The sequence below is a fragment of the Zingiber officinale genome, chromosome 10A, assembly GCF_018446385.1.
Source record: "Zingiber officinale cultivar Zhangliang chromosome 10A, Zo_v1.1, whole genome shotgun sequence".
Taxonomy (NCBI): domain Eukaryota; kingdom Viridiplantae; phylum Streptophyta; class Magnoliopsida; order Zingiberales; family Zingiberaceae; genus Zingiber; species Zingiber officinale.
Window position 1 is genome coordinate 19,244,604 of NC_056004.1, and position 72,089 is coordinate 19,316,692.

Here is a 72,089-nt window from a genome sequence, read left to right on the forward strand (position 1 = left end):
ATAGTTTTTTCGAGTTTGTGTTTTCTTCTTTTTCGAATTTGTGATTCGATTGTTCATTTTGGTTAACCTAGAGTTATTTAAGGAAATAAATATTAGCTTTCCTTAAAAGGTTTTGTTTAGGCGGTGGTGGTTGCTCCCATATCCAAGAAGGCCATGTACCTCGTCATGCAGTCTTGGAAGCCAATTTTAGAAATTAATATTTGTGAAATTAATAACTTAGGTAGATTTGAATCAATAGTGTTAAGTTCTACTTGCGATTCAAGTTTAAACCATTAAGAACAGATAAGTTAAATTTGGAATCAATGATGTTAAGTTCCGTCTGCGATTCCTAATTTAACTTCTAAAGAACACAATAGGTTATTTAAGGAAAAGTTCGACACTTGCACAAAAATTTTTTGTACAGTGGAACCAGTACGTTTTCCTAGGACTAACCAACATTGACGACACATATGAACCTGATTTGGGATCTATAATTGATACTATCAAAGATTTAATTTATTAAATTATAGTGATTTATTATTTATTGAGTAAATAAAAGTAATAAATTATCTTTATTGTTGCAGGTTCTAACATGTGCTAGGATGTTATAATTATCTATAGTTGGTATTCTTCTTTTGTTTGTATGTTTGATTGGTTTAATGTATTTCTTATATCGAGATGCTTGCATACAGTATACTTCTTGTTATTTGGTCGAAATTTTGGAATTACACTTGTTTGTTCTTTTTTATATAAATAGAAAGGATCTGAGGAACCTAACAGTTGGAGGTTGACCAAAGTCAACAATTATTGGAAATACATACTATTAAGAATGCATTAAATAAAGTAAATATTTAATGTATTACCACGGTATTAAGTGGCTTTGTCATCGGATTGATGGCTAGCCATTAGTGCTAGTCCAATGTACTCTGCGAGTTTAGACTCTTTAGATGATGACTCATCCTATATAGCTTTGAGATTCTTATGTTTAGACCTTCTTGTTCCTTTCTCTTTGTTGTTTGCCTTGGTCTTTAGTTTTGGGTAGTTACCTTTGATGTATCCTTCTTCTTGACAGTTATAGTACCTAATCTTTCATTTGCTCCGAAGAACCTTCTTAGCCTGTGACTTGTTAAACTTGTTAGACTTAAAAAACTTTGAAAATTTTCTTACCATGTATGCTTCTTCATTTTCGTCGAGTGATGTGTCGGATTCCAATTCATCCTTCTTTGCTTTCAGTGCTAGATTATGACTTGGTTCCTTTCTTAGCCTACGCATCTAGATTCGTGAAATTCTAATCTAGAAAATAAACTTTCTAACGTACTTATCTCTAGATCCTTAGAGATGTAGTAGGAGATGATTATCAATGTCTAATCTGAGGTTCTCAGGAAAGCATTATGAGCATACCTGAGGGAGTCTCTATTCGTTATCATTTCTCTGAGATTTGTTAGTTTAGTGATCAACTCCTTCAGTTTAGCGTGCAGTTGAGTGACTGACTCCTTCATTTAGCCGGAGGTTCGTCAGTTGATTCCGGAGCAAGTCTCGTCTTACGAGCTTAGCTTCGGAGGTCCTTTCATGAAGCTCTAGGAATTTTTCTCAAAGCTCTTTTGTAGAATCATAGGCGCCTACCCTATTGACCTCCTGAGGTGGGAATACACTCAGGATATGTAACTCAACCTTCCCATTCGCTGTGAACTCATTCTGCTCCTTCTTGCTCCATCGGAATTCTTCTAGTTCTCTTTTGTTCTCGTCTTTTGGTGCTTCAAAATTATATTTAATAATTAGCAAAATTTTAAAATCTATTTTAAAAATACCTCCATTTTTCTCTTCAGACGGTGATCTCCCCCTCAAACTTTGGCGGGTAGATGCTTATTCTGGCCATCGTCTTCTTTACTTTAGGTGATGGTTAGTCCTTTTAAAGTGTCCTCGCTCTGATATCAACTATTAGATCTTCATTGGCCAACAAGTTGAGGGGGGGGGGGGGGGGAATTTTCCCTACAAGTTAAAATTAAAACTTTCTCTCACTTTCGATCTTTGAAAGGACACACATATTAATTGAACAAATAAAAACATAAACAAAATAGAGAAGAGACAAAAGATTTTACTTGGTTTGTAACTGGGAAGATTGCTAATCCAAGGCAGTAGAAGTTCACTAAAATTCTCCTTTGATGTAGGCGGAGAAGCCTCTTACAAAAGTAAAAGCATAAACAACTAAAATAGAATTACGAATGAAGTATGAGTGTGTGTTGTATGGAGCTTTGAGTATCAGAGCTCTAATTGTAGCCCACTAATCAAAGTTAACCATTTGCTGATGTGGTAGTTCCAAGCGCCTAGACCTGGTTTGGGTGCTTGGATTGGGTCATATAAATCCACTCGGCAATGACTTCTTTCCAAAGAATCAAGGTTTCTCGGGCACTTGGACTTATCTGGGCGCCTGGAGTCGGCTGATGTGGCTCTGTGCTGATTGTCTTTGACAACGGCTCGCTGATGTGGCTCAAAGGAATCTAAGCACCTAGACCTAGTCCGGACGCTCGAAGTTCGAGCGCCTTGACTAGGTCCAGGCACCTGGAATCGGCCAACTTCCAGGTTGATAGATTTTCTATCTCGTTGCTTAAGTGATACTTTGGTCGTCAAGAGCTAAGCTCACCCGATTCCAACTCTGGCCTTCTCCTCGAGTAGTTTTCCTCCTCAACTTCTCATTGCTCTGGTTCGATAGGACATTCTGGACATGTGGCCCGACTGGACTTTTTGGCCAAATGGAGAGGCCGAACGAATGTCGAGTCCTTAAGGGTGACATCATTTCTTAACCCGACCCAACCACGTTGACAATGGAGATCCGATCGGGTAAAGAGGGGACTTAGTTGGCCTTCTAGCAAAGTATAAGGGGCCATCAACTCAATGACCTAATATTTCTCTTTGGCATCTTATGCAACGGTTGTTAGAGAATCAAGGGAATATTTCCTGTGCTAGCTGTACAGAAGAAGTTTCCATTCTGGAAAACGCAAAAATGGTAAACCCATTTTTAGAAGGGTGTAAGAGTACATAATGGTTGGTCTTATTTTAGCAACGCTTTGAGATTTGTGCACAAAGGAAAAATACAATATAAAAGAAGGTCTCTATCTACATGCGTAGGTACACACAAAGCTACGCTTATGCACTCATTTTCTATTATTCACTACATTATATTTTTCCTCTCGGACATTTGTTTGACTTAAGCGTCAGAGTGTCCGGGCCGAGGACCTCTTCCTGGCCTTGTTACTGACGTTTTTTTGCCTCTATCTTTTATTTGTGACACACATGAGCGCTCAGAATCACCTTCTGCCAACTCAGAGTCGTCTTATGGTCAACATTAGAGCCACATACTCATTGTGTCATCTTCCTCGATCTCTGACAAGATCACTCAATATATTAGGTTAAATTTATGTTTGATAGAATTTTTATAATCAGTAGAACTAAACGAATTTAGAGGAATTGATTTTATATCATTCCAGGATCTCTAGGTCTATCAACTGGCCGAAATCGAAATCGATAGATGAATATAATTTTTTTGAATAGAAAGAAATGGATTTGACTAAAAAAAATCAGTCAATTAATTTTTTTCCAATCGAATTGATTCGAGGACGAGAGAAAAACGAGAAGTATATATATGATTTGGTAAATTTAAAACTATAATACATAATTTATGTATTTTAGAAATTTATTTACTAGATTCGATAAAAACTGTTAAAAATGAAAAAAAAAAAAAAAACAAAGAGAAATCAATATTTTACTTGCTGTGAGAGTAGCTCACGTTAGATGTTCAAATTGGACGTTCAAAATAACAAGACATTTTATATATATATATATATATATATATATATATATATATATATATAGAGAGAGAGAGAGAGAGAGAGAGAGAAATATTATGCTGCGGTACTTTATGTGCGGTTTTGTTACGGTACTTGTCACGTCAGTGGCCTGGACCGATCAGGCTCCAACCTGATCGATCTGAGAGTCTCCTGATTGGTCTGTGGACCGATCAGGCTCTAGGCTGATCGGTCCCCAGACTGATCAGGCTCCAACCTATCCACCTACAAAAAAAGACAGGGGATCGGTCTGTGGACCGATCCACCTATAGCCTGATCGGTCCACAGACCGATCAGGCTTCGAAACCACCTCTCACAGAGAGTTGGTTGATCGGTCTGGGGACCGATCAGCCTAGGGCCTGATCGGTCCACAGACCGATCAGGAGACTCTCAGAACGATTAAGTTGGAGCCTGATCGATCCAGACCGTTGACGTACCAAGTACCACAGTAATACCGCACATAAAGCGCCTCCATTTGTGATAGGTGCCCCGACGATCGCCCATTATAAATGCCCGAGCTATTAAGTTATATTATATTATATATTAAAAAAATTAGAAAAGATGATTTTATTTTTTTATTTATTTTTAAACTCCCGATTTAACATTTTGCATGGCAAGGACCCCGCTTTAGGACGATTGGCCATCAACTTTATATTCAAATGATTAAAGTAATATAATTGATTCCGATGCACACCAACCACGTGCCAACAATTACCCGACAGCAATATTTCAACACCCACGGGGGTTGTATAATTAGTGCACAGACAATTTTTTTATGATTTTTTAAATTATATTAAGAAAGTTTTGTATTTATGATTTAGAGGTTGGATAATAATATTAATTATAAAAAAATTTAAATAAAAAAATTAGATCACACAGGATGTTTAGGATTTGATAATTGTACGACTTAAAAAATTTTCAGTTTAAATTTTGTTTATACTTTATATTATAATTAAATGTCTAAATTCTAAATATAAAATATTATAAATATAATCGGAATTTAAAAAAATCATAAAAAAATAATACAATACCACTACACATGGTACCCTTACAGCATTGGTAAAGACAGATAGGATTGAATTATAACCCCTTGGGGCCCGTTCCAACGCGGGCCTAGGTGACCTTTAGACCAAATTTGTTATTGATTTTTTTTTTTTTTTTGAAAAATAGGGAAAACATAAAAAAAAGAATAATATTTAAAATATTCAATTATTTACATATTTTATTAATCGGGAAAAGTAAAGTTCGAGTCAAACGAAGCTAGTTCGAGAATCTAAGCGAATCGAAACGCTCTCTCCGTGCCTCTTTTCCAGTGGGCAGCGGGCGACGCCGAGAGAGAGGGAGAGAGAGAGCGAGATCAGGTTTCTCTTCGGAGGGGCGGCAAGATGCAGTACAATAACCTGGGGCGATCGGGTCTCAAGGTGAGCCAGCTCTCTTACGGGTCGTGGGTCACCTTCGGCAACCAGCTCGACGTCAAGGAGGCCAAGGCCCTGCTCCAGTGCTGCCGCGACCACGGCGTCAACTTCTTCGACAGCGCCGAGGTGTACGGCAATGGCCGCGCCGAGGAGATCATGGGCCAGGCGATCCGAGAGCTCGGCTGGCGCCGCTCCGATCTCGTCATCTCCACCAAGCTCTTCTGGGGTGGCTCCGGTCCCAATGACAAGGGCCTCTCGAGCAAGCACCTCGTCGAGGGCACACACGCCTCCCTTCGCCGCCTCGACATGGACTACGTCGACGTCCTCCTCTGCCACCGCCCTGACGCCGCCACACCCATCGAGGAGACTGTCCGCGCCATGAACCGCATCATCGACAAGGGGTGGGCATTCTACTGGGGAACGTCCGAGTGGACCGCTCAGCAGATCACCGAGGCATGGGCCGCCGCGCAACGACTCGACCTCATCGGCCCCATCGTCGAGCAGCCAGAGTACAACCTTCTCACCCGCCACAAGGTTATGCATTCCGTCATCTGATCTAATCTGTGTTGGTTTCGATAGATTTCATACTAATGAACCTGCTTGATTTGCCACTTGACTTCCCCATTGCCTGAAAAGATTTATTTTTAGTATAATAGTAATCATGATCTCTTGGTTTCTTTTGCCCTATTTGAGTATGTCGCAGTCCCAACGTCTTCATGTAGGTGAAATGTGCTGATGCTGGCTGTTTTCAGTCATCCCTGATTTAATTTAATTTAATTATCAGTGCCTTGCATGAAAAAAAAAAAACTCGAGTTGTTTTTGTGATGAATTGCTGAAATATTAAGCATTCAATTGAAAAAGGAGTTTCATATCCACCAATTCCCTGTTTACAAGTGTGCATCACCAAGCAAACTATTTAATTTTTCGTAATTTGTAATGTTGTAGTTCATCTTAAATGTTAATTGTACAAGGGAAGGGTTTTTTCTTCTTTACTCATTTTCAGAACTAGTATTTCATCAATCAATTTCCCCAACTTAGTCTGCAGAGTGAAGGACTGCAGGGTTACCACATTCATAGTTACTTAGTTAGGATCTTCAGCATATTTCCTTTGATGGCAACCATAAAATATTATTTCAGTATTAAATGACTGGACATAAATGTGACTCCAGATGATGTTGACAGTTTAATGCCGATAAGATCTGTAACAAACTTAAGCTGAAATGCTAAAATCTTATTTTAAAGAGTGTTGATGATGCTGAACTTATGTTCACTAGTTGAGACGATAAGAGCTCATCATAAAAGACATCATGCTAGTTTAGTTACTCTATGAGATTGATGTGGCGGATAGGGGAGCCTACATATGGCAAGGTCAGAAGTCAAGTCGATTGGTCAAAACTCAAGCAGAGGTAGAGGTCAAAACGGTCCACCAAACTCCTCCGACTTGGTCCATCCAGCTCCTCTGACTTGGTCCATCCGACTCCTACGACTTGGTCCATTAGAGTCCTTTGCCTCGGTCCATCTGACTCCTCGGGATAAATCTGTCAGACTCCTCGGGATTGATCTGTCCGACTCCTCGAGATCGGCCCATCCAACTCTTGGGGAATGCTCCATCAGGCTCCTCTGACTTAGTCCGTCCAACTCTTCGGGGCCAGTCCATCTGATTCCTCCTATTTGGACCACCTGATGCCTTTAGCTAATTCACCCTGGGCTCCCTCAGCACGTCACCCAGCTCCCATAAATCATCTCCTACTTGACCTCACCCCCTCATTCGTCCACGGCTCAGGCTCATACCTACGTGGCCTATCGGAAATGTGAGAGGCATGTGGATAATGAAGTGACATTAGGGGTGCAAACGAATTGAGCCGGCTCGCGAGCTATTCAAGCCGGCTCGAAAAATATTTGATTCGTATTCAAATTTATCGAATTCAAGTCGAACTCGAACATGTTCGAATTTATTTTTTCGATCCGAACTCGAGCCTAAATTATATTGTTCGATAGTTCGTGAGCCGCTTGCGAGCCTTAATATGTTATTAATATAAGTTAAATATATATTAAATAAATAAATTTTGAGCCTTTCAAGTACCTATTTTTGAACAATAATTCGAATAGTTCATGAACATATTCGAATCTTTTGAGTCGAACTCGAACCCGAGCCCTAATTCGAACCGAACTCGAACAAAAAATTTTGAATTTTCAAGCTTCGAATCGAGCTCGAACTCGAATATACCTATTTCGAGCCGAATTCGAGCCTTAGATTTTCATGCATATTTGGCTCGATTCGGTTCGTTTGCATCTCTAAGTGACATGACCACTTCATTCCTAGGCCGTTTTTCCCGGAAGACATGGAAAAACGGAAGTGCACATCCCGGAGAACATGTGTAACTGAATACGTTTGAGAACATGTGGTGAATAGAAATGCACATCCCGAAAAGATTGATGTGGTGGATAGGGGAGCCTACATGTGGCAAGGTTAGAAGTCAAGTCAACTGGTCAAAAGTCAAGAAGAGGTGGAGGTCAAAGTAGTCCACCAAACTCCTCTAACTTGGTCCATCCGACTGCTCCGACTTGGTCCATTAGACTCCTCTGACTAGGTCTGTTCGACGCCTCGGGATCAGTCCTTTCAGACTCCTCTGACTCGATTCATCCGACTCATCGGGATCGGTCCATCCGACTCCTTGGGATATGCCCATCGAACTCCTCTGACTTAGTCCGTCCAACTCCTCGGGGTTGGTCCATCCGACTCTTCCGATTTGGACCACTTGACGCCTTTTAGCTAAGTCATCTTGGGCTCCCCTAGCATGGTGTCACCCGACTCCCCTAAATCATCTCTGACTTGACCTCACCCCTCATCTGTCCCCAGCTCAGAATCACACCCTATGTGGCCCATTGGAAACGTGGGAGGCATGTGGATAATGAAGCGACATAACCGCTTCATTCCCGGAAGATGTGGAAAAACATAAGCGCATATCCCAGAGAACGTGTGTAATTGAAGCATATATTTCAGAACATGTGAACGGAAGCACACATCCCGAAAAGACATGCACGCTCACAACCCTTTAAAGAGTCGCCAGCTCCCGCGAGTGCGGCTACATACACAAATCGACATTCTAACTCTTCTCCTCTACAACTTTTCTGTTATCCTATCCCTTGTGCTAACTTGAGCATTGGAGTAGTCACGCCGAGTTCGACGCCCATTCTAACCTCTTGTTGAGCGTTTGTAGGAACTTTGTGGAGAACTTTCAACCTTTTCCACAATAATTGCTCTTCCACCCGACAACGATCTCACACACTAACAGAGATGTTATATTTCCTAATTGGTTTTATCTGTTTTATGTCAAAATATAAGATTAGTTTTATCTAAAGTATATTCTGGTGTGTGTGTGTGTGTTTTATTTTTCTGGTATTGATTCTTTTCCTGACTTTGTACTCATGATTGATGGCATGATTATATTTAGTAGTGGGCAACAGTTTAAGTTGTTTACAGCTCTGAAGATTCTTGGTTCTATACTAGCCTGGTAATTAAACAAAAAAAGATAAAATAAATGAATTCTTGTCAGTTGTAGCATTTGACTATTTTCAAAAGGCAAAGAAAGCTCAGTGTATTGTATACCAAGAAGAGTAATCTATGTGACAAAGATAAACATGGAAGAAAATAGAACATACTTTTAATTCAAAATAAGCATGATATTTACAAGCCTGAAAACAGTAGAGAATTAGTCTTAGGGTTTTTGTTTACAAGATTAATGATGGTAATGAATGACACTCAAAATAGGAAACCTTCTAATTGACTGAAGTCCTTATGTACAACCAAGCAACAATCTTTCTAAGATGTTTTAGATCAAATGTTGTTACTATTTTCTATATTTTAATAGGTGGAAACATGTGCTTAATATCTGTTACAGGTTGAAGTAGAATACCTTCCTTTGTACAGCACATATGGCCTGGGTCTCACCACATGGAGTCCATTAGCATCAGGAGTGCTGACTGGGAAATATAGTAAAGGAAACATACCTCAAGATAGCCGATTGGCTCTTGACAATTACAAGGTGACTTGGAGTATGCTAATTTACTCATAGCATAACTATGCTTGCGTTTTTGGTTAACATGATCAATATAGGCGAGTTTAGAATACTTTATGGTTGCTGTCTCTAATTTGTTGTACTCTCCTAATGGTAGGTACCCATGACATGATCATGAAATTGCTTCTTTTTTCCTTTAAATTATATGGTCTTTATATAATTCTGGGAAAGGGCTATCAATGAACGCCTTAGAGAAGACTGTTTTGTATTAATTCTGATAAGTTTTGTAGGGTATGGGGGTGATACAAAGCAACAGGGGATTTTTCTTATGACAATATTTGTGCAACCTATGCTAAAAAGTTAAATCATGCTCTTTCATATTTTCTCCTTTTACTACTTTGGTCATTTGGAATCTAATGCCTATTCTGCACCCTATAGAATCTTGCAAGCAGATCACTAGCTGGTGACATCCTAAGAAAGGTTAATGGGTTGAGACCAATTGCTGAGGAACTAGGGGTTCCTTTATCTCAACTTGCAATTGCTTGGTGTGCAGCAAATCCAAATGTTTCCACAGTAATCACAGGGGCTACCAAGGAGAGCCAGGTATTTTTGCTTGTCTTCTCTAGCATATGAAATTAATATTTGGTTTATGAGAGATAAGTCCTGTTGGTTTTCATTTAATCTTGAGCCTTTCTAGCAGGTAATCTCGGATTTTTTTTTTAAAAAAAAGTTGATTATTGATTGTTGATTGTCTAACTAATTTGGAAAGACTTATTGAAAAACATACTATGTAAGGATTAAAGAAGTCATAAAGCGGATACACAAGCCTAGTGAAAAGAAGTCATTTTAGCATAATATCTGTGTGTGTCAGATTCTCGACATATGACTGAATTTCCAACGGGACGAACTTAACCAAATCCTCGAGATGATTGAGATGGAAAATAGAGTATGGACTAGGTTTCCTCTGTTGTTTGCACTCAAATTTGTCTCAGCTGGGATTAATGACAATTCTCAAGCAGGGATTAATGACATTTTCTTTTTCTCCATTTGTCCTCAAGATAAGTCTGTCTTTCCAATTCTTGCAACTATTTTAAGACCGTTGGTAGTAGACTCTCAGAGTCATTAATCTTATTTTTGGTGAAGCCAGACATTGTTTCATTTATCTGTAGCAAAATGATATGGGTCCAGTTTGGTAAGAAGCTGACTTTGTACATTGTTTTTTGATTCTAATCACAAAATTGTGATGTCTTGATTCAGATATTAGAGAACCTAAAGGCTCTAGAGGTTCTTCCCTTGCTGACACCTGACGTCCTTGAGAAAATTGAGGCAGTGGTTCAAAGCAAACCTAAGCGTCAAGAATCATACCGTTGATTCCTGCTCTCCAATTGAGGCACTGGACTCTGGAAATGCAATTAGTTATTCTGTATTCATGCATTGTCCTCTAAACTCGTATGGTCTTTTTTTTTCTGGTCTCGGACCTTCTTCGCTTGATGTTGGTTACAGATATGAGTTTAATGCAGATCTTTGAGGCTTCGAAACTTTGACTATGATGATTCTGGTATGTGATCACTAAAAAACATATGATTGTTTGCCTACTCCAGACAATATTGTGTGAACTGGTACCTGATTCAGACCATAATGCAATCCGATCATTTCCGCGGTTGTTACATGCCGAACAAGCTCATTGCAATAGGAGGTTGTACATTTTACCCATAGGAGATGATCTAAATGCAATACAGCATTTTATAGGGCAAACATTGATTACAGTCCCTTTAACGAAACCCTTTTAGCTTTGTATGAGAGTGTAATTTAACTACTTGGATTATAATGGAGCATTTGCCAGGGCATCGATCTTGGAATTGCAAATCTAGATCAATGCCTAAAGTTCAAGAGGATGTTGAGTATTTCACTTATGTTCTTTATTTAGAGAATTACGCTAATAAAAAATAAACAGTCAGTCAGGTTTTACGCCAATCAAGCATGTGGTCTTGGCGTACCTACGAAGGTCCATCGATTTGAAAACGGTTGTTGGCGACGCCCCAACGATCAATCGACCTTTCGCAATCGATATTTGACCACTCCAGTGCCTGTGCCTGTGTGTGTCCGGCAAGTGACCGAATTAATTAATTAATTAATTAATGAGGCAGCGTCTTTTTCTAAAATTTCAAACACGGACAGTTCATTTTCAAGGCGATCCACTTTGACTCAACAACCAACGAGGCATCCAATTTCCGCGGACGCTGGCCCCACATGGACAGATGGAAGTTCGCAGAATATTCCAAATTTCAAAGGTGGCGCAGCCTTGATTTGACTCCACTTCTACATCTACCAATCACGGGGACGGCCAATCTACTACTCCACCGCATCGAGTCTAGGTCGTTGATCAATTAGCTAGAATTCCAAAACTTTGAAGCTTTTGGCGTATCCGATCGAAGTCATGAATTCACATTTCGCAACTCAAAACTGGATATCAAATTTGTCTGATCTGGTGAAATGGACTGAAGCCACTGAAAACTTAGGGATGTCAAGTCATAAAAACTGAGAAGCCTGGGCCAGAAGACTAAATTGGTCAGTTGAAAAGGTCGAGTTAGTTTGGAAGGCGCGGAACTGTCGAATTGGGAAGACTGAGTTAGAAAGGTGGAATTGGAAAGGATGGATTGAAGGCCGAGTTGAGAAGATGGAGTTAGGAGATTAAGCTAATGAATGACTCGGGAGATCGAGTCATCAAGTCCAAACGACTTAGGAAACTGATCAGTAGGAAAGGCCGATTCAGAGAACTCGGTGACTGTCGAACAGCTTGAATACTTGAGAGGCTGAAGAGCGACTCGAGATATAGTTGGGTCGAGTACTTCGGAGACTGAACTGTTGAGTGGCATAGGGAAGCCGAGTCAAGAGGTTGAGTGGCTAATTTGATGAGCGACCCGAGAGGCAGAGTCAAAGAGATCGAGAAGCCGAGACCTATGTTTAATATAATTTTTTTAAAACAGATTCGTTTCCTCTTTATCATTGCTTAGATTCGTTTCTAATCCCCGCAGTACACGTGCTAGAGATTCTCTCATTTATATAAGCTGACAAGGTTATCGATTGTGCTTCAATATGAATTAACATGTGACCTACAATTCACAGTGTAGAATTATTCTCCCAATTAATTTTTATTTATTTATCGTATAATGATGCCAGTGTTACGTAAGCATCGTTTCGTCTGATCGATTTAGGATTGCCCTTGAAGCCTTGACGATGGATTTTGGCTACAATTTAGGATGAATTAAGACACCGCGATGAGAATCGTTCTGATCGATTTCACAAAACTTCAAACTCTTATCGAACTTCCATTCAAATGACGTCGCATATCGGAACCAACAGTTCGATCGTTCCTTTGATTCATCGACAAATGATCTGTCGTAGGCCAAGGATTTCGACAAACATAGCTCACGGTTGAAAGTTTGTATCGCTGCGATTGGTACCGGTCGATCGGCAAGCTCGCTCCTGTTCATGGCGTCAAAATGGCGTCCCTATCTCGCTTCTGTCTGTGGGCGTGTACAACGCCGACCTGTTCCTTGGTCTGTTCTCCTCCAGCTGCTTCACCACCTCGCTCATGTCCGGCCTCACCGCCGCCGCTGGCGCGCAGCACCCCATCGCCAGCTTCAGCGTCTGCACTAGCCCCTCCTCCATCGGGCTCTTCACCCCCTTCATCACTTCCACGTCGAACACCTCCATCGTCGCCTCCTCCAGCACCGCCGCCTTCACCACGGCAGGCAGGTCCGCCCCGTCCCCCTCCTTCCCAGTCCCCTTCCCCGGCTTCTTCCCCAGCAGGATCTCCAGAAGCAGTATCCCGAAAGCGTATACGTCCGTCCTCGCGTTACACTTCCGCATCCTCTGTAGCTCCGGCGCCTTGTACCCGTCCTCCTTCGCCGCCGACACCATCTCGTCCGCCACCGCAGCCACCAGCAGCTTGTCGATCCCAAACTCCGTCAGCCGCGGCACGTAGAACTCGTCTACCAGCACGTTCTTCGACCGAACGTTGCCGTGCGTCACCGGCGTCTCCAGCCCGGCGTGGAGGTGCGCCAGCCCCCGGGCCACTCCCAGGGCGATCTTGTGCCGACGATTCCAGTTCAGTACCGGTTTCCCTGCTCTGGTGTCTGCGCGACCATCAGATTGGAAAATTTTAATCTATGCAATCGAAAAAGATGACAACTTCGATCCTTTGGAAAAGGGCTAATTAATTACCGTGAAGAAGGTCGTGCAGAGTTCGATTTGGGTGGTAATCGCCGATGAGCAGCTTCTCCCCTCGCTTCCCCTGGTAGAACGCTCGCAACGCCGCCAGGTTCTCGTGCCGGACTCGACCGAGCTGCCGCACGACTGGCAAGCACTCAGCTTGATCCTTGCAGGTGCCTTCCCGCAGCAGGCGCAGAGTGATGTTGCCACCGTCGGCTAGCTTCGCTTTGTACACCGTCCCGTAGCTCGTCTTCTCCATCACCTGTCCAGTGGCGTTCAGAACGTCGTCGAGCGTCAGATGCTCGCCGCCCTGAAACAGCATCAGCCTCCCGTCTTCACTGTTCCCGTCTTCCTCGAAGACGATCTCCTCCTCTTCGTCCGCCTGCCTTGCCCTGCTTCTCCTATTCCTTCCTTGCACCCATCCGATGGACACCGACGCAAGGACCACCGCCCCGGCCAGCAAACCAATTACGATGCCCGCTATAGCTCCGGCACTAAGGCCGGAACCCGACCCGCATCGGTCCAGTGGCCGTCCGCAGAGCTCCGGGTTGTTTCCCTGGAATGCCTCTGCCGTGAACCGCGAATCCTGGAGGGACGACGGAAGTGGCCCGGTGAAGTTGTTGTGAGAAAGATTCAAGCTTTCTAGGTTCCTGAGGCTTCCGATCGAATCTGGGATCGAGCCGGAGAAGTGGTTGTTGCTGAGGTCCAGCTCCGCCATCCCATGGAAACCGCCTATGAACTCTGGAAAACGCCCCTGGAAGCGGTTTTGTCCCAAGTCCAGAACCCTTAGCCTGGCACAGGTCTCGCTTGGATCCGCAGGGTCAGGAACTTCTCCAGAGAGGTTGTTTCCATGGAGGCGGAGCGAGACGAGGCGACCGCAGAGGTTCCAGATAGAAGGCGGTAGCGCGCCGTCGAGAAGATTCTCGGAGAGGTCGAGGTCCGCGAGGACGGGCGCGTTCCCGAGCTCGAGGGGAATGGTTCCCGTGAGCGAGTTGACGCCGAGGAAGAGCGACTCGAGGAACGAGAACTGGCCCAGCTCCGGAGGGAGAGACCCGGCGAGGGCGGCGGCGGGAAGGTGGATGGAGAGGAGGCGAAGTGAGGGGTCGGAGGAGAGGGAGAGGTTGGAGCGGAGGTCATAGTCATCGTCGCAACGAAGCGCGGCGGCGCCTCCCCCGGAGGACCACCGGAGGCCACGCCATAGGCAGAGAGGGAGCGAGACGTTCCAGGAAGAAAGCTCGGGGTTGGCGGCGGAGCCCTGGAGCACAGGCTTTATGGTGTTGAGGAGGAGAAGGACGTCCGGCGAGGAGGGCTGCGAGGAAGAGAAGGCGACGAAGAAGGAGAACAAAGAAAACAAGAAAAAAGAAGCAACTTTTGAAGGGAAAGGAGACATTTTGGAAGGCGGCCAGAGAGCAGAACAGCGAGGAAGAGAAGGTTTTGAGGAGGAGAGTGGTTTTAGCTTTGCAGAAAAGCCTTCTTACGCTCACTTTTCAGGCGAGACCCAAGAGGCTGAATGGCACAGGGTGGGGTCCCCTCATTCTTCTCTCTGGACCCTTCCAGTTCATTGGGCAGGGAGGAGTTGGGTGGAAATTGTGGTAGAATTTGACAAACGAAAATGGTCTGACTGCGTACATTTTCCCTAATTCCTGAATTATTATAGTAAAACGTTCGTCTTAGATTATGTGAATGTCGCTCTTAATTAACTGGACACTCCGTAAGCATGGAAACTAATTCATGAAGTATTCTCTTTGTCAAAGATGATTTTTATTTTTTATTTTTTATTTTTTATTTGTCCACACTCAGATAGATGGCTTTATTTCACGAAGTCTGAGTTTTTCAATGTACTCTGCCACTTAGAACTCCTGATTGTTACACAATGAACGTTTGTTTCTTTTCTTTTGATCTTACACATCACTAGTTGCAAACTACAGCTACTCCGTAGGGATCAATTGAGTCTGTTTGTTCCTGCCTGCACCAGTCCGATCATGGAACACTAAGCAGAATGCAAATCTTGTCTGCTACATGGGTCAATAATCTGGCAAGGTGGGATGCCCAAGCAAGAAAAAAAAATGATCAGATTAGAAAAGAAAATTGGAAGTAAATTACTTCGTCAGCCCCTTCTATTCTCTAAAACGTTATACGCTGATCTTGAGCATTCTACCGATCGATTCATTTATAGAAAAATAAATTAAAAATTAAATAAATCATTATATGAGAGGATTTTTTTTTTCAAATTTATTAGTACTCGACGGGTTGTATTTGTAATTTCCTTCTATCAATTTCATGATAAATTCAGTTAGTCTTATTGATTAGTCTGGGGTGACTGACCTTGGCCTTATAGAATTTTTCCACCAGCCATTAGAATAAATCGGGAAGTGTATGTCACAGGTGGTTTAGAAGTCCAGTATCCTTTGATACGTGCCTCATTTGAAGGAAAAATTCCTACAAATATGTCATAGCTAGGGATCAAACCACGAGTACTTGGGTGATAACTTGAATATCCTACCGCGACATCATAGCTCTGGAGACAATCTCATTTATAGCTCTTGATGATGAAGTCGATGATATTCCTCATGTGGCAAAAAAGGTGATTCACTTGCTACCAACGCCCCCCGTCAATCCATCTCTAGGCCAACGTAGAGGAGATAAATCACGAATAATACTAGCCATTAGTACAGATAGTCCATGCATAAAAAAAAAAGCATACTTAAACACATCAAATTTTGATTCTAAAATTTTATATGATAATATTCTTTGTCTTAATCATAGCACCATATGAGGGGACAAGGTGAGACATTCTTGAATTAGCTCGGGCTGGTTCAGTAAAGATTTCTGCATCATAAAAATCAACACGCCCAATAAGGAGATTATCCCTCCATACTTGAATTTGTAGATCCACCCTAGCAATTTTTAGGATCCACCCTCCTTCTTGGTTGGATATGGAACGACCATATTTGGTTGGAAAGCTCAAAAAGTCTTCTTTGATAGGGAGAAAATATCGACGAGACAAGAATACAACACGTTTTATTCTACTCTCTTATCTTATTGTGCCCTTTCTATTATTACTTAATATGAAGATATATAATATGCTATCATTTTCTTTGATTGTTATATCTAAAATTTAAAATAAATAATTTACTTTATTAACTTTAAATAATTATTTTTTACTACACACTATATCAACTATTCTAAAAATTTTATTATTTTTAATTTTTTATTATTTTCTTCTATTTTTTTAGTTTTATTATTATATTTATGGATTTAGTGGGAGAAGAGATATTGAAAAGAACAAGTGAAAGGAGAGATATTGAAAAAAAAATATTATTTTATTTTTAGGATAGAAGTAGAGTAGCTATTGTTCATCAAATCTAAATTTAAAGAATAAATAGAGTAACAAAGATTTTTTAAGTTGTAAAATACTGAAAAAAAATGGCGAATAAAGATAAGAGAATTTTCTGAAATTTTAGAAATTTTTCAGGAATTTTTCGGAGCTCGTATGGACGAGTTTACGGGGATGAAAATGGGGCCCTGGGAAAGCCTGTTTAGACTACCCATTTAAGTGAGGAAATGTTTATTTATATAAACATTTCCCCTTTTCTTTTTATTTTCCCCAAACGTCGATCACGAACCCGATTCATCTCTTCCTCCCCGACTCTTCCTCGCGTTCCCTCTCTTGGCGACCGGCGATTTTCTCTTCATCTTCTTGGCGTCGTCGCCGGCACAGATCAGTCTTGGAGCGAGAAGGAGGGAAGCTTGTCGAGTCTACGGTCTCCATTCTCCGATTTCTTCCTTGTCGGCCGATTCTGCCGAGCCCTAGTTTCTGCTCCGGCGTGGTTGGAGTGAGTTCAGATCTAGCCGACATCCTTCGTCTCCTTCTTCCTCTCGCGACACCGAGTAACGCAGTGGCGACCATTGCTTTGTCTTCTCCTTTGCCCTAGCCGGCGACGGCCGCCCCCTCTGCTGCAACTTGGCAGCACAACCACCACCGGCGAGCCCTTGTTTGCCGACCTCAACAACCTCTTTCGGTGATTTCGGCTTGGGAAAGAAACTATTGGCACATAGGTAAGGGATTTTGATTTTTAGTCTTGAGATGTAGAGGTTTGAGATTTCGGATGTGGTGTTTATTAGGAATGAAACATCTTGGCAGTGGCTCCTTGGCAGTGTCGGCAATTGAAATTCCAGTGGGTTGTTGCTGTGGATTGTCCCTGTTGCCGATCACCACTTCTCCTTCTTGATCCGATGGATTCCAGCAGTACCTATTTAGTTGCAGTGTTACATTGAGGTGAGAAGTGTATAGAATTGGATTAGTACTAAATTAAATCCATTATTTTGTTGCTGCATTGAATTTGGTTATGGTTCTAAGAATTTAAGTGTTAATTGTGAACAGAGGATTGGTTTATTTTCAGGATTGAGGTTGTTAATCTGTGCAGCTTGAGACATGGTATAGTAAATTTTGATACATGATGTAGTAGGTCACATGATCAATTATAGGATTAAAGGGTTATTTGATTATGGTTTTCCCTAATTAGGTTAAGTTGAGATTTAGCTAGTTGTTTGCATATATAATTAGTTAAATTATAATCATGTGATTGATACAGGACTTTGGTTTGAGACGAGACGTTGGATTTGACTGGATTGGACCTGCGATTTGAGGCGGGTACCTCTTGACTTATCTTTTATGATATCGTCATTTGGATATGCATAGTACTTTATAGCTGCAAGCAATGAACATGTTTGTCTTTGGTATGTCACTGTTTGATATCCATAGCATGTTAGGTTTGTCGTTTGTTATGTATCCGTGCTTATATCTCGTGATTTGTTACCATGAGTATCTTATTGCCATGAGTACTTTATTACCATGAGTACCTTAGTTCCTAAAGTAAGTGACATACCATCCTCTACTGAGGTTAGGACTAGGTTCTGGATTTTATTTCTGGCAGGTGTATCTAGATTATCTGATACCTAGGTTTTTATACCATACCTGGCTTGTGTACCTCTATTTGTATATCATATATGATTCGTGTACCTAGACTCTGATTCTTTGATCTATGTATACTGTTGGTACATATGTTATGGAAGGAGGATATGTTTAGGATCTAGGTTGTTATACCATAGAGGATCTGTATACCCTAGATTCGTGGATTTAACTCACTGATACTGTGGTACCCATATTATACATATATGGATATGGTTATGCTGATCAGTTTATAACTATGCTTAGTGTCATGCATCATGATTGCATGTGATTGTCGGCTCCACTATAGTTGAGCACATCGCTTACATGTATCGCACACACCACCACTCATGGATTAGTGGTATATCGACGGTGTGTGGCATTCTTGCTCCGTTGGTCCGAGGACCCAGTGGTAGCCCGCTCTGTTTGGCTCACCGGCATTTAGTGTAGCAGTAGTAGCCGCAGACGGTGGACTCTGTTGGCTCCGTTGGTCGGTGACTCGCGTGGTAGCCAGAGATACCTCCCGCCATCGTGTCGGAGTTGAGAGCATTGAGCTCCCCCATTTATGGTTTGGGGTCACAGGACAGGAGTACTCCGACAGCATCCCGTCCACTTGGTCACTCATCAGGAGCAGTGACGACAGAGTGCACGGTTGTCATAGCCCTACCCACTCGGTCTCGCCATTTGTGTGTGAGAGGACTGACTGGCGTCAGGGGTGACCAGGACGCATCATTATCATCATATGCATTGATGTATTTATATTATTGTGATTGTGTTTGCTACATTTGGTTGCTGCATTTTGGTTGGATGCATACCTTTGACCTGCATACAGGATTATTGACACTTTCGGTTTGACGACCCTTTTGTCTGGATAGGAGTTCCTGGTGAGTACAGCTTCCTCAGTTATCTTTCAGTTTTGCATATTCCCTATATATGATTAGGAAGCTGTATTCCATGTTTGTTGCTGTTAGATATATCTTACTACTCATGTCCATTGGTATTCGCTGAGTTGTTGAACTCACCCCCGTTGACACTATCTTTTCAGGTACCAGGTTATTTATGGTGTCGCTTGGAGCATCCTGTCTGCTGGTCCCCACATCACATCAGAAGACTTATCGGTTTCACGTATGATTTGTTTGTTTTATGTATCAGTCTGTTTAGCTCTGTACTCTGGTTTTATTTTTGGAGTGTTGATGTTGTTATGTGGTATTTTGTATTTATGTTATTGGTTGTGTAAGTCTAGCCGGCTAGCAGTTTTTGTGTTTTGGTTTTGGTACAGCCGAGTGGGCTGCTTTATTGTTAACTGTGTGGTTGTGTCAGCCAGAGGCTGAATTTGATATTAACTGCGTGGTGTTTGTTTTCTTTTATTGTTATTATTCCAGCCGCATGTGGCTGAGGTATATAGTGCTTGTAGAAAAGTTTCAGATTGTCCGCCGTATAGGGGAGATTCTGCCGAAATTTCTTCGGACAAAGACTCCTCCGGGGCGTGACAATTTAGTGGTATCAGAGCAGGTATACGATACTTGCTATGCGTTTTGGATTTTCGAGATTTATCTGATATCAATTTATTTGGTATCAGAGATCGGCTTACGAGTCTTCTTTTCCCGGTGTTTCGGATTTTCTGTTTTGGTCTTCTCGATGTGACTTTTCGGGTTTTGGGACCTGGCAGCAGCAGGACATCTCCAAGCTATAGGAGGTATGTTGGTATACTGTTATCCTACATTTTTGTTAGTATATGCACTGTTGACTATTACTGTTTATGACCTGTATTAGCACTCTTTACTGGTACCTATCTAGTTGATATAGCATGTATTTTATGTATTAGGTTAGCCACTGATCTTGATTGACCTTAATAGAGATTAAGGGTTACAGTTTCTGGTGTTTTATCATATCATACACCAGTAGTTTTTTTTAGCTTATGTTATTACCAGTTGGTTAGCAGATTGAGGCACATACCGGCCTCTGCTTTTATTAGCTGGGTAGTGGATAGTATTTATATCTTTATGATGACCTAGCCAGTAGTATACCATGTTATCTTAGTTAATTTCATCCGTAGATAATTGATTTACTCTTGTTAGATCGGTCAGTAGAAGATAGATTGACGTTTGTTGACTTAGGTAGTCGTGATCGATTTACCTTAGATGCTTGTAGAGACTTTATTTATTCTTGATTAGTTAGTAGATGACCGATTAGTTTTGTTGATCCGATCAGTAGGGGATTGACCTACTTTACTTTTAGATGTTTGAATCTTGGGTTATTCGTGCTTAGTTGGATATCTTGAGCACATCGAGTACTTAGCTTATACTGACGTGGGAAAGGATTGAATTAGCCATATACTATTGACGATTTGGTCAGTATAGGTACTTTAATTTTAGACTGCATGTACCTAATTGGATAACTTAGAAGATGACATAGGGTTTGTGTGATAAATTGGATTAAATATGCTGATTATGCATATCTATGAAGTGTACATATGATTGTTATGAGTTGAAGGAGTTCCATGATGGATAGTTCATTTGTGGATAGTGAGGGTATTCCCATCTAGATATGGTTATTGTAGGTTTCTTGTGGATTATAACTATTTAGTTAGCTGTACATGCTTGATTGACATATTGGAGGTATCTTATCGATTTAAATCTGTGTCGTGGTATGTGCACATGAGTGTGAATGTCATGTTGGAAGTATCTTGTCGACTACATCGGAGTTGTGATATGTGCAGATGTATTCGGTGTAATATTTGAGGTATCTTATTGATTATATTTGATTTGTGGATACACTTGTGTCAATTAGACTTTATTGGAAGTGTAAAAGTGATTATACTCATTTGGTATGTGTTAGGTGAGTATTATTGGAGGTGTATTGTTGATTATACTACGTTGATTATGCACACGTATTCAGTGTGTATTGTTGGAGGTATCATACTCAATATACCTGAGTTATGAGTATGTTGGTGTATACTAATTGGAGGATTATGTCGATCATACATGTGTTGAGTGTGCCAGGTGTATGGTGGGTAGTATCATGATGATTCTACCTATGTTGAATGTAGAATGCTTGGTGTCTACATTATGTTATTGTTTGTATTACCCTGTCAACTACTTCTCCTATTAATGAGTGTCTGACCCACTAGGATGATGATAGAGTTGACTGTAGATTTGGTTTGCTTACTGGGTGGTTATACCCTAGGCTACCCACAGTGATCTGTGGTAGAGAGATCTCGTGCAGTCTCTAGCTAGATAGTTAGGTGCTTTGGGCCCTTATGTATTGTTGTGGTAGAGCGTAGCTCCCACATGTTATGGATCGTTTGTGGTAGAGCGTAGTTTCCACATATTCTGGATTCCCACATATTTAGGGATTGTTTTGTAGTGGAGCGTTGCTCCTACATATTGCGGATTGTTTGTAGCGAAGCATTGCTCCCATATTTATTGTGGATACATATTTTGGATTATTTGTGGTGGAGCATTGCTCCCACATATGGAGGATTTCTTGTGGTAGAGCGTTGCTCCCACATATGTGGTGTTTCGTGTGATGGAGCATTGCTCTCACACTGGAGGATATATTCTTTGGTGTTTTATATCGTTGGTGATCATATTTCCGACTTATTGTCAGAGATCTTATGGTTAGAAATGTCTGTGATACGGACATTATGGGTATTGGTTTTACTATTAGGGTTTGGGAAGCCTTAGAGGTTTTCAGAGACTGGATGATTTTGGTATTCCCAGGATGTTTGGATCGGTTTCCATTGTCTTTGTTGACGATGTTGTGATCTATTTCGGATCCGCGGTGAGTCACGTACACCACCTTTGCTTAGATCTAGAGATGTTTCGACGAGAACATCTATATGTGATGATCAGTAGTGCTTATTTGGATTGTCTTATGTGATGATGATTTGGACACACGGTCACCAGTAGGAGTATACCATGGTTCCACAGGATATCGAGGTTGTTACCGTTGGGAGTAGACGGAGTCGATATAAGAGGCTCACAACTTCCTTTGTTTGGCTCGATATTTCCGGAGATACGTTGAGGGTTTCTCACGGATTGTTATGCTACTTACACGCCTGATCAGGAAAGGCGTGAAGTTCACTTGGACTGAAGTTTGCAAGACCAGCTTTTAGGAGCTGAAGCGGAGTTTAGTGTCGGCTCCGATTTTTGGTTTTACCTTCTGGAGAGGACGAATTTGTGCTCTATACCGATGCATCTCTACCGGGTTTGGACGCTGTTTTGATGCAGCACGATAGAGTAGTCTCCTATGCTTCTCGTCGGTTGAAGAAGCATGAGAAGAACTACCCTGTACATGATCTGGAGCTAGTCGCCATTATTTTTGCCATGAAGATTTGGCGACATTATTTATATGACGTTACATTTGAGATTCTCACTGACCATAAGAGTCTCAAATATCTGTTTTACTTAGAAGGAACCTAATCTCCGACAGAGGAGATGGATGGAGTTCCTGAAGGATTTTGATTATACCATTAGCTATCACCTAGGAAAAGCTAATATGGTTGTCGACGCACTTAGCCGGAAGTCTAGAGTGACTTTGGCTTGCCACCGAGTTGTGGTCACAGACTGGTTACCATGGTTGCTCAGTCGTCGATTAGGACGAGGATCCGAGAGCCCTAGGCTGTATTTGCGGGTTATTTGCAGCCAGATAGCTTCCGGGTAGCAGACCGAGTTCACACGAGACGAGGAGGGTATTATATACTTCCGAGGTAGATTATGCGTACCTCAGTCTCATCCGGTCTTATAAGAGTTACTTCCGGAGGCTCATCGCTCATAATTTGCTGTCCACCCAGGCGGTACCCGTGTGTACCAAGATTTGAGGTGTTTCTATTGGTGGAACGACATGAAGGAAGACATTGCGGATTTTGTAGCTAGATGTCTCGTCTGTCAGCAAGTGAAAGCCGAGCATTAGAGATCTGCGGCTTACTTCAGCAGATTTCTATTCCTGAGTGGAAATGAGAACATATTACTAAGGATTTTGTGGTGAGTTTGTCGAGGACATGACGAGACCAAGACGCGATTTGGGTAATCGTTGATCAATTAACCAAATCCGCGCACTTTTTAGCGATCTGGAAGACTGATTTCCTGGATCGATTGGTAGATATGTTTTGCCAGGGGATCATCAGATCACGTGATGTTCCATTGACTATTATTTCGGATAGAGGCCCGGTTCACGTCTCGTTTTGACAGAGTCTGCAGCAGGCCTTGGGCACGCAGCTCTGTTTTAGTACAACTTTCCATCTGCAGACAGATGGATAGTTAGAGCGGACATTCAGACTCTAGAGGACTTGCTGAGGTCTTGTGTATTGGATTTTGGATACAGTTGGGAGGGCCATTTGCCATTGGTAGAGTTCGCCTACAACAACGGTTTGCATTCGGCTATCCAGATGGCACCGTTTGAAGTGTTGTATGGTAGGTCTTGTCGGACACCCATCCTCTGGGATGAGGTTGGGGAGGCCTAGTTGTTGGGACCTCATAGAGCTCAGCATGAGGCAGAGTTGGTCCGTACTATTAGACGGAGAGTGTCAGAGGCGCAGGACCGCCAAAAAAGTTATGCTAATCGGAGACGTAGACCCCTGGAGTTCTTTGTTGACGACCATATTTTCTGCGAGTTTCACCCACGAAAGGGGTGAAGAGATTTGACCTTAGAGGTAAGCTGGCTCCGTGATACATTGGACCTTTCCGGATCTCGGAAAGGATTGGAGTAGTAGTATGCCGGTTGACACTACCACCGTCCCTGGCAGGAGTTCATGACGTATTTCATGTGTCTATGCTGAGGAGATATATATATCTGACTCGGCACATGTGCCGACAGATATCTCAGTTCTTATTCAGCCTGACGTTACCTTCGAGGAGGTTCCGGTACGGGTTCTGGACCGGAAAGAGCGTCAGTTGCGGAACAAGACAATCCGACTGGTTAATGTTGGAGTCGGATGGCAGCATCATTCGGATGAGGAGGCTACCTGGGAGCTCGAGGATACTATCCGAGCTCGATACCTCCACCTTTTCACATGAGGTATGTAAGTTATGGTTCCGTTCAGCATTTATACTATTTAGCTTTTGCTAATACTTGCTGATGGTAGATATCGAAATTTGGGGACCAAATTTTTATTAGTGGGGGAGAATGTAAAATACTGAAAAAAATGGCGAATAAAGATAAGAGAATTTTCTGGAATTTTAGAAATTTTTCAGGAATTTTTCGGAGCTCGTATGGACGAGTTTACGGGGATGAAAATGGGGCCCCGGGAAAGCCTGTTTAGACTACCCATTTAAGTGAGTAAATGTTTATTTATATAAACATTTCCCCTTTTCTTTTTATTTTCCCCAAACGTCGATCACGAACCCGATTCATCTCTTCCTCCCCGACTCTTCCTCGCGTTCCCTCTCTTGGCGACCGGCGATTTTCTCTTCATCTTCTTGGCGTCGTCGCCGGCACAGATCAGTCTTGGAGCGAGAAGGAGGGAAGCTTGTCGAGTCTACGGTCTCCATTCTCCGATTTCTTCCTTGTCGGCCGATTCTGCCGAGCCCTAGTTTCTGCTCCGGCGTGGTTGGAGTGAGTTCAGATCTAGCCGACATCCTTCGTCTCCTTCTTCCTCTCGCGACACCGAGTAACGCAGTGGCGACCATTGCTTTGTCTTCTCCTTTGCCCTAGCCGGCGACGGCCGCCCCCTCTGCTGCAACTTGGCAGCACAACCACCACCGGCGAGCCCTTGTTTGCCGACCTCAACAACCTCTTTCGGTGATTTCGGCTTGGGAAAGAAACTATTGGCACATAGGTAAGGGATTTTGATTTTTAGTCTTGAGATGTAGAGGTTTGAGATTTCGGATGTGGTGTTTATTAGGAATGAAACATCTTGGCAGTGGCTCCTTGGCAGTGTCGGCAATTGAAATTCCAGTGGGTTGTTGTTGTGGATTGTCCCTGTTGCCGATCACCACTTCTCCTTCTTGATCCGATGGATTCCAGCAGTACCTATTTAGTTGCAGTGTTACATTGAGGTGAGAAGTGTATAGAATTGGATTAGTACTAAATTAAATCCATTATTTTGTTGCTGCATTGAATTTGGTTATGGTTCTAAGAATTTAAGTGTTAATTGTGAACAGAGGATTGGTTTATTTTCAGGATTGAGGTTGTTAATCTGTGCAGCTTGAGGCATGGTATAGTAAATTTTGATACATGATGTAGTAGGTCACATGATCAATTATAGGATTAAAGGGTTATTTGATTATGGTTTTCCCTAATTAGGTTAAGTTGAGATTTAGCTAGTTGTTTGCATATATAATTAGCTAAATTATAATCATGTGATTGATACAGGACTTTGGTTTGAGACAAGACGCTGGATTTGACTGGATTGGACCTGCGATTTGAGGCGGGTACCTCTTGACTTATCTTTTATGATATCGTCATTTGGATATGCATAGTACTTTATAGCTGCAAGCAATGAACATGTTTGTCTTTGGTATGTCACTGTTTGATATCCATAGCATGTTAGGTTTGTCGCTTGTTATGTATCCGTGCTTATATCTCGTGATTTGTTACCATGAGTATCTTATTGCCATGAGTATTTTATTACCATGAGTACCTTAGTTCCTAAAGTAAGTGACATACCATGCTCTACTGAGGTTAGGACTAGGTTCTGGATTTTATTTCTGGCAGGTGTATCTAGATTATCTGATACCTAGGTTTTTATACCATACCTGACTTGTGTACCTCTATTTGTATATCATATATGATTCGTGTACCTAGACTCTGATTCTTTGATCTGTGTATATTGTTGGTACATATGTTATGGAAGGAGGATATGTTTAGGATCTAGGTTGTTGTACCATAGAGGATCTGTATACCCTAGATTCGTGGATTTGACTCACTGATACTGTGGTACCCATATTATACATATATGGATATGGTTATGCTGATCAGTTTATGACTATGCTTAGTGTCATGCATCATGATTGCATGCTGCGCGATTGTCGGCTCCACTATAGTTGAGCACATCGCCAGTTACATGTACTGCACACACCACCACTCATGGATTAGTGGTATATCAGACAGGTGTGTGGCGGTTCTGCTGTTTGGCTCCGTTGGTCTGAGGACCCAGCGTGGTAGCCGGCAGTCAGTTCCGCTCTGTTTGGCTCCGCTGGCATTTAGTGTAGCAGCGTAGTAGCCGGCAGACGGTGGACTCTGTTTGGCTCCGTTGGTCAGGTGACTCAGCGTGGTAGCCGGCAGAGATACCTCCCCGTCATCGTGTACCGGGAGTTGAGAGCATTGAGCTCCCCCATTTATGATTTGGGGTCACAGGACAGGAGTACTCCGACAGCATCCCGTCCACTCGGTCACTCATCAGGAGCAGTGACGACAGAGTGCACGGTTGTCATAGCCCTACCCACTCGGTCTCGCCATTTGTGTGTGAGAGGACTGACTGGCGTCAGGGGTGACCAGGACGCATCATTAGCATCATATGCATTGATGTATTTATATTATTGTGATTGTGTTTGCTGCATTTGGTTGCTGCATTTTGGTTGGATGCATACTTTTGACCTGCATACAGGATTATTGACACTTTCGGTTTGACGACCCTTTTGTCTGGATAGGAGTTCCTGGTGAGTACAGCTTCCTCAGTTACCTTTCAGTTTTGCATATTCCCTATATATGATTAGGAAGCTGTATTCCATGTTTGTTGCTGTTAGATATATCTTACTACTCATGTCCATTGGTATTCGCTGAGTTGTTGAACTCACCCCCGTTGACACTATCTTTTCAGGTACCAGGTTATTTATGGTGTCGCTTGGAGCATCCTGTCTGCTGGTCCCCACGTCACATCAGAAGACTTATCGGTTTCACGTATGATTTATTTGTTTTATGTATCAGTCTGTTTAGCTCTGTACTCTGGTTTTATTTTTGGAGTGTTGATGTTGTTATGTGATATTTTGTATTTATGTTATTGGTTGTGTAAGTCTAGCCGGCTAGTAGTTTTTGTGTTTTGGTTTTGGTACAGCCGAGTGAGCTGCTTTATTGTTAACTGTGTGGTTGTGTCAGCCAGAGGCTGAATTTGATATTAACTGCGTGATGTTTGTTTTCTTTTATTGTTATTATTCCAGCCGCATATGGCTGAGGTATATAGTGCTTGTAGAAAAGTTTCAGATTGTCCGCCGTACAGGGGAGATGTTGTCGAAATTTCTTCGGACAGAGACTCCTCCGGGGCGTGACATAAGTACTCCATCTAAAATTTAAAATAAAATCTTTAATAAGATACTTAATATGGATGCTCTAAGAAGATAACCCTATTTATATGTTCTACTCTTTGACCGAGGGATTGCTACCCAGCCCACTTTTAAACAGGCCAGCAGAGTGGTTAAGGATTGTGGCCCAGCCTTTTGAAATGGTGAGTTAAAGTGGATAGTTGTGGGCTTTTCATGGGCTTAGAATTGGATTTTGGCCTATTTGAAATTTTAAATTCTTGGATATTTAGCCTATTTATAAATTCAATTTTATAACACATTTGTAGTATGTTTCCTTCTTTTTTTTTGTGTTTAATTTCACAATAAGTTTTATTTATGTAAAATATATTTTTATATTAAATTTATGTGTTCCCAATTTTTATTAAATTGAAAAATAATATGGAGTTTCAAACCAAATTATAGGAAATAAAAAACGATGTGAATTTGACACAATACTAAATATTTAAACTATTAACTATTTCTAGGATATAATCACAGATTATATTAATTTCATAACTAAGAATGAAGGAATCTACGATTGCAATAATTAAATAATTATTATTAATTGATTTTAATACGCGAGAAATATTTGAAATTGTGAATCATGCACCGCATGTTTGTATTTTAGTCAAGTGATGTTACAGTTAGTGGAGAGAAAAATAAAAAAAAAAACAAAGAGATGGATCATACATAGGGGTGTAATCCACTCTAATCGAGCCGTATAATAAGAGGCTTGAGCGTGGCTCGGCTCAAATTTTCTAAGCTCGAACTCGGTTCGAGTTTAATTTGAATTTAATTGTTAAGCTCGAGTTTAGCTAGTAATAAAATTAAATAGTCACGAACTGCTCGAATTCGATTTGAAAATAACTCGTTTAAATATTATATATAGAGAGCGTTTTGTTAGCCCACACATTTTATCTTACACACCTTGTACACACGTAATTTTTTTTTAATTCTAACTTTTTTTGTGCTTAATCCTATAATTTAACCCATAAATTCTAAAAACAAAATCTTATTGGCATGACTAGGAGCTTAAAAAAAATTAATTGAGGTGACTCGGATCATCTGAGGCACCTCGACTTAGGGTCGCCCATAGTAGATGTACATGCTAACAACACATATATAATGAATTTGTTTGCGAATCTTTTAACAAACACATTCATCAGCTTCTAAATGAATGTGATCGTGAGCTCACGAACCAAATATTATTAGCTCTAGATCGGTTTGATAATGTTTTTGAGCTTGAAATCAAGTTCGTTAAATTAATTGAACAAACTTGAACGATTTTTTTTTTTCAAATCGAGACCCGAATAGTTTACAAGTAGCTTGACTCGTTTACACCCCTAATGATACACAACAAGAAAAAAGGTAGATTAGCCACCGACTACTGGGGTGAAATCGACCTAGGGTCAAGGTTGACCAAGTCAACCAAGCTCGAATTGACTCCAGTTTGAGTTTGATGTTTGATCAATATGTTAGTAAAAAGGCAAGTATGTCAAGATTGACCGAATAATTGACTAGAAGTGGGGAGTCTAATGGGAAGTTGACAAGACGAAAGTCCAAGTGGGTCAAGATTAACAGGACACTTGTTGATTAGAAGTCCAACGGAATATTGATAAGAGAAAAGTCCAAGTGGGTCAAGGTTGATCGGACACTTGGTGATCAAAAATCTAACAAAAAGTTGGCAAGAGAAAAGTTCAAGTGGATTATGGAGAACCAGACACTTAGTTATTAGAAGTCCAATATGAAGTTGGCACGAGACAGGAAATCCAAGTGGGTCATGGATGACCGGACAGTTGGTGATGACGGAAGTATCGACAGGTCAAGGTTGATCGAATACTAAGCAACAGGAAGTTTTGACAAGTCAAAGTTAACAGGATGTTGAGTAAAGAACATCCTAGTAGGTTGAGGTCAACTAGATATTAGGCAAAATGAGAATTCAACTTGGTAAGATTGAAACAGAAATATTAGTCACTTGATAGAGCGTATTGATTGACTGATGAAATCTAAATCCCGAAATTGAGATTTTGAAGTGTTTTAGGGTTTGCTACAGTAATTAGAATTTCTACTATAGTTACTAGGGTTACTATATTACTAAGGGTTACTACAATACCAAGGTTGCTTCAAACCCTAAATCCCTAAATTTAGGATTTACTACAATAATTATGATTTACTACAGTAACTTCAGGGTTGCCACACTAATTGAGTTTAGATTTGATACTACAATTTTTTTTTACTACCGTGCTAATTGATTGGTGAGATTCATCAATAGATTGGTGGTACTGTAACAATGAACAAAATGCTTTCAAATCCATTGGTGAGTCTTATCAATCAATTGGTAAGATAAAAAAGAGTTGTTCTGCTGGTTTTAATAGTTGTATATATATAAATCGATTGGTGAAGATAACCAATCAATTGGTAGGCAAAAATCAACCAAAATGCAACCCAATAAAAGAGGATTTTGATGAGATTTGAAGGCACCTATTCTTAAGGGTTTGGATAAAAAATGCTGCTATATTTTTTACCACTAAGAGACAATCCAAACCAAGAAAAGAGCAAGCAAAGCAAGATTTTCATTGTAAAATCATTTTTGATTTCTTTTGTAATTGTATTTGCTTTTCGTGTTGTGATCTTGTAAGAACAAGTTTATATAAGGCTTTTCTACCTTTGAAAAGTTTTTGAGAACGAGAATGTTCATAGTAGAAGTGATCGCTTAGATTAGTTACCTCAAGGAGGTGGATACTAAGTAAAATCTCAAAGTTGTGTATGTGGAGTCGAAATTGATTCAAGTTTCCATTGTGCATTCAACGACTAGCACAAAGCAACGATAAGAAGCAATTAGAGCTATTTACACCCCAACACGAGTTCGAACAAGTAGTATCAGAGCGAGATCATTCTTCGTTAAACTAATGGCTGAAAGAAACACGAGCTAGAGGAAGAAAAAGAAGTTGAAAGTTTGAGTCATAAATATCAACAAGTGAAAGGACTAATTATTTAAGGGGCTCAACTTCACAATGGAACCCTCAGATGGATTTGAATACAACATCCAAGCACCTCCACCCTTCATATTAGGAAATTTTGATCTTTAAAAATCAAGAATGAAAAATTTCTTGATGATAAATATAGAGTAATGGTTTGCTTTAATAGAATGATTTGAAGCTCCTAAAGACAAAAGGGAGAACCTCTTCAGAAGAAAAAAAAAATGGACCAAGGAGCAAGTTAAGAGATCCGGAGCTCATAATTAGGTAACCAAAATGTTGGTCAATTTGTTGCCTAACAATATTTTGTTCAAGATAGGTACATACCAAGATGGCAAGGAGCTATGAAGTAAGTTGGTCAAGCTCCATGAAAATCCATTGTTGGCACAAAGTGAAGACGAGCCCAAAGAGGAAGATTCGTTGATACTAGAGCATGATGACTCAGAGGTTGAGAGGTGCTCAACATGCAAAATGGAAGATGAAGAAACATCCACCTCAAGGATTGAGGGGGAGAGCTCATTGACATTGGAACAAGAATAACCCTCAACTTCTAGAGTCAATGAGGAAGAAGAATGTGTCACCTCTACAAGCAAAGGTATAACAAACTCAATTCATAATGATAGAACTCATATAATTTACTTTGAGTATAGGGGAAAAAGATACTACAAGAGAAAATATCCTAAATTAACGAAGAAAAAGACTAAGTGAACACCCAAGGCGAGGGAGAAGCCAAACGAGGTGGAACTCTTGATCTGTAAGGCAAAGAGTGCATTAGGTACTTCACATGCAACCTAAGAGAACATTACTGGAATCCATGTCCAAGGGGGAAGCATGAAAAAAAGGCAAGGAAGGAAGCTCCAACATAAGGGGAGTTTCAAAGGTATATCATTTAATAATGGTATTCCTTCACATCATGATAAAATACATATTCGAAATAAATTTTATTAACTTAGAGCTTGTTATCATGAAAATAGGAAACATGATCTTTCTAAGTATAATTATAGATCATAGTGTTGGAAGATTGTTGGTGTAATCATTTCCCAGATCAAGGTTGGCCAGTTTGACTAAGCTCGAGTGGATTCAAGCTTGAGTTTTGATATTTGGATAATATGTTATAGAAAATATGTTTAAATAATATGTTGTTAGACAATATGTCAAAAATGTCAAGTAGGTCAAGGAGGACTGGTACTTGATTGGTAAAATCCTAACTGGAGGTTACGCAAGACAAATCCTAACTCGAGGGTTAGATAAAGGGAAAGTCCAAGTGGGTCAGGGAGGATCGTACGTTGACAAGGAAAGTCCAAGCGGGATAAGAAGGACCACATATTGGCTAGGAAAGTCATAACTTCAGTTAGGCAAAGGAAAATCCAAGTGGATCAAGGAGGGCCGCACGTTGCCAATAAAAGTCATAACTACAGTTAGACAAGCAAAGTCCAAGTGGATCAAGGAGGATCGCACATTGACAAAGGAAAATCTTGACTATGGTTAGACAAAGAGAGGTTCAAGTGGGTCAAGGAGGACCGCATGTTAGCAAGGTAAAGCCTTAACTGCGGTTAGATAAGAGAAAAATCTAAATGGGTCAAGGAGGACCACACTTAGTGATCGGAAGTCCAACGGAAAGTTGGTAAAGTTCAAGTAGATCAAAAGGTTGACTTGACATTTGGTGGAGAAGTCCCAACAGGTCACGGTTGATAGAAGATTGAGCAAGGGAAGCCTAGACTTGGGTTAAGCAAGTTAGGGTTGGGTAATTGATCAAGTGATCGATTGAGACCTGTGTCAATCAATCAGTTGATCGATTGAGCATGTCTCTTCATGAAGTGCATGGTGAATCAATTCGGTGATTAATTCACCCTGAACCCAATTGATCAATTGGAAGCTTGTTCTCGTGATGCACAATGCATTGAACTATGCTGAATTGATTGAGAAGAATTTCAATCAATTGAGGATATTGCGAGAGGCTTAATCGATTAGCTAATTGATTAAGCTTGGTCGTGAGTGAATAGAGAGCTTCTGAATTGATCAGGTGATTGATTGAAGCTACTTGATCGATTGGGTAATCGATTGAAAGAATCTCGCAAGTGGATAGAGGGCTTCATAATAGATTGAGTGATCAATTAAGAAGGTCCATAATCGATTAGCTAATCAATAAAGTGACGAAAAAAATAGCTGTTGTGAGATTTAGATGGCTGGATGCACTCGAATTTGACGTGGTAATCAATTAAGGGTAAAGTCAATTGATTAGAGACCTAATCTACGAGATATAAAGGCAACAATGAAGATTTAAACGTAAAAAAAGCACCTCTTCTCCGATTCTTTCGGCTAGTTCTTGGAGCAAAGTACTGATGCATTTCCAAGCATTAAGAGGTGATCCACAACAACAAGAGATCAAAAGCCAAGGTTCCTCATTGTAGTATTCATTTCTTTATTCTTGTTGTATCTTTTGTTATATTTCTCATGTATTCTCGTATTGGAGTTTGTACGAGCCTTCTCCACCTCCTAGAAGAAAGATTTTTTATAGTGTACTATGAGTGAGGAGAGTGAATTCTTGGATTAGTCACCTCAATGAGGTACATACTAAGAAAAATCAAGGATGTTAGCGTTTGCTTCTAGTTTTTCGCTGTAACAAATCATCGACGAAGCAATTGGAACTAATCATCCCCTCCCTCCTCTAGCTTGTCAGAGTGCCCTAACACATAGTATGCTAGAACAACTCTACCTAAAGATAAGAAGGTAGAAAATAATCTAGGCAAGAACCATAAGAAAATTAAATCACATGCCTAGAAAAAGAAATATCCAAGGCAATAATGAGAAATCAAAGTTTGAGGATTTAAGAATTGAAAATCAAGTTTTAAGTCAAGACATGATAAATTAAAAAAGACTCTTAAAATGACAAATAAAGTTAAAGATTCTAGAAAGCAAAATATAGGGTTAGATAGGCAATAATCATTCAAGGGCAAGACAGGTTTGAGATACAAACCTAAAGCCAAGGAGAATGTGTCATTGTATCATAGAATTCCATATAGCTATGAAATTAATTGTAGGTATAAGAGTCAAGTCAAGATTACAAGGAAAGTTATCCCCAGTATTGACCTTGAGAAAGACTAGCATAACTAAGACTTCTAAAAAGTCTGAAAGAGTCATTAAGAAGATTTCTAGGGAGGTTATCTCTAGTGAGTACATGGTGCACCCAAGGAGCTCCAATATGTATTAAGTTCCTAAGAGTGTGATTTCTTCACACTAGATGGGTATATGTTATGTCAACCCTAATTGGAAGAGTAGTTAATCCAACCATGATGAAGTTGACATTTTAGAATATTTTCCAGGTATTGTGACATCTTAAAAATGAAAAGTTGATTTTTATCCTTGATGAGTTTATAGTGTGTCAATAAAAATTTAAGATTAATTAAATTGGCACAAATAGAATAGAATTCAAAAGTGTGTCAAGTTAGGGTATTTGACACATTCGAGGGAGATAAACCACTTAAGCAAAATCAAGGATTTGCCATCATGATTAAATGATGACACTTAGATGGAAAAATCTAGGTATTTACTTTATGCTACAATTACTATGCTTGTGTGCTCTATCATTATAAATACCTCGGATGAGTTTTGATGTGATCAACTAGGTTAAGTTAGGCTCTGCATTTTTTATGTCTTATGTCTAAGTGCACAGGAACTTAGGAACACAAAAAGTTAAATAGAAGACACAGAGGATGCTACAATAAAATTTATTTATAATGACAAAAACTTAATGAGGGTATGAAAAAATGATCATTAAAAGCATAATTTTTGAAGTTTTTATGAGGGTAAAAAAAACATTGTTAAAGAGTTACATTATTAGTGACAAATTCTTAATTTCATAGCTATAGATAACAAATCCTGTCATTAATAGAATACAAAATAATTCCCCTCATAATTGCCTATTATTTTTAGGCGTTTACAAAAAATATATATATAGTGAGTTACACAATTTTAAATCCCCAAGCCCTAAATCCAAAACCTGAATTACCCGGCGACAAAACAGTGAGAAGGCGACAGAAGCAGTTTGATCCACAGCGAGCCAGTGGCGCATCAGCTTCTCCTCTCCGTAGAGGTACACCTCGCTTGTCTCCTTGACTCCTTCCCTCTTCGTAAGTCAAAGCTACGACCTCCTTCCTTCTCCTCTCCGCAACAACACTTCCTTCTCCTCTCTGTAATGGCGCAACCCTCATCTCCTTCCCTTTTTGGAAGTTGAAGCTACACCCTCGTCTCCTTCCCTCTCACAAGCAACCAAGGAAACTCAATCAAAGGTAAGCCTAAACCTATTTTTTCTTGTTCCCTTGCCATGCATCAATGTTGCCTCACCAGGCATCGACGCCACTTCGCCAGCTAGTGACGCCACCTCGCCAGCTAGCAACGCCACCTCGCCAGGTAGCGACGAAGCCTAAACCTATTTTTTCCTGTTCCCTCGCCAAGCAGCTATGCCGCCTTGTCAGCCATTGACGTCACTGCTCACGAAGCTGTTGTTTCCATGTAAGGCAGTAACTCAGTGTTATTTTTAATTTATTTGCAATGGTGTCTTTGACTCTTTGTCTAGTTTCTTTTGGCTAATTGCTTCATTCTTATCACCTATTGTTCCCACTATTAGTTTTTTGTATTGCCTATAAATCTGTTGCAGATTCTTTTGAGCAAGAATTCATACTCGTAAAAGGAAAATGACACCTAGTAAGGAATGGATGAGTTTTTTCAATGATCAATGCAATGAAAAATATAATATTGGAGTTGAACAATTTTTTTAATTATGTTTTAAGAAGACAAGTGAAGAGAATAGTATTCGATGTCCATGTGTCAAGTGTAATAACACTGATTATGGATATCGTGAAGTGGTTGAAATGCATCTAAATGTGAATAGAATAATGTCAAATTATACAACTTGGTATCACCATGATTAAAGACTTGGTGAGTCTTCATCTGATGACAAAGAATCGGAAGGAAGTGATTGTGCTGAAATCTTGAGGGATTTATATCCTAACATGGATGGTTTTGATAGAAGTGGATCATAAATTGGTTGATCAAGTGAGAATAAGCATGTAGAGGAACTGAATGATGAAGCAAAGACATTTTAAAGATTGTTGAAGGACTCTGAGCAACCAACTTATCTAGGTTCTGACACCTCAAAATTATTTGTGGCTTTCAAGCTATGACACATTAAAAGTATTGGTCGGTGGAGTAATGAAAATTTTGATATGTTGCTACAATTCTTGAAACAAATACTCCCAATCAGTTTAAATTTGCCAAAATCTTATTATGATGCCAAAAAAATTAATAAAGATCTTGGTCTCTCTTATAAAAAAAATAGATGTGTATATCAATGATTGTATGTTGTATTGGAAGGAAGAAAGGGAGTCTAACATGTGCAAAATATGTGGTGCTTCTAGATGGAAAGACAATAGTTATATATACTCGAGGAACCAAAGTTTGAGACAGTGGTAAGAAATTAGCAGTGAAGACCTTGCATTACTTTCCTTTAAAACCAAGACTTCAAACCTTATTCATGTTTAAAAAGACTTCTTTTATGAGATGGCATCATGAAAAAATAGTTGATGATAAAGTGATGAGACATCCAGCTGATTCTGTGGCATGGATGTTGTTCAATGATCTGCATAAAAATGTTTCCATTGAACCTCGAAATGTACGACTTAGTCTTGCTAGTGATGACTTCCAACCGTGTAGTCATTCAAAAAAATCATACAACATTTGGCCAGCAATACTTATTCCATACAATTTGCCTTCATGGATGTGCATGAAAGAATCTAATTTTATTCTTTCAAGTCTTATACCAAGTCCTGAGTGTTAGTCTCGTGTGGTTGACAAGAGGGGATGAATTACCTGTAAAATAAGAATAACCCCTTTCTTGATATTTCAACTTAGTTAGATAGCACAATTAATTTAAACAAAAATGAAGTGCATAAAAATGAACAACTAAAGAAAGAAAGTAAGAAGGATGGATTTACTTGGTTATAACCTAGGTGGTTGTTAATCCAATGTGTTGAAAAACTCTACTAAAAATACTCCTTCATTGAAGGTGGAGTAACCTCTTACAAACGTTGACAGCTCAAGAAAAAGACTAGGAAAGATTACAATAGTTATTGTTTAAGTTGTATTCGAATTACTAGCTCTAGGGGGCTTTTTATAGCTCCTGAAAAATGTTATCTCAAGCTTGAAGTCACCTTCAAGGTGGTCCAAGGCGTCTTCAATAAAACAACTTTTATTATCGAAGATAAAACTTTATCTTCGGCTAACGGTTATCTGAAGGCCGCTTCAACATGCTAGAAGACGCATTCTAAGCCATTGAAGACGCCTTCCCTAAGGCAGATCAACTCTTTAGTTGATCTTCTTCGCATGGGTGATGCTCCAGTCAACCGGAGTTGAGTTCACCCAAACCCAACTTTGACCTTCTTCTCGAGCAGACTTCCTTCCCGATTTCTCATCCCTCGAACATCGTGTATATCCTTCTTGTCCATCGGTGTGCTCTTCCGCAGCACCTCGTCCCTCGGATGCACTGAGCCAGTAAACTCTTTTCCTGTGTCATCCTTTCTTGCTAGCTACGTCTTCCGCTCGACTTCTTGTGCTCCTAAGTTCCTGCACACTTAGACACAAGGCATAAAAAATAAACAGGATCTAACTTAACTTGGTTGACCATATCAAAACTACCATGAGGATACTTACACCGAGGGTCCAGGAGTTGCTATTGATGTCTATCTTAAACCTTTGATAGAAGAGTTGACAAAATTGTGGGAACTAGGCGTTGAAGCATTTGATGCTTCAACTCACCAAAATTTTAAATTGCATGCATATTTATTATGGACAATTAATGATTTTCCTACATATGAAAATATGTTTGATTGGAGTACCAAAGGTAAGATGGCATGTCCTTGTTGTAACAAATTAAGACACTTATTCTATGAGGTTAGCTAATAGTAAAAAGCAATGCTATATGAGTCATCGACATTATCTTCATAGCAACCATAAATGGAGAAAAAAAATAAAAGTTTGTTTGAAAAACTAAAGAGGTAAGACAACCGTCACTTTCACTTTCAGGTGGTGATGTGCTTGCTCAAGTGAATGACCTTGCAGGAATCATCTTGACAAAGGTGAAAATAAGAAAAAAGACTTGGAATAAGTATTTTCATTGAACTTCCGTATTGGAGTTCTCTTTTGTGACGACACAATATGGATGTAATGCACATTGAAAAGAACATATGTGATTTATAGTCAAGACAATTATGAATACGAAGGGGAAGACTAAGGACTATATCCATGCTCGTCTTGATTTGGAAGCCATGAAAATTAGACCAGATTTATATCCAATTTGTAAGGGAGATAAGCTTGAGTTACCCATTGCATCCTACACTTTATCTACAGAGAAGAAGCACTTGTTTTGCTTATTTTTTAAGCAATTAAGAGCCTCGATATGGGTTTTCATCTAATATTTCTCAAAGTGTTAACATGAAAGAACATAAAATCTCAAGTTTGAAAAGTCATGATTTTCATGTCCTTTTATAACATCTACTTCCTCTTGGGATACGTGACCTCCTCCCTAAAGCAGTGTGTAAACCACTTATTGAGTTGTCTTTGTTCTTTACTAGTTTGGGTGCTAAAATATTAAAGGTATATGAGTTACAAAAGATTGAATCCCAAATTCCGATTACTCTTTGCAAGTTGGAACAAGTTTTTCTCTCCTTTTATTGATGTGATGGTGCATTTGTTTGTTCATTTGGCTAATGAGGCTAAACTTGGTGGATTTGTCCAATATCGATGGATGTACCCTTTTGAGCGTATGTTGTATGAGTTAAAACAACTAATTCACAACATGGCCCATCTACAAGGCTCAATAGCAGAGGGCTATATAATAAAGAGTGTATAACTCTTTGCTCAAGATACTCGAAAGATATTAAGACAAAATTCAGTAGACTTGAACAAAACTATGACAGTGGCTTTCATAAATATAAAGATGAAATATCTATATTTTCACAATGTGGATGAGCATTAGGAGCTGATACAAGTTGTATTCTCAATGATGATGAGTGGAAGAAACCTCATATCTATATAAAGAATTGCGATGAAGTACAACTTTTCCTTGAGTAAGCTCAAATACCTCTAAACAACCATATATATATATATATATATATATATATATATATATATATATATATATATATATATATATATATATATATGCATTTGTCATTAATGTTGTAACACAGAGAGTACTATAAAAATTAGAAAAAAAAATACACCACAACTATCAAATGATGAATAGAATAGCAATTTGATTAATTGGTTTAAACAGAAAGTAAGTGATTCTATTGTTATAAATTTTTTAATGTTGAACAAGATAATTTGTTCAAGTTATTTACATTGTAATTTATTTGTAGGTTGAAAAAATGAAAATGCAAGACCAACACACTAAATGTGATGAGCTGATATCTTTGCGTCATGGACCTTTAATGTGTGTTACATGCTTTAGTGGTTATGTTATCAATGGATATAGGTTTCGAATTGAAGCTCATGACAACGAATGTAGAACACAAAATTCTAGGGTGTGTGTAATTGGAGATTTAGGTAGTGAGAAGAATTATGTTGACTATTATAGAGTATTGACAGAGATTCTTGAACTACAGTATCTTGATGGAAAACGAGTGGTTTTATTTTGATGTAGATGGTTTGATATGCATGATAATGAGCAAGGAGCCAAAATAGATGAATATGGATTTACTAGCATTAATTGCCATCGCATTTTGAAAGCAAATGAATCGTTTATTCTAGCCAATCAAGCTTCACAAGTGTTTTATGCCATTGACAACATAAATAAAGGTTGGCATGTTGTTGTTAAGACAATCTATACGAGATGCCACAACCAATAGAGGACGAAAGCAATAATGTAGATGATTTCGGTGAAGCATATCAACATACTGAATCTTTCAATTTTGATTGTGGTGGCCCAATTTCCTTTGACGTAGATGGTCAAAACATTTGGAGAAGAATAGATTTAGGGGGTGTTTAGTTCTTTCCTAGAAATAGGAATTGGAATGAGAATCATAGTATTGTGGAATGAGAATGAGTATGAATATGGATATCATTCTTAAAAGTAATGTTTGGTTAGTTGAATATTTTATATCGGAATAAATTAAAATTTTCTTTTTTACCCTTAAAGAAAAATAAGAGAAAAAATTAGATGTGAGAAAAAATTAGATGTGAGAAAAAATTGAATGTAAGAGAAAAATATGATGAGAGAGGATGAAGAGAGAGAAAGTATAATGAGAAAAAATGAGGAGAGAGAGTGTGATGAGAGAAATTGAGGAGAGAGAAAGTATGATGAGAGAGAAAGTGTGATGAGAAAAAATAGGAAAGCGAGTATGATGGGAGAGATTGAGGAGAGAGTAAGTATGATGAGAGAGAAAATGTGTTGAGAAAAAGGGAGAGAGTGTGATGAGAGAGATTGAAGAGAGAGAAAATGTGATGAGATAGAAAGCATGATGAGAAGAAAGAGAAAAGAGAGTGTGATGTGAGAGATTGAGGAGAGAGAAAGTATGATGAAAGAGAAAGTGTGATGAGAAGAAAGAGAAAAGAATGTGATGTGAGAGATTGAGGAGAGAGAAAATATGATGAGAGAGAAAGTATGATAAGAGAAAAAAGAGGAAAGAAAGTGTGATGGAAGATATTAAGGAGAGAGAAAGTGTGATGAGAGAGAAAGTGTAATGAGAAAAAAAGAGAAAAGAAATGTGATGAGAGAAATTAAGGAGAGAGAAAGTGGGTGATAAAATGAGGAGAGAAAATATGATGAAAGAGAATCAAGAGAGAGAAAGTAATATGAAAGAAAAATTAAATAAATATATTTTGATATTTGATATTAAGGGGAAAAATTTTACTTTTGGGTCAAGGGTATTTTTGAAATAAGAAAATATTTTAATTATTGAAAATAGGGTAATGACTCATTGAAGGGGGGAGATATGAGAATGAGTCATTACCCAATTATAAGGATTCATTCCCTTATTTGTATTTCCATTCCTATTCTCATTCCCCACTCTTATTCCCCTAAACCAAACACCCTTAGAGCTGCTAGTAGTTGACTTACCAACAAACAAAAGAAAGAGAAAGCGAATTACAATTTGAAGAAGTATTGCCAACCTATCATGTTTGTTTTTTTTTATGATATTCTCATTTGGTAAATATGTTCGTTCTTTTATGTGTTAGTTGTTTATTCATTTTGGTTCATTTCATATTTTTATTATTTGTGCCAATTTGTTACATTGCTTATTTTAACAGTTGAAATTAATGCTTGTAAAAAGTAGTGTAGGCAACATCCAGAAGCCTGTAAAATTTTTAGCACCTGGTAAGTTGGCCAAGGAGCGTGGATATAGACATAAAACGAGGTATGTTGGAGATTCTACTGGTACTTTCTTTGCTAAACTGATAATTTAGATTTTTTTTTTTCTAAAATTTTAATGGTTGATATAATTATTTCATGCTTGAATTATTTGATTTGTTGTTTTCCAAGAAATGCATTAGCCTACAAGAGCATTGGAGGAATTCGAAGGCTACAAGTTGAAGAGCAAGAAGCTCAATACATTGACAATCAAGGAAGAATTGGTAAACCTCTAAATTTTATGTAGACATTGTAATTTATCACTCCTGTAATTGTTTAGGTCACACCCTCTATTTTTAAGTGAAAATATATTGACACACTTGTAAAAAGTGTTTTTACTTCCAAAAGGTGAAATTTCAACCCATACTCTTATTGTGCATTGTGAGAAAGATGAATGGAATGAAAGAGATTTTAAAGATGATAGTTCTTTCTTGGACATCTTGAACATATATAAAAAGTTCATCGGCATCTATTCTGTTAATATCAAAGTCACAGTTGGGGATGGTAAGTCATTGAAAAATGATAAAGATTAATTGTCTATGTTGAAAGAACATGAAGACGTGGATAATGCTCGACCATTGCTCTTCAAAATGCCTCAAGACAATACAACTTTTGATAGCATTAATAAAGAGTTATTTATTTTGAGTTTTTTTTTTTGTTTCTCTTTATCAATGATTTATTTTCTTTAAATTTATACAGATTCTATCAAAAGAGTTCCAAAAGTGAGAGATGTCATGATATTGGATGATTTTAAGATAAATGAGAAAGTCATAGCACGAGGGATGTGGTAACCAGAATTGAACAATCTAATACAGTTCACTGGTTCATAATTGTTTCGAAGAACTTTGATATCGAGACTGACTTGCAAGCTATCAGTGAATGTACAATCAACAAGGTAAGTTGTTTGGCTAATAATATTAAATATTCCATGAGTCATCATTTATTCTTGTAATTATATGATTTCTTTAGGAGTTTCAAATATCAATTGAGGTAATTAGTCATTATCTTGTTGCTAAATTTACTCCTATGACCGAAAATGATGAAAGTGATGAATCAAGGTATGCTGTTACAGATAAATATGTTGATGGTAAGTATAATATATTTAAAATGTAGTGAATTATGAGTTTTTTATTGATTTCAAATTGAACTCTTGTATAATTATTTATTACTTCAATTCATTGAATAAATTCTGCAGAAAAGGCAAGGAAAGTTAGAGGAAAAAATAAGAATAAGAAAATTGTAACTTTAAAAAGTAGAGAAAAGATGGAGATTGAATTCTACAACAATCGTGCAGTGGGAAAAAATCACAACTGTTGATCGAGACACTTGAGGATAATCGTGTGCGACAAGCATATATGCCATATACAAGTGAAAACATGGAAGAAGTTGACTGAATTAGATAAGCAACACATGTGGGATGCGATGAAAATAGGTGAATTACAGTATAAATTCAGGAGCTATGAGATGTTCTTTGTTTGGGGAAACACTTTGTTTAGCTATAGTAGAAAGGATCTAAGAACATGTTTTTATAGGGGATTCAGATGGTAAATTTAGAGATGAGAAGCTTGGGTAGACAAATTGGGATACAAGGGACTTTAACGATGTGCTTGAATGTGAAATTTAGCCACTTTTGTTTTTATAGCAATATTGGGAAAAAACTTCAACTAGTACTCGTGAACAAAAATAGAGAAAAAGTCTTTGCAAGTTGATTGGCGCACTTGGATGACACATGAACTTATTTGCCGGTGAAAGTGACACATGTTAAATTAACTCAAGAAGGAAGAAAAAAGAAGTGATTAAAGAGACACTAATAACAAAAATATTATGATATAAAACATGAAAACCAAATATCTGGAAAACAGAGAGAGAGAACAAGACACAAATGGAACATAATGGAGATGATCGAAGGAGGGGAGGTTCTTCCACAATTTTGAGAGAATTGAGGCACAACAAAAAGATAGGGATAAATTTACAATAATGTTTGGGCCAATAAGCAGTAATTTTGGACTGAATTTATATTTCTTTTCAAGTAAAAATATTGGCCAGTCAATTTAGCTCCCATTCGATTTAAAATGGTATTTTTCAAGTTATTTTGAAAATGTGGTGTCTTTGCTTCTGTTATATTTTGGTAAATCAAACCATCAAAATAGAGATAATGTATCATTTGCTACTACTATATTATGAATATGTTACAGGAATGTTTTTTCAATCGTAGTATAGAATTATATCATAAGCATATTTTAATTTGGAGCATATGAGTGTTTTGTGGACAGCATGGAAGTTATCCTTGAATGTAGATCATGTGAGACCTTGCAAAACTAAAGCTGAAGTTTAAAAAAAATGTGCCACAAGGGTTTAATGCCAAAAAATGGGAATGACTTGTAACTAATAAATTCTTAACCGATGAGTTTCAGGTATAATAATGCTGGTTCAAAGTGTTATAAGAAATATCTTCATTTTACAATTAAATTGTACTCATGGAAGTGATGATTGTAATATTGGTTTGTGATTTATGTATTAAATCAGTAACCGGAATTCTAATAATCGAGTAAATGGAGTAATGCCTCGTTGAACTGAAAGCAAGCCGTACATACAACTGACAACTGATATATGACATGGTCATAAACATCTATATTAATTCTTATGTTTATTATTTATGATATTTTTGCTTAATTAATATAAATATTTTACTTTCCTTTAATATATCTTTCAGGGAGGAAATGATAATAACCCACCTGACATTGTAAAAAAAATTTATGAGACTTGACATAAAAATGAAAAGTTTGTTGAGCCAAAAGAGCAAGAAAAATATGTAACTATCACTACTTATCTTTTAACTAAAATTTGTTGTTTATCATTTATTTTTAAAAAATATAGATCCGCTATATTAACGACTCCCCTAGTGTCGGCCCCATGGATATGAAGAGAGGTAAATACACTGGTGGAGCCAAGATTTGTAGTTCACCTGGGCTACAAATGTCCTCAAAAGGTTCCCTAGGCTAAAGACCCTTTGCTCTATTTGAGAATGAAAAAAATCAATGTTGACACAAGGTTTAAAATTCCGGTTAAGGACGTTACTCAAATCAACGAGGCTTGGTGTATCCGAGGGATGAGAAGGATGACACGAGAAGAGAGTCGACATGCTTGGTGTATCCGAGGGACGAAAAAATTTGGAAGAGTACATCGAGGGAGCGATAAGGACGTGTGCGAGGCTTCCAAAGGACATGAAGCCAAAGCGAAAGACTGCTCAAGGAGAAAGTTGGTGTTGGATTCGGGTGAATTCAACTCTGGATGACGGAAAAATTACCCAAGCGACTAGACTAGTAGCTGGACAAGTCAACGTAAAGTTAATTTGTCCCGTCACCCAGACCACTTTGGGCCAGAACAGGCGGCTCTTCGCAAACGTTGCTGTGGATGATGTCGAACGTCCACATCAACAACACTCTAAGCGCCTTGACCGACCTAGCCACCCCGGTGAGGATAAAATTTTATCCTGAAACCATTGAAGAGCCCTTGTGTAGAGGATAGAGTGCACCGCTGGAGTGCCCGGACCCACTCCAAGCGCTCGGAGCTGCCACATTAGTCAACGGTCAAATCTGACCAGAGGGATATAAAAGGAGAGCTTGTTCTCCTATTCGAATAAAACACTTTATGTACTTAAATTTCATTCTATTTTTCATATTTACTAGTTGTGCTTTCAAACACTGTACGAGGATTCTCTACCTCCGACTTTGCACGAAGGAGATTTTGCTAGTGCTCACATTGCTTTGGATTAGCAACCTTTCCGATTACAAACCAAGTAAATCTCAGTAGTCTCGTATTTCCTTTTTATGTATTTTGTTCTACTTTAATTAAGTGTTATCTAACTCGAGTCAAAAGAACGAGAAGGGTATATTCATAATTTCAGGGCAAATCACCCCCCTCTTACTGACCTTATCAAAACCAACAATTGATATCAAAGCCTAGACCGCTCTAGAAGGATTAGCTGTCGTCTAAAGATAATGATCGGATCCAGCAGTCACCCACCCAAGTTCGAAGGAGAATTTATGCTTTGGAAGCATAAAATGGAGGTATACTTTAAAATTAATTTTGATATATTTCTAATGTTAAAAAATAGTTTTGTAGTACGCAAAGATCAACACAGAGTAGAGAAGGAAGAGTATCTTTAGAACAAGAAGGAGCAGACCAACTTCATAGCCAGAATTCCATCTTCTTACCATACTATCGGCCCAAGAAGTCAATCAGATCGAAACCTATGACTCAGCAAAAGAACTTTGGGTGAAGTCCTTGGAGCTACACGAAGGCACCTTAGAAGTCAAGCTAGCGAGATGGGATATCCTCCGAAATCAGCTAACAAATCTTTGAATGAACAAGGGAGAAGAGGTGACTTAACTCTATGTAAAGATCAAGGAACTAATCACCCAACTCAACAATTTCAGAGAATCGATAGCAAATTGAAACTCAATCCGGTACACGCTTAATGCCTTTTCGAGAACACAAGAGTGGTTAACCTTAGTAGATGCATACTACATCTCTAAGGACTTCGAGGTAAGTGCCCTAGAAGAATTATTCTCGACTTTTGAATTACACAAGTGTCGATGTGTATGAGTTACAAAAGAAATAGAGACAAACCAGAGCCTAGCACTACAAGCTAGAAAGGACAAAATAGACTCAGAATCATCCCTTGACGAATACGAAGAAGCATTCATGGTAAGAAAAATTTCAAAGTTCTTTAAAACTAACAAGTTCAACAAGTCTCAGACCAAAAAGCTAATAAGGGGAAGAAGAAAGGTTCGGTGCTATAACTATCAAGAAGAAGGACACATCAAGGACAACTGTCCTAAATTGAAGAACAAGACAAAAGAGAAGTATAAAGGGCCAAATAAAATCAAGCACAAAAACCTCATAGCAATGTGGGACGAGACATCTCCAAGTCCGAGCTAGAACAGTGTACCGAACTAGCACTAATGGTGAATCACCATAAAGACGACGAAAGTATATCAGAGATAAGCATATATGAAGGAAGAGAAATGTCGGAAGAAAGGAGCAAAGAAGGGGGAGCATTGAATTACGGGGATGATACGGTAAGTAATGTACGTCTCCTACCTCCTAATAAGTTATATGAAGGTATACATAAGTTTTCTAGATTATCATGCAAGCTAAGGACGAAATACATACAATTAAAAAAAAAAAAATTAGACTTAAAGAATTACTTTACCTAATGCGCACCCCTTAGAAAATTTTGATAAATTGAAAATTGAAAATGACAAATTAAAGGAATAAATAGAATTATTAGAAAAGAATTCGGCATGTTCAAAGTCATATACTCCGCAAAATAATTTTCATAATTATAAGGGAGGCCTAATTTGGTATTTTTAAATTTTACAAGAGGCAAATTAAAAAGTGGCATGAAAATATCTTGTCCAGTAGATAAAAAACTTATTTTGAATTTCTAAATCATACTTAGTTTAAATAAATTTTTACGTATTTTTTAATTTTAATTTGCTATATTTTTTTTACAAAATTAATTAGTTCATATACCTAATGTTCATATTTTTTTTGTTGAAATTTATTCTTATGTTACACAAATGAATAATCTGTTAGTATAAATTTTTTTGGATTTTTCAACAAATATAATTTTTTATAAATTTTTGATTGAAAAAAATAATTTAAAATTTGAAATTATTTGGAGATTAATTTTGAAAAACCTAATTTTTTTAGATAATTACCATTGTATTTTGAATGTTTATAAAAATCAGCCATATTTTTAGGATAATAAAACTATTTTTAAATATTTATTTTTAAAAATAATTTTCTCTATTTAAAATATTTTCTATGATTAAAATAAAAATATTCTATACTTGAAACTTTTATCATGTTGTCAAATTATTATGATTATTTTTGACAAAAAATTTATAGATTTTTTGACATATTGAAATTATTTTAAAGTTAATTTTTGACAAAACTGGTTTTTAAATTTTTTGAGATTCGAATATTTAAAAAACAATTCTTGAGAATTGTTCTTAAACTTGCTCACTATTTCAATCACTCTTAGAAAAAAAAATTGATTTTTTTAATATATATATCCCTAATTTTTGATGTGATCAAAGGAGAGAAATTAAAATTAAGTTTAGGGGAAGTATAGATTTTTTATTTTATTGCCAAATTATTGTACTTACTTGCAATAATCATTTATTTTATTGTTTGTTATTACCCTAACTTAACTTGGGTTAATACACATCAAAAAGGGGATATTGTAAGTACCTCGAATGAATTATGATGTGATCAATCAGATTAAGTTAAGCTCTGCATTTTTGATGTCTTGTGTCTAAGTGTACAGACTTAGGAACACGTATAGTCGAGCGGAAGACGCAGCGGACGAAAAGGATGGCACGGGACGCGAGTTGACTAAATTGGTGCATCCGAGGGACGATAAGCTACGGAAAAGTACACCGATAGAGCAAGAAGGATGCGTGTGACGCTTCCGAGAGACAAGAAGCTGGAGCGGAAGACTACTCGAAGAGAAGGCTAGAGTTGAGTTTGAGTGAGCTCGACTCTGGATGGCTAGAAAATCACTCAAGTGACTGGAGCAGAAGCAGGACAAGTCAACATGAAGTTGACTTGTCCATGTGCCTGGACCAATTCCAGGCAGGGACTCTAGGCGCCCGAATAGGGTCCGGGCGCTTAGACCACTTTGGACCTGAATAGGCACCTCTTTACGAATGTTGTTGTGGACGTCGAACGTCCACGTCAGCAACACTCCAAGCGCCCGCACCGATCAAGGCGCCTAGGTGAGGATAAAATCTTTTCCTGAAGTCGTTGAAGAGCCTTTGCGTAGAAGATAGAGTGCACCGAGGGCGTCCGAACCCACTCCAAGCGTCCAGAGCTGCCACGTCAACAACGGTCAAATCTGATCAGAGGACTATAAAAGTAGAGCTTGTTCCCATGTTACAACATTTTCTATACTTCAATTTCATTCTATTTTTCGAATTTACTAGTTGTTTTTTCAAACGCTATACAAGGATTCTTCGCCTCCGACTTTGCTCGAAGAAGATTTTGCTAGTGCTCACATTGTCTTGGATTAACAACCTTCCTGGTTGCAACCAAGTAAATCTCAATAGTCTCATATTTTCTTTTTATGTATTTTGTTTTACTTTAATTAAGTGTTTGTCTAACTCAAGTCGAAAGAATGAGGAGGGTATATTCTTAATTTCAAGGTAATTAACCCCCCTTTTACCGGTCGCATCGAGACCAACAATCACACGCCATGACATTATGATATATAAAAATATTTCATCTTATCATGATATTTGATACATGTCATATCGTACATGCATCATTAGATTATAATAGTCTTTCTTTTAAAAGTATATATTTGATGCATGTCATAATCATTTACATGCATTGTTTTAATTTCTTATAATTAAAGACAATAACATTAATTGACATTCTAGGTAGGATGATCAAATTCAAAATGTCTAATTAGATATGCATCATTGCTTCAGGTTGCCCTCATCCGCGAAGGCATGCTCCCTGTAAGACGAAATGAGAAGTATAAATCAAGAAATCGAGGGAGAAAAGGGACAATGGTTGCTCCAAAAGAGAAATGACCTTATTGTACCCCGAAAGGGGGTGCTGAAGATAAAAAAAAAAAAGTGAATTTGTTAATTGGCGATGGAAAAAGAAAGTGTCGAGGAAGATGGGAAGGGAAGGGGGAAAGTGGAAAAAAAAAAAGGTGGAATCGTCACCCTAGCGGCCCCCTGGCCCTGACCCTACAAGATTCCAGAGGGAGTAAATCACGATTAATGCTGGACAGGATAGGTGACTGGGGGTCGAAGGAATTTTTGACACAGCAGATCAGGGTTTTATCCCCGAGTGCAACTGGTGACCTTCGACCCCACGACTTCAGTGGCAAGCTGCAGGCACTTAACCAGCTGATCCAACATGTAGGGGCTAAAGGGGGAGGGGGGAGGGGGGAAGGGGAAAATTGAATCTTGTTGAGAGGGTGAGAGGTGGCTGCACATAATGAGCGAAGGCCTACTGCAAGAGAATATTATGAAGAGAAGAAGGAAGCAAAAGGTTACCTTGTTCATGCCAGCAATACGAAGAGAGAATGGAATCAGAAGGAAGGTTCGCGAGAAAGAAATTAGGGGAAAGGAAATAAGGAAATAAGATAAGGGCCACTCGCTGATTGGCGAGGCGGTCGCTTATTGCCTAGAGACGTAACAGTTGCTTCAGGGGCAGCCGCTCGTGAACCAGCCGCACGTGAAGTGGCCGCTCATTGCCTGGCGAGGCAGCGACCGCCTCATGTGAAGCCGTGACTCATTGCCTCACGTGCAACTGCTGCTCATTGCCTCGCCAACCACCTTGCGAGCGACTCACACTCGCTGCCTCCTTGTTGGCAGCTGAAATATTTGCTAAACAAGAAATAAAATTTTTACAGTTACCTTTGAGTAGAGATTTCTTGCTGCGGAGAGGGAAGAAGACAGTGCTACTGAGGACCAATTTAGCTTAACAAAATTAAACAGTTGTTTATTAATCTATACATACAATGACATATTATAAATATGTGATTATAAGGGATCTAATTAGATTTTTTAAAAAATATATAATTATTTTTAATAACTGTTGTTATAAATAAAGGGTTTATAATTATATTTTTTTAATAAGTGTTGAGAAGAAAATGTCATAATAGGCCATTTTCCTTGTAATTCTTATAATGAATCATGACATCTATCTTCTGCACGCTCAAATAAGAAAAACATATATACAAGAGAGACTAAATTAGTCTCTTGTACTAATCTGGACTTAGGATGTGTCTGATACTTCATTTATCTACTTTCTATAGAAGATACAAAAGAAATAACTACCTCCTCTAATTATAGACTCATTAATTCATTACTAGACACCCTATATACCTTGGCAAAAAAATACAAAATCTTTAGTGATACATTTCAATCAAAAATTGATGACTTGACAGAACAATGAGATGACCTAGAGAATATGAATCTTATGTTTACATAGTCCATACCACAAAATACATTACTAAGGCCTGATTTACCATAATGTTCTCATGATTGGACACTAAAAATAGAAACATATAATGTTTCTTGTTTTCTATGCAGATTGTATCGAGCCATAGATAAAAAAGGAACTTGTAAGCTCTACAGAAGACAAATATGCAATTTATTCTTACAACAAATGTATAACATTCTTATACCTATTACTCAATAAGTATGAGGGAGTACAAGAAACGTGCTCCTTGAAACCAAAGTCTTTGTTTTAGAAATTTAACTTAATCTACTAGAAGTTGAGCTAGCTAATCTCAAGCAACCCTCTACCCCTATACTTGACAATCGAGGCAAAGGAATTGCGATCAATGAACCCATCTTAAATACTGACTTAGTTTTTATCAAAACTCCAAGTATTTGTAATACTGGACGAACTACTAATATCAGAGTTCATTGTTTAGTTAATATCCATGGATATGAATTTACCCTTTATACTTTTCTTGATAGTGGGGCACTAATTCCACAATTGATGAAATTACTATATTATCAATTGTACCTCCCAAACTCATTAAAACTGCCACTCACCAATTGGTTAGTACCTAGTTTGATGGTCAACAATTATCATGTCACAAGTTGATCATAAATACTCACTTATGGTTTTATACAAACTGTGCTCCCCTCTCACACTACCTAAACTTTGGGTTTACATCCCAATATCCGCTTAATTTTAGGACTTAGTTTTCTCATTGTTGAAGATCGAGTGTTATTACTTATTAAAGACAATGATATTTTTTCTCTCTACACCTATCATCTCTCCAATTGTTTATGATTACCCTTCTACCCTCCAATTGTTTATGATTACCCTTCTACCGTACATTAACATGGTAATACCTTTACAACCCAAACTACACATATTCCTACAATCACTATTAAGGATATACCTTCTACATCTTCCTCTATCATTGATAGTGATAAATATCAGTGCACAGATAAACCTCTTGCAAAGGTTCTTGTTTACTAACTCGGAACACTATTCCAAAGGCTAGTAGCCGTTCGTGATTTACCTCCTCCGTGTTTGCCCTGGGACGGATTAGCGGGGGCGCTGGGAGCGAGCGTATTCGCCTTTTGCCACAATTGTTTACTAACTCGGGAACTCTCCTCTTCATTAGCATTCCAAAAACTATAGGAAAATTAACAATACTTGGTTGTACAAGCATTTACATAAGGGAAACTTTTATAGAATACCTTAGTAACTCAAACTTAGATCTCCCAGGAAATTTAGGGTGTGTTTGGTTTGTGCATTTTTCATTTTCATTTTCTGAAAAATGCACGTTTTTTAAAAAATAGAAAATATCTTTTAGTTATTCTCTATTTTGCCAAAAAATGTTACCTATTTTTTTAGAAAATAGATATGAAAAATACAAACCAAACACTATTTTTCAGAAACGTATATTTTTCATAATATGAAAATATAAAACACGCAAAACAAATGCACCCTTACATTCTCCCACATATTTAATTCACTTAATAAATACACAACCAGATTTAGATTCTCTAATTTCTTGGTTAGAAAAATTAGAAATCATAAGTAAAAAATCCTACCAAATATTAGGAACGAGATAAGATTTACTAAAAATTAGCAATAATAAATTCAGATCTTACCATAAAAGCCTAAGACCTAAGATAAACCAATTAGGAAATAGAAAAAAGCATCATGCATATCAAACAATTACTAGCCCTTGGAGAAATATAAAGATCCACCTCTAGTTATAGAAGACCGACCTTTATAGTAAATAAAGGAGCTAAACAAAAATGTGGACAATCCAGAATGATTTTCAATTACAAAAGACCTAATGATAATTGTCAGGAAGATGAATATAAGATACTTAACAAAGATCAACTTCTGAACAAAATACAAAACTCAATGATACTCCAATTTTGATATGAAATTGGAATTTTAGCCAGTTAAAATGCATCTTGATTCTATAGAATTGACAACCTTCAATCTCCTATCCAGAAGGACACTTTAAATGGCTAGTTATGCTATTTGGACTTAAGGTAGCACCTCAAGTCTTCCAAAGAAAAATGGATGTATATTTAGAGATGTCTTTGTTCACATGCGTGATGACATTTTAGTTTTCTCAAAAAATAAAAGATGAACACTACACTAATCTCCATATGATCTTTAACTTATTTGAAAAACATGGCATTATAGTATCATGTAAAAAGATGAAACTAGCCACAAAACATTTAGAATTTATAGGAGCAAAAATTGGATAAAGAAAATATTCACTTCAACCTCATATTACATCCAAAATTCTCACTTTCCTCAATAAGATAGAAGACACAAAGACTCTTAGAGCATTTTTGGGACTTCTAAATTACGTCAGACATTATCTTTAAAACATAGGAAAAATTAGTGAACGATTACATTCAATTTGTTCTTGCCAAGTGTAGTCATTGGAGATTATAGAGCCCATCAAGACTTGGTGGTATTTGGCTGACAAACTGAGATCTAGATAGAAAGTTTAAATAAAATATAAACCCTTATTCATTATCTATCGAACTTATACTTATCTAGGCACCAAGTACAAAAGAAAGATACAATTAATAACAAGTGAACAATTCATCAGGTGACAAGGGAAACTCACAGTCGTATCACCCTTAAATTACTGAAGTTAACTCCTCCCATTGATCGCAAGGATTCAAATTATTCTAGCTTGGAGGTGTATTCATCCATTAATTAAACACAGAATTGAGAGCAAAAATTGTCCATGTACAAAAGAAGTAATAGTCAATAAACCTTGAAGTATACATCTTTTAAAATAATCATACTAAGTTACTGGAGAATGAAATCATCTTGACTTGAAACAATCCAAACATTTTCAAAAGAAAATAATTACCATTTCTTGGGTCTGTGCTGCTGAATCCATGTCAAAAAAATGGGAAGCAAATTAGAAACAATAGAAACTCTTTCATCAGCTAGTCTGCAAGAAAAAGGAGCCCATTGAGGTGGATACCAGTATATAGCACAGGTAGACAACAGAAGTTCATCAAGATCTTATACCTTGTTTTGGAGATAAAGGGTTATTGTATGTTGGTTTTTGCCTTTTGGTTCTAGAATTATTTGAGATCACAAATAGGAGTGAAATATCATAGAAGGAATGCCACATCAAGCTTGTTAAACTCTATCTCATCAAACTAATTATGTTAATAATTCAAGAAAGAATCAATCAAGGGTACCTCAATAAGAAATAGTGTAATAGAATTATGCTAACTTAAAATATAAATTGAATGCATATTCCATTTAAATGAAAAAAATTGAACATCAATAAAAACAACTATATGCACTTAAGATTGTCAAGTTTAACTCTATGGTTCCTTATAAATCTCTTGAATATTGAATCAACAAATTAAAATCATTACTTGAAACAAGAACAAAAAAATCCACTTCCAATTACATGCCAATTTCGTGATCTTTTATCAAACATTAACCGGAAACAATAGCATCACTACACTACAAGAAAATTACTCTATTGTGACACATAAATGCCCTTATAGTATATTTATGGTGACACTAATGTTTTAGTGACATCTTCAAAAAAATACCTTATAAAGTGATGTCGTCTTAGACCCTCCTCACATTCCTGACATTTTATAATGTCATTATACAATATCAATATTAACGTTAAAAGTATCACACTTTAAAGATATAACGACATTCTAAAATGTCAGGAAAAGCCTTTTTTAAGGACATTTATGTATGTCGCATTATCATTATATAGAGACAAAGTTAAATGTCACCAAAACTCATTTATTATGATATTTATATTTTTTTATAAGGACAATAAAAAGTGTTCGTAAAGATAATTTATAAGACCATTTTAAAATGTCACATTAACCAATCTATAATGACATTAATAAATATCATTATAATAATTTATTTTATCATTAATATTTATTTAGAATATATAACATAAATTTCATATCATCACAATTCATTAACCATTTAGAATAGAAAAAATTATAAAAATATAATTTAAAGTGCAAATAGATAATCTAAATTCGTCCAATAAATATTCAAATCAAAATTACAAATGCCCACTAATGACGAGCCCTTTACATTCAAAACTAACTACACTCAAAATATTAAATTTTAGAACTAATAGAGTCTTATCAAATAAAAACTCAACTAACAGACCATCTGCAAGTATCATATTGATTTATAAAAATCTAAGTACCTATCACCTACAAATACAATGAATATATTTGTATTAGTGAAATAAAACAATACAGACAAAAAGTTATTAGAAAAAATGATAAAAACAAAGTATCATTTTATATTCACCTAATAGTAATCTTCGCTTACTATTAAATGTAAATATATTTCATATTTATTTAAAATTCTAATAACACAATAAATAAAAATAATAATAATATTTCAATGAAAGGTTAAAATTATACCAGATGATAATATCAAGTTATCGTTCCTCCAAGTGTATCCTCAAACTTCTATAAAAGATCCTAAGATCTAATTAAACTCTCTTCTGATTCTAGGACAACTTGTATTCTTACTTCATACCAATTTGGTCCTAGTGTCTGGCTCTCTGCTATAGTTTTTGGATCTATGCTATGGAGTACTCCTTTTTCCACAATTTTCATTGAATCAAATAAACTTTTGATCAAAATAGAACATTCAATCTACATAAAAGTGCAAAAAATATAAAAGTTTGAAGAGTTTGAAGATGTGTCAAACAGAGAATAAAAATGAAATTAAACAAACATTACCAATAAAGATGGATGATGAGGAATAAAATTTATGAATAACTACTTGGTGATGTGTGTTGATTACTATTATAATTTGAAAGAGGATTCTGATTTGATTGATCCGAAATCTTTACTTCTAATATTGCAATATTAGAAGTACTCCATATTGGACTTACTTTTTAATTTGCACATCCATATTTTTTCTAATTTTGTCTGTTGTTCCATCACTAGTCGATTGCATGTGCCACGACTAGAAACTTCTCCCTATAAATCAGATGGACTAACACCATCACCAAACATACGTACTTGACCAGGTCTGTATAGTACCATGATTTGAGCAAATATATCATTCTGATTCACTTGACCATTAGAACCTTCAAGAATTTCATTTGTTAATTCATTCATTATAGCTTTTATCAAAACATGACATGTTGATACTTATTAAATACATAATGATAATTAAAATAAATTATTTTTTCTACAACATAGTTGAAGAGTATAAAATAGCTTACTAATCTTTCTGCTACAACATTGCTTGAGGGACTCCCATTGGCATGAGTAAAGCAAGCTTAGAATAATTCAGCTGATGTTGGAGGGTGTCCCTTTTTCTTTTTCCTGCAAATATTTAAGTTCATCCCAATCTAATGAGCAAAAGCTCGATAAATCTGTCCAATCCAAAAAGTCAAAAGTTTGAAGCTTATAAGAAACATTCTCTAAAGCATTTTAAGATCCACCATACTCAACTCATTTAGCAAGTGTTGTAATTCATATGCTACATAATATATTGCACATGTATAGGTAGCTAACAACAATGAAGTCTATATCTTCTGCAAACATTCTATAATTCTGACAACAATAAACTCTATATTATAGATGCATTAAGCTTTAACTTAGTAGTGGCCTTACTATCTTCTCCAATTCTATTAATTTGCCTTTATTTTTTAAATAAAATTTGACTTATAAGAAATGGATTAGTTTTTCAAACAACGGTGTGCCTTAAACTGAAATGATATTCGAGTTCGCAAATGAGGGCATCTACCTAATTGAGGTTGAGGTTATAGTATTAATGCAATGATATTAAAAAATAACTATCCATATGGATAATTATTTAAGTTAGAATTTTCTAATTGAAAACACCAATATCAGTTTTAAGCGGGATGAAAAAAAAAGAAGAGGATTGCATTAAGCTAAATCAACGTACATAGCATGACACCGTGTCAAAAGATAAAGAACCATGATAACACATTCAGACAAAAACACTATCAAGTGGCAATACAAATTAGGAAGCAACCAATTAACACTATCCATGCCACCCCACCATCATTCATCACTCAACAATTGCTTAGAAAGAAATAGAAAGTAAGTTATAGTTTGGGTCCAAACACAAAGAAAAAGGTATGCAGGTTGATGGAGCAGCAAATTCCTTGTCCAACTTGGTAGGAAACAAAAGAAAATAGGACCTCTGTTATACCACTATTAGCCCTGAACTTCTCTAGCTTGGCTTTAAAGATGTGAAAGAAAGGATAGAATACATCCTAATTAAGCCCAATACCACTAACACAAGACACTTAAGGATAGAATACATCCTCTGTTAAGTTAGATAACACATGGGAAAGTAGCAACACAAATATAGGATGATCGAGATGAAGGCAATTCACTCTAATTGCCTAGGGAATCCTAATGAATACATAATTCAAATACTTGCAGGCATTAGCTTTCACGACAGTTGAAAGTTTCACAAGAATAAACAACACCACACATGGTCTTATAATAAACTCTATAGTTTGGGGATACTAAAACTTGTATAGAAATATAACAAGAAAATGAAAAGAAAAGAAAGCATGTTGTCCTCAGGTGACAAGGGGGAGCTTAGCTAACATCATGTAAGATCAAGGAATGTATATCGGCACCTTGCTTGCTGCGGAGGTTGCTGCTGTGAAGAGGGAGGCATGCAGTGGAGACGGTGGATGCGGTGCTACAGGGGAAAGGAAGGAAGGAGGTACGATGGAAGAAAGGCCACCTGCGATGCCGAGGCGATGTGGAGAGGAAGAGGGCCGGCTATGGAGAGATGTGGAGGCGATGCGATGCGGAGCGATACAGAGAGGAAAAGGGTTGGCTGCGGAGAGATGCGGAAGCAATGCGGAGAGGAAAAGGGGCAGCTGCGGAGAGGAAACTTCGTGGCAATGGCAAAGGCGAAACCCTCGCCCTCACCTCAGGGCCCCCGCCGCACCCTGCCCAGGGTCATCACGAGGGAGGTAAATCACGGTAGCTCGGTGGCAAGTACGTAGTGGGCCGAGACTTTTTTGCACAGAGATAGGGAATAAATCCCCGTTGCCCTGCGGACTCGAACCCATGTTCTCAGTGGCAAACTTCCACGCCTTTACCAGCCGAGATAACCCCGTGGGGCGGCTGCGTGGGGAAAGGTAAAGGCTTTAACGAGCGGCTATTTTGCGGAAATGAGGAGAAGGAGAAGGTTTAGGGGTTTAACTAATTATATAATTTTAATTAATAGATTAATATTGATATTTATTAAATATGTAGATAAAGAGTCTAATTTAATATTTATTTTTTTAAAAAAAATATATTTTTGATAAGTATCCTTATAAGATGTTTATCACGACACTATAAAATAAGTGCCGTAAAAAAATGTCACAATAGATTAATTAGATTAATTTTCTTATAGTGTTAATTTCATGTGAAAAATTATCAAAAAAATCAAATGAAGAAAAAAGAATACAGCTTCACATTTGTTTATATTCAGCAGAGTCCTCTCTAAACTTAATGTCCCACTACCTTTGTTAAACAAAAGAAAGACTTCAATTGCAAGTACTCGCAATTGAGAACTGTAACCAACATTTCATTCAAATCCGAAAGATAAAAAACTATAAAAAAAAACACATGAAAGTTGTAAAAAAAAACATGGTGATGAGTTGAACGCATGAGATCGGTGACAAAGAGATTGAGGGAGGCAAAGCATCCAAATGTCACTAGTGTCTGGTTTTGGTACTTGATGCAAAATTATAAGATCTATTTTGAGTCACTGAGAAAGAAGCCGACATTCGATGCCCCTTCTCTTTCATGTATTTTTGTTATTAAGTGCCATACTATTTCTTCTTACACCTGGATATTAGATACAGGGTGTAATGATATATAGGAGTTAAGGAATAGAAGACTGGTCAAGAGATAATTAAATTTGTGAGTTGGCGATGGAGCAAAGGTTGCAGTTATAGTCATCGAAATTTATTTGTTGAAGCTCCCTAATGGACTAGTTTTAGAGTTGGATAATTGTTATTTTGTTCCTGTATTAAAAAAAAATATTATTTCTATTTCATACTTAAATAGAAAAGATTTTCATTTGATGTTTAGTAACAATTCTTGTTATATAACTCTAAATGATATTCTTTATGGAATTGGAGCTTTATGCAATGACATCTACGTTAGATATATTCAGCGGTATACTCAATATCGAAATAAGCAACAAACGTGCTCAAAAGGATGATCAGTTAATCTCCTACTCGTGATATTGTCATCTTGTCCATATAAGTAAGAGACATATGTCTAAATTACACAAGTATAAAATTTTAGAATCAATTGAATTAGATTCATTTGATGCATGTGTCTCATGCTTAAAAGACAAGATGACTAAGTTGTTATTTACTAGAAAAGGTGAACTAGTAGGAGAGTTGTTTGGCTTTACATATACTGATATATGTGGACCGATGTCAACTTGAGCATTAGGAGGTTATAACTATTTCATTACCTTCATTAATGATCGCTCATGATTTGGGCATGTATATCTTATAAGATATAAGTCTAAAGCCCTTAAAGATTCAAAGAATTCAGAAATGAAGTAGATAAATAACTTGATAAAAATATTAAAATACTTCGATCTGATCGAGATAGGAAATACGTAAGTCAAAATTTTCAAGATTATCTGAGGGATAATAGAATATTATTTCAATGGACTACACCTCATATTCTACAACACAATGGTATATCTAAAAGGAGAAACTGAGTCTTGTTAAATATGGTAAAATCAATGATGAATCATGCAAATCTTCCCAAAATCTTTTAGGGTTACGCACTGGAGATAGCTGTTTACTTGCTAAATAAAGTTCCGACGAAGGTAGTCTCTACTATTCCATTTGAAAAATGGACTGATAAGAAACATCACTTATCATACTTGAAGATATAGGGTTGTCCTGCTTATGTAAAGAGGACTATATCAGATAAGTTCAATGCTAAGTCTGATAAGTGTTTATTTATTGGATACCATAAGGAAATTAGAGGATATCAATTCTATCATCCCTTGGAACAAAAAATATTTATTTCAAGACATGTTGTATTCCTAGAAAAAAAAATTCTCTTGTAGAAAAACAGTAAAAGTGATCATACTTCAACAAATGAAGCTTCATGAGTAGACTAACTTGTCAAAACTATACATTTGTAATTCATTTTCCTTCAAACTAATTCATTGGTTTAGTGGCACCCCTTAATAAAAAAGTGTTTTCCAGTAGCAAATGAGATTTTCCTGTAGCAAATGAGAAGCCTTCTATGTCATCATGTAAATGTTTTTGCTCTACATGTTTGTCGCCTCATGGGGTCAAATGGTGAAGAAGATGGAGATGTGCCCCAAATAAAATTAGAAAGATACTTTTCATTTGGATGATACGAGGAAAATCGCCAATGCTTACTCAGAAGATAAAACTAGCAAGACACTTTTGGTCTCCTTGTTTGGGATGTGATGGTTGGAGATGTTCCACAATAAATTTATTGATTTTTTTATTTGACGAGACTTTGTTACTAGTTCTAAAACTAAATATTTTAGATGTATTTTATTAATTAGTGTGTAGTTAGTTTTAGTTCTAAAAAGCTATCATTAGTGTTGTATTTGTAAAATTAACTTAAATGATGAGGTGACTAAAAAAAATTTGCATTAGCACTTTGATTTATATGGATGAATTATGATGATATATAAATTTTGAATTTGAATTACACATTTAAATAAATATTTGCAATAATTTATAATGTCTTTATAAATTATTATAAATGACATTTAATAATGTCATAGATTAGTTAATGGAACATTTAAAATAATCTTATAAATTATCTTTATTGACAACTTTTATTGTCCTTATAAAAAATATATAACACTTATAATTATCAATATAGATTAGTTTAGGTGACATTTAAGTTTATCTTTATTACGATAATAATGTGACATACATAAAATGTCCTCGAAACATGATTATTTCTTGACATTCTTGATTGTCATTATATCCCTAAATTAAGATATTTTTGAAGTTAACATTGCTATTTTATAATGACATTATAAAAATGTAAGGAATGTCATAGGGCCTAAGACGACATCACTTTATAAGGTGTTTATCGATGATGCCATCATAACTTTAATGTTACTAAAAATATACTATATGGGTGTTTATGTGTGCCCTTAAAGAGCATTTTTCTTATAGTGAGGCAAAGCAAGTTATAATATTGGCATATGTTTTTTTTGGTTTAAATCTCCTAATATATTTATCTTTTTTAAAATAAGATTTTTTTTCCCTTACTTTTTCTTAAATAATAGGTCTTTCTATACCTGGTTATAGGTTTAGGCTAAATGGCTAGCTTGGTTGGCCTTGTTCTTGTTGGTGCAATTTCTCTTGAGTCAAAGTTGACTAAGCTTGAGGTGGCTCAAGCTTGAGTCTTAATGTTTGAGGTTTGATGTTTGACAATGTATGGAGATTGTAGGTGTAATTATTCATATGGAATATTGTTGATCAAAGGTTGATCAAAAGAATCAAGTATGTCAAGGTTGACCGAATGCTTGACTGGAAAGTCCTAACTGGAGGTTAGGCAAGGGCAAGACCAACGGAAAGGTTGGTAGTAGTTGGGAAAGTTCTGGTAACTGAAGGTAGGTAGTGTGAAAAGTCCTAGTGAGTGAAACTAGGCAATGAGAAAAGCCCTAGTGAGTGAAGCCAAGTGAAAAACCTTAGTGAGTGAAGTTAGGCGGTGAGAAAAGTCCTAGTGAGTGAAGCCAGGTGAAAAGCCCTAGTGAGTGAAGTTAGGCAGAGAGAAATCTTGGTGAGTGAAGTCAGGTGGTCAAAAGCTCTGGTGAGTGAAGTCAAGCATGTGAAAATCTAGATGAATCAAGGCTGACCAGATATTTGATGTTTGAAAGTCTAAGTGGGTCATGGAGGGCTGGACGATTGGCATGAGACGATAAGTCCAAGTGGGTCAAAGTTGACTAGACACTTGACATGAGGAGGAAAATTCAAGTGAGTTAAAGGATTGATCAGACACTTGGTAGCGAAGTCCCAACAGGTCAAAGTTGACTAGATGCTAGACAATAAGGAGTCCCAACAGGTCACAATTAATCAGATGTTGGACGTGGGAACCCTAAACTTGAGTTAAGCAAGTTTGAGTTGGTTAATCGATCAGGTGATCGATTGAGTCAGAACCCAATCGATCAGTGTATCGATTGGGCAATGCATTTTTGTCGTTAGGAGCTTAATCGATCAGGTGATCGATTTAGAGAAATTCGCGAGAGAATAGAGAGTCTCTTGATCAATTGGGCAATCAATCCAGAGCACTCTCAATCAATCAATTGATCAAGTGATCGATTGGGCAGTGCATTTTTGTCGTTAGGAGCTTAATCGATCAGGTGATCGATTTAGAGAAATTCGTGAGAGAATAGAGAGTCTCTTGATCAATTGGGTAATCGATCCAGAGCACTCTCAATCAATCAATTGATCAATTGAGAGAGGTTTTTCGTGAAGCACAGTGCATGTTGTGCAAAATTGATTAGGAAGGTGCCTAATCAATTCTGGGACTTCTCACAAAAACATAGAGACACTTTGGATTGATCAGTTGATCGATTTAGCTCCTCCAATCGATCAACCGATTGATTGGATTATAAACGTTGCACAGGTTGTGAGCTTTAGACAGCTGGGATCGCCTGAATCTAATGTGACAATTGATTGGGAGTAAGCCCAATCGATCGGGAACCCTAGATTGCGAAGGATAAAGTCGTTGGTGAGATTTAAATGCAACAGAGCTTACATGATTCTCCTCCACTATTGTTCGCCGAACTTTGAGCTTGGAAGACAAGTGTTGTTGCACTTTCCAACTGGTCTAGAGGCATCTTCTTCAACAAAAGATCAAGCAAGAAGAGGTTTTCATTTATATTCTTGTATTTACTTCTTGCTTCAAGTTATATCTTTGTTGTTGAGTTGTACAAGGTTTCTCCACCTCCAGATTGTTCCAAGAAGGAGTTGTTTTCATAGTGGAGAGTGTGCTCGAGTGTGAATCCTTGGATTAGTTACCTCATCTTGAGGTGGATACCAAGTAAATCTTAGTGTTAGCATTGGTGGAGCTTCTCTTCGTGTTTTCCCTTATAAATCATCATTAATGAAGCGAGGTGAGCTATTATATTCACCCCTCCCAGCTCCCGAAGTGTCCCAACATTTCTTTATTTGTGCTTATGTTGGTTCAATCTATATTATTGCATAGTATATATCTGACTATAGAAACCATACTATTGATTTTTAAATTATTTTTTTATTTGGATATAGAGCAATATTTTGTTGCACGCCTGGAGTGCATGATTGAGGAGGAGGGGCCCACATAGGAGGTGCTCATTATTAGGATGTATATTAAAAGTCTACCTTTTTGTATGAACATTTATTTTGAAATGAGAATCACATTGGTTATATGTATGCTGATCCTATCCGAGAACGAGTCGACGGACGCTGGGGAGGTCGCGCTCACGTTGACTGGATGCCGCCTGAAGATGGCGTGGACCTCCAACGAGCGAAGCCTGGAACCACAAGTCGTTAGTACCGAGCCATGGAGGGGTTCCTCGGCGATGACCCTCCGACGCTCAAGTCAGGCAATGGCAAGTGAATGAAGAATGAAGTAGAGAAGGAACAACAACGTAACTGTAGCTACAGTAGTGAACATACCTCCGTCGAAGCCTGGGGGCCCTTATATAGGGCTCCTGGGATGCGCGTGCATGCTTCCCAAGGCATGCACGCCTCCCGAAGCATACCTGGAAAGGACGTATCAGAAAAGCATGTCTGACATAATACCTCAACAACCCGAGCATATCCCTGACATAGCAATGGAAGCTTCCATCGTACAATTCTCTGTCTGATCATGCCGCCGATCATGCCGCCTGTCGATGACACTGGTCCCTAGGAAGATATCGCCAACTGCCCTCTTGTCCGTTACCGGGCCGAGTGGGAAAGCCGCTCGACCTGTTTAAGGTCTGGGTGATACAATAGCTGGGCCGAGCGTCTGCTCGGCCGATGACTTGCGAGCGGGGGAGCCCGTCTGTCGAGTCGAAGCTGCGCCCACTGCTTAGCTGAGCGGGGTGACCACTCGGCCTTCGTCCCTCTTTCGAGCTTTATGAGCGTCGAAAGCTCAGTGTTCGACCAAGCTGTCGAAGTGTCAGATCGGCTACTCCTCCTGCCGATCGGGAAAGTAGTTCACCCGCTCAGATGCCTACCTAGGACGCTGACCACTTCAACCTCCTGCCGGGTGGCCCCACCTTACCTCCGGATCACGTGCCCCCCTCAAGTCTAGTTGAAGGAGGCTGCAAGTCCGACTGACTGGACAAGTAGTCTGGTGACCAATTGGCCGATTAACTAATAGGTGGGTTGCATCCCGATCGGCCGGTGTAGGACTGATCTCTCTCTGTCGGTCGGCGCATTGAGCCTTTGTACTCGGATATGTTAACGTGTGAGCTTTTTCACCATTGCTCCTAGAGGAGCGTGAGCTGGGCGGGCAATGCTGATACTGCCCAAATCTCCTCAGAATTCACGCAAATCACCCCCATTAAGGCCGAGCACGCGCCCGCGCCCATTAAATACTGCCCTTTGGGAGGGCGCCACGTGTCGCTAACGCAGCCGTCGCACGTCCGAGATGACAGCTATTGATGTGACGTTTGGTGGTTTGAATTCAACGGTTGGATGTGCTCTTGGATTCCCAAGCCCTAGATCGGACGGCTCTGGTCGGCTATGCCCCTCTTTATAAAGCCTCAGCGTCGCCTTTCCTTACTCTGCATTTTCTTCATGTTCTCCGACGATTTTGCTCCGGTGATTCTGCTTGCGTACATTTCTCCAGCGATCCTCAGCTTCCTCAAGCGACTTTTCTCTCCGTAAGCCTTTCAACCTTTCCCTCTCCATTGTTGTTTTCCCGCTGCTCTTTTCTGCCGCCGTATTTTTCAGCTTTCTGTGTTTTCCGGCCATCTTTCCCTCAAGTCTTTTGCCTTTTCATTTCATGGCCATGGCAAGCTCTTCGCAGCCATCCGACCCCGCTCCCAGTCTCTGGTATACTACCATGGAGACCCGGTTCGACGCGGGCGATGCCGCGAGTTTGATAAACACCTTTGAGCTTCCTTCCGACCATGGAATAGTTCTAGCCTCTCCGTCCGATCAGCCCAATGACCCGTCGGTCGGCACAATCTGTTTCTTCTGAGACCAATTTGTGGTCGGTCTTCGGTTTCCCATCCACCCCTTCATAATCGAGGTTTGCAACTACTTTCGTGTCCCCCTCGCCCAGCTCGCCCCCAATTCCTTTCGCCTGCTGTGCAGCGTGGTAGTGTTGTTCTGAGTGCACAACATTCCACTGACCCCTCAGGTCTTCCACTACTTTTATTACCCTAAACAGTCCGAGCTGGGTACTTACCTGTTCCAATCTCGCATTGGTCTAGTCTTTTTTGATAAAATGCCCTCCTTCAACAAACACTGGAATGAGTATTTCTTCTTTCTGAGACTCCCCGAGCTACCAAGCTTCCAGACCCGATGGTAGGTTGGGCTTCCTACTCAACCTGATTTGAAGAGGTACAAGACCCGGCCGGACTACCTCCATGCTGCTAATATGCTGGCCGGCCTGAAATTCGACATTCATAAGTTGCTGCCAGAGGGAGTGATGTACGTGTTTGGGCTAAGTCCGATCCGAACGAAGCTCCCGAGCAGCTTAGGTACGAAATTCCTCAACCTTCTTCCCTTGAGTCTAACTGATTCTTATCTCCTTTTGCAGCCGACATCATGATGTGCACTCGGGCAGCCGACATAATGAAGGCCAAGCAAGCTGAGATTGAAGCAACTGCAACCAAGGAGATGGAATAGCTCGGCTCGCAGGAAGGTACAGTTGAGGAAACCCCAGTCAGCTCGCAGGAAGGTACAATTGAGGAAACCCCAACTGTGGGGGAGGGGACAGTCGAATGGACGGCCAGCGTAGGAGGGGCTGCCGACCTGGGCCCGGTCCAAGGAGTGTCACCCATCATACATGCTGAGGGTTCGGGGTCCTCGGGTGATGAGGTGCCACTCACCTGCAAGAAACGTCGAACGGATGCGTTTTCCCGCTCCGCCACTTCGGCCGTACAAGCCTCTACGGGGGGAGGCACCCCCTCTCCAGCTACTCTTACAACAGTGGAGGCTACTTCTTCCGATCGGACTCTATCTTTTGCTGAGCTACCAAAGCCGCTCGTCGTTCAGCCGATTACTTCCTTGCCTCCGGCTAGGCGGAGGATAAAATAGTCCGTTATTCTCCCAATCCCCCTTGCTCAAGCTTCCGGCCCGACGACCTCCTCTCAATCGGCACCGAGCGAGCGATGGTCCATCTCCGCTACGCTGCTGACAGAGGATCTTCTTGCGCCAGGTGACCAGCCCAGCTCTCCTCAGCATCAAGTCTGTATCCGTGGTTGGCTCGCCTGTGTCTGGGAGGAAGCAAGGGCATGAACGACGGTGAAAGCTCCTGGAACGCTTGCTGATAGTCATTTGGAAATGTCCACCGAGGTTAGTATTCTCAACTACCAGTTCATGACTTACCTCCGCTCAGCACTAATGCTTGCTTGCAGTTCTGGGTGGAGAACATCGCCATGTGCCAACAACTAGCTCAAGTGGAGGATGAGCTGAAGAAGCTCAAGATTTCCGGAGAAGCTTCCTCCTCCCAGGGGCCACCGACCGCTCGTCTACAGGCCGACCTGCAAAAGGCCTAACAACTTCTCGCGGCGGAGCAGCAGAAGTCGGCCGAGCAGGCCAGTAGGCTGAGCCAGATTGAGGCACAATTGAAGACCTACGACCGAAAACTCGATTTGGCTTCTACAAGGAAACAACGGGCCATCGCCGACCTAGAACTGAAGAACCAGGAGGCTCGTCAGTTGGCCGAGCAACTCAAAGATGCGGAGAACCTTCTGATCGTCGAGTGGGAGAGCCGTTCGGCCAAGGAGGCTGAGCTTCAAGGTCAAGTGAAGCACCTCGAAGAAGATCTGGAAGCCTCTCGCGCTGCACTATCAACCTACCAAGAGGCTGAGCTGGGCCGCTTTGCGGTCCTGAGGCAACAGTACCTCCGCTCGGACCAATTTCTAGAGAAGGCTACCAACCAGATTGTCTGATTGTTCAAGCTGGCCATCGACGCTACGCTCATCCAACTGAGGACGAACGACCATATTTCTGAAGCTCTGTCCGACAAGGATGTCAATCACGTCCAGCTCCTCGAAGCCATTCCCGACAAAGCCTTTGATTATATTGAGTGAGCAAGGGGCTTGTAGAGAGCATATTTTGTAAGTTTTGAATGCACTCCTGTCGTTCGGCAGTGTTGAACCTATTATCAATGAAATCTTTTTGTGCTCTTTCTTCATATGCTATCTTTTTGCTAGTATTTGGTTGTATAGTTCCGATCAGCTGTTACGATCGTACTTTTATTATTGAAAGATTTGCTAGAATCATACCTCCAGGATTTATAGTCGTCGCTTGACTCTTGATTTTAACGTCTCTGCTAGACGATCTTCTAAGACAGGAGTTTAAGTTCGCCGCTTGACCGTTGGAGGAGCCATGGGTTTAACGTCGTCACTCGACGTTTGGTGAAGACCGGGGTTTAAGGTCGCCGCTCGGCCGTCGATGGAGACATGGATTTAACGTCGCCGCTCGACGATTTGGTGAAGACCGGGGTTTAAGGTCGCCGCTCGACCGTCGATGGAGACATAGGTTTAACATCATCGCTCGACGATTTGGTGAAGACCGGGGTTTAAGGTCGTCGCTCGACCGTCGATGGAGACATGGGTTTAACGTCACCGCTCGACGATTTGGTGAAGACCGGGGTTTAAGGTCGCCGCTCGACTGCCGATGGAGACATGGGTTTAATGTCACCACTCGATGATTTGGTGAAGACCGGGGTTTAAGGTCGCCGCTCGACCGTCGATGGAGACATAGGTTTAACGTCACCGCTCAACGATTTGGTGAAGACCGGGGTTTAAGGTCGCCGCTCGACCGTCGATAGAGACATGAGTTTAACGTCGCCGCTCGACGATTTGGTGAAGACCGGGGTTTAAGGTCGTCGCTCGACCATCGATGGAGACATGAGTTTAACGTCGCCGCTCGATGAGTATTTGGGCGCACCTTTCATCCAGCTGTCCACATAATCAAAGGGCATAGGAAAAACGGAAGTACACCTCAATTACATTGGCACACCTTTCATCCAGCTCAGTATGACTGGAGGTGGTTTGCGCTCCAAGGGCGTTCTAGCCGTCGCCCGTCTTCATCCTCTATGTAGTAGGTGCTCGAGTAGAGCTTTTCCACTACTTTGAATGGTCCGGCCCACGGAGCTTCAAGTTTAGTGACGTTGTAGACCGGCTTCACCTTCTTCCACACGAGGTTGTCGACTTGGAACGACCTCGGGATCACTCGTCAATTGTAGTTTTGTCTTATCCTCTACCTATAGGCCATCAGTCGAACGACTGCTTTGTCGCATGTCTCATCCATGAAGTCCAACTCCAAAAACCTCCGCTCGGTGTTATCTTCGTCGTAGTGCTGTATTCGATTGGATTCGATTCTGACCTTGACCGAGGCGACTGCTTCACCATCGTATACAAGGTGGAATGGGGTTACACCCGTTCCTTCTTTGGGGGTCGTGCAGATTGCCCATAATACGCCAGGGAGCTCGTCCACCCAGCTTCCTCCGATGTGGTCGAGCCGAACTCGCAAAACCTGCAAGATCTCCTGATTGGCGACTTCAGCCTATCTGTTGCTCTGAGGGTACGCTATGGAGGTGAAAGCCTGCTGGATGTCATACTCCTCGCACCACTCTTTGAGTTTTCGTCCGGCGAATTGCCTACCATTGTCTGAGACAAGTCGATGCGGAATGCTGAACCGACAGATGATATGCTGCCAGATGAACTTTTGGACCATCTGCTCGGCTTCAACCTACTTAGAAAAGTAGTCCACCGCGACGAGTAAAAACTTTCACTGCCCGGTCGCCATGGGAAAGGGTCTCACAATATTCATGCCCCATTGGTCGAATGGGCACGACACAGTGGAGGCCTTCATCGCTTCAGTCGGTCGATGGGAAAGGTGGTGATATTTCTGGCAAAACAGACAGTTAGCTACTGTCAGAGCGACATCTTCCTGTAGAGTTAGCCAGAAGTACCCGACCAGCAAAATCTTCCTCGCTAGCGACCGACCGCCCGAATGCCCTCCACAGGAGCCTTGGTGTACTTCTTGCAGTATATAGTTGATGTCTTCTGATCCGACGCATTTAAGCAATGGCCTGGAGAAGGCCTTCTTGTAGAGCTGGTCCTCGACTAAGGTGAAACGACTGACTCTTCTTCTTAGTAGGCGAGCTTCCTCCTAATCGTAGGAACTCTATTATGGCCGTTCTCCAATCGCTGGGGAAAGTGAGCCCCTCCATCCGATCGACATGTGCCACCAAGGATACTTTCTCAATCGGCAGAGTAATGACGATCGGCGAGAGTGAGCTCGCCAACTTAGCAAGCTCATCCGTCGCTTGGTTCTCTGCTTGGGGGATCTTGTGGATGATTACCTCCTAAAAGTTTGCCTTCAGCTTTTTGAAGGCTTCGACGTACAACTTGAGCCACGTATTACTGATCTCGAATGCTCCAATCAGCTGCTGAGCGGCTAATTGAGAATCAGAGTGGATAAGAATCCTGCTAGCGCCAACGTGCCAAGCGGCTTGTAAGCTAGCTATAAGAGCCTTATACTCGACTTCGTTGTTAGTTGCCCTGTACTCTAGCCGAATGGACACCTGCACCCGCTCTTCTTATGGGGAGATAAGAAATATACCGATCCCACTACCCTGCCGGGTGGACGACCCATCCATGTAAACTTTCCAGACTGAATCGGGTTCGGGGTTTTGTACCTCTGTGACCCTGCTGAGGCCAGACACCACATGGCCGTGCCAATTGGCACGGCCGTGCAGCACCATCAAAGGAGGAAATGAACATGGTCGTGCCATCTAGGCACGACCGTGTCGTCGCAGCCAAACCCTAGTCTATATAAGGGTTTTAACCCTTTTTCTCGAGGGAGGGAGCGCCGGGAAGCGATCCGTCAGTTGGAGAATCATCTTGGAGCCATCCCATGCCGTCTTGGACCTTTGTCCAACGATCTTCCACCACCATATCATCTCCAGAGGCAGAGGATTTGACCCGAAGGTCACTCGTCGACATAGGATAAGCATATTCTTTTCTTCTTTCTCCGTGTCTGAAGATTGTATGTCTATCTACTTTATGTCTTTAGGTATTTATTTGACACTTATGGAGTAGATCCTCTGTTCTAGAATTAGGGAGTAGTTGTGATTCGGTTTGATGTAAAACTCATATTGTACTTACACTCGGATGATCTTTTATGCTTTGTCTCAATTGCATGTTGCTTGATTGTGTAGAGCTTGTTAACCTCATAGAGGGATTATTCCTAGATCGTACACCCAAGGGGCCCTAGTGACAGGGGTAACCCGTTTATGGACGTCTAGGATACTTCCTTGAAAGGAGAGGCAAATTCTCCTCAAGGAAGCGAGAGACCAAACCTAAGTCTTAACCACTATTCTTAACTTACCAGTTAGAGTCGTGTCCTCAAGATTTACCGAGGTGCCCTAGTGACAGGGGTAAATCGTGACAGGACTTCTTAGGGTCCTTCTTTACCCTGGTATTTAAGAATAGTCGCTTTAGCTTCCGACAATTGCATGTTAAAGGACAACGAGTGTAGGATAAAGCGTGACACATCAATACCACCACAACGAAACTGACCTCCTAGAGCTCAACATAACCAAGAGAACACTTCGACTCACCAGCTCTCGACTCTTCCCTCGATCTTTCTTCCCTAGATTATTTGCAATCATTGGTAGTCTAGCTAACCCTTAGTGAACAATTGCTAGTGCTTATAACCAGTCCATGTGGGATCGATATTTTTATTACTGACGACGAATCCGTGCACTTGCGGAATCGTAACAAGTTTTTGACGGCGTTGCCGGGGACTGCGTCTATAACATTAGCAAAATCATATTGGATTAGACTAGGCTTTCTTTTCCTTTCTTACTTCTTCGCTTTCCTTTCTTACCTTCTTACTGCATTTCACTTTTTGTTCCACTTAACATTTCATATCCTATCCTTGCATGCAAACTAGTCTTGCAAGAGATTTAATCGCCCGCATGACTGTTCATTTCGCGCTCCTAGTTGGCCCGGATAGGACATGATGTTTAAGCCACTGAAGGATTATGGAGCCCCGCAGTCTGTAAAAGAGCTGGGACCAATTGTGTTCCTAGAAATTCCAGCAAGGAATTTTATGCTCAGACCTCGTTCATCTCGAAGGTTCAGGAAAATCAGTTTGGGGGATCAGATTCGAAGAATCCTTACTTACATCTATTGGATTTCCACAGTTATTACAACACACTGAGACTGGAGGGGGTTCTAGCTGATTCAGTACACCTCATAATTTTTCCATTCAGTCTAAAAAGCAATGTAAAAGTTTGGTTCAACACTCTGCAACCGAGAAGTATCAAGACATGGGATGAATTGGAAAAAAGGTTTCTAGACAGATATTTCCCTCCAAAAAGGACTACTCATTTGAGGAATCAGATTCTGCACTTAAAGCAACGAGAAGGAGAGGCATTGCATCAAGCTTGGGATATATACTTGTCAATCCTATGTCAGTGCCCACATCATCGTATTCAGAGATGGTTGATCCTTCACATATTCTACATTGGACTATCACTCCAAGACAAAAGCCTTTTGGATGCAGCGGCTAGGGGAGCACTCATGAAAAAGGATTTGGACGAAGCACAAGAAATAATTCATATAGTGACATCAAATCTCAGCGAGTGGTCAGGATAGATGTACTAAACCTATCTCTACACCCGATTGCTATAGGAGAAGACATGGGAGTGCGGACAGATGAAAGCAAGTTAAGACACGCAGGAAACAAGGTTCAGGAAGGATTAGAGGAACCCATCAGGGTGCAGTGCAAGGATGCAAAAACAATATTTCCTTGGTGCGAAGAGGCCTTATTAAAATCCCTGGGAGGATTGATATCTACCTCGGCTTCAATTATGGAAGAGGACCTGGATAGCGACGACGAAGTTGAGAGAATGACTCAAGAAAATAAGGAAGCACCAGAGGAGGCCGAGGTAAACGAGGAAATTCGGCTGTTAGAACAGGAACCAGCCTTGCCTGAGATTGTGCCACCCCAAGTGGAGTTAAAACCTCTACCGACTAACCTTAAGTATGCATTCCTTGGTCCAGATTCCACATTCCCAGTAATCATTAATGCAAACGTGATCGAGACAGAGACTCAAAAATTGATCAAGGAGCTAAGAGCATACAGAAAAGCGATCGGGTACACCATTGACAACATTAAAGGGATCATCCCTTCAATCTGTATGCACAGGATTTTACTCGAAGAGGGATATAAAAACTCAATTGAGCATCAAAGAAGATTAAACCCAAACTTGAAAGAAGTAGTGAAGAAAGAGGTGTTGAAACTCCTTGATGTCGGAATCATCTACCCTATATCGGATAGTGAATGAGTGAGCCCAGTCCATGTGGTCCCTAAGAGAGGGGGGATGACGGTGGTTAAAAATGAAAATAATGAATTGATCCCAACAAGGACAGTTACAGGGTGGCGGATGTGTATTGATTATAGGAAACTTAACAAGGAAACTAGGAAAGACCATTTTTCCTTACCATTCATTGATGAGATGCTGGAAAGATTGGCGAAACATTCCTATTTTTGCTATCTGGATGGATACTCGGGTTTCTTTCAAATCCCAATTCACCCCCTAGATCAAGAAAAGACCACCTTCACATGTCCTTTTGGTACCTATGCTTATCAACGAATGTCGTTTGGACTCTGCAACGCACCAGCTACATTTCAGCGATGCATGATGACAATATTCTCAGATTTCACAGAAAAGATTATGGAGATATTTATGGATGATTTTTCGATATATGGTAATGACTTCGACACCTGCCTTCTGAATCTTTCCAGAGTTCTC

The 72,089-nt window shown here is 39.3% G+C and overlaps 2 protein-coding genes and 2 long non-coding RNA genes across 5 annotated transcripts; 2 read left to right on the forward strand and 2 right to left on the reverse strand.

Annotated features, from left to right (window-relative positions):
- Nucleotides 1-5,074: 5,074 nt before the first annotated feature.
- Nucleotides 5,075-10,805, forward strand: LOC122027331 (probable voltage-gated potassium channel subunit beta). The gene is made up of 4 exons (XM_042586277.1): nt 5,075-5,770; nt 9,139-9,282; nt 9,694-9,858; nt 10,513-10,805. Exons 1-4 carry the CDS (start codon nt 5,207-5,209, stop codon nt 10,624-10,626), a joined length of 987 nt encoding a protein of 328 aa, XP_042442211.1. The 5' UTR covers nt 5,075-5,206; the 3' UTR covers nt 10,627-10,805.
- A 1,748-nt stretch (nt 10,806-12,553) lies between these two features.
- Nucleotides 12,554-14,923, reverse strand: LOC122027277 (putative kinase-like protein TMKL1). Its single transcript, XM_042586201.1, has 2 exons — nt 13,483-14,923; nt 12,554-13,394 (listed from the first exon to the last, which is right to left on the reverse strand). Exons 1-2 carry the CDS (start codon nt 14,858-14,860, stop codon nt 12,754-12,756), a joined length of 2,019 nt encoding a protein of 672 aa, XP_042442135.1. The 5' UTR covers nt 14,861-14,923; the 3' UTR covers nt 12,554-12,753.
- A 9,749-nt stretch (nt 14,924-24,672) lies between these two features.
- Nucleotides 24,673-25,799, forward strand: LOC122027818. 2 transcript variants are annotated; one of them, XR_006124530.1, is made up of 4 exons: nt 24,673-25,199; nt 25,285-25,419; nt 25,544-25,578; nt 25,736-25,790. It is a non-coding gene; the product is annotated as an uncharacterized LOC122027818 (long non-coding RNA). The 2 variants fall into 2 exon arrangements; XR_006124529.1 differs by lacking the exon at nt 25,544-25,578 and having other exon boundaries at nt 24,679-25,199; nt 25,736-25,799.
- Nucleotides 25,800-52,791: 26,992 nt separating this feature from the next.
- Nucleotides 52,792-57,088, reverse strand: LOC122028071. The gene is made up of 3 exons (XR_006124624.1): nt 56,714-57,088; nt 55,316-55,418; nt 52,792-53,023 (listed from the first exon to the last, which is right to left on the reverse strand). It is a non-coding gene; the product is annotated as an uncharacterized LOC122028071 (long non-coding RNA).
- Between the last annotated feature and the right edge of the window lie 15,001 nt (nt 57,089-72,089).

Bases quoted from the DNA above. Each gene is read 5' to 3' on its own strand.
- LOC122027331 (XM_042586277.1), top strand. From the start codon at position 5,207: ATGCAGTACAATAACCTGGGGCGATCGGGTCTCAAGGTGAGCCAGCTC. The intron at 5,771-9,138 runs GTTATGCATTCC...TATCTGTTACAG, and splicing joins ACCTTCTCACCCGCCACAAG to GTTGAAGTAGAATACCTTCC. The intron at 9,283-9,693 runs GTGACTTGGAGT...TGCACCCTATAG, and splicing joins TGGCTCTTGACAATTACAAG to AATCTTGCAAGCAGATCACT.
- LOC122027277 (XM_042586201.1), bottom strand. From the start codon at position 14,860: ATGTCTCCTTTCCCTTCAAAAGTTGCTTCTTTTTTCTTGTTTTCTTTG. The intron at 13,395-13,482 runs GTAATTAATTAG...ATGGTCGCGCAG, and splicing joins TCTGCACGACCTTCTTCACG to ACACCAGAGCAGGGAAACCG.